The 72,089-nt window shown below is 35.9% G+C and overlaps 2 protein-coding genes across 4 annotated transcripts; both read right to left on the reverse strand.

Annotated features, from left to right (window-relative positions):
- Positions 1-18,268: 18,268 nt before the first annotated feature.
- On the reverse strand, positions 18,269-31,040 carry LOC127547507 (zinc finger protein 420-like). 2 transcript variants are annotated; one of them, XM_051974427.1, is made up of 5 exons: positions 30,648-31,040; positions 30,085-30,163; positions 24,310-24,436; positions 23,483-23,578; positions 18,269-22,409 (listed from the first exon to the last, which is right to left on the reverse strand). In XM_051974427.1, the coding sequence occupies exons 1-5, from the start codon at positions 30,698-30,700 to the stop codon at positions 20,272-20,274; spliced, it is 2,493 nt and encodes an 830-aa protein (XP_051830387.1). In that variant the 5' UTR covers positions 30,701-31,040; the 3' UTR covers positions 18,269-20,271. The 2 variants fall into 2 exon arrangements, 1 of the variants encoding a protein (XP_051830387.1); XR_007950196.1 differs by lacking the exons at positions 18,269-22,409; positions 23,483-23,578; positions 24,310-24,436 and adding an exon at positions 28,442-28,785 and having other exon boundaries at positions 30,085-31,040.
- Positions 31,041-38,853: 7,813 nt separating this feature from the next.
- On the reverse strand, positions 38,854-56,225 carry LOC127547505 (zinc finger protein 420-like). 2 transcript variants are annotated; one of them, XM_051974426.1, is made up of 5 exons: positions 52,833-56,225; positions 52,160-52,256; positions 48,499-48,625; positions 47,714-47,809; positions 38,854-46,289 (listed from the first exon to the last, which is right to left on the reverse strand). In XM_051974426.1, the coding sequence occupies exons 2-5, from the start codon at positions 52,190-52,192 to the stop codon at positions 44,278-44,280; spliced, it is 2,268 nt and encodes a 755-aa protein (XP_051830386.1). In that variant the 5' UTR covers positions 52,193-52,256; positions 52,833-56,225; the 3' UTR covers positions 38,854-44,277. The 2 variants fall into 2 exon arrangements, with proteins under 2 accessions (XP_051830386.1, XP_051830385.1); XM_051974425.1 differs by lacking the exon at positions 52,833-56,225 and having other exon boundaries at positions 52,160-52,825.
- Positions 56,226-72,089: the final 15,864 nt, after the last annotated feature.

Consider the following 72,089-nt stretch of genomic DNA (forward strand, 5'->3'; position numbering starts at 1 on the left):
TCCGGAACAGCTGGATGTGTTCACAATTCCACCAACAATGCATCGGTGTCCCAGTTTTCCCGCATCCCCTTCAACATTCATCATTATTTTTCCTGTCATATTAGCTAATATGATAGGTGTGTTGTGGTATCTCGGAGTTGTTTTAATTTGCATTTTTCTGATCAATTTTATAAACTAAACAATTTTGCTAAGAAGAGGACAAGAGATTATTTTCTTCCTTGAGTTAAATGTTGTCTCTTTATAAATAAAAATGTTTTCTCTCCTTCTGAAAAAAAAAAAGTAGTATGCATAGACAGAAGTCTTGTGTGTGAGTTGAATATTAGATGATTATCTTTTTTTTCTTTTATGAAGTAGTGAAAAAAAAAAAGTCCCTGGAGAGAAAGGGAAAGGGAGAGCTGGAATGGAGTAGACTGGTTGACATAAAAGAGGCCCTAAAGATATTTTATAGTGAAAGGAGAAATGGAGGAAATGGGGAGGGGGATAATGAACCTTATTCTCATCAGAATTGTCTCAAAAAGGGAATAACATGCAAACCCAACTTGGTGTAGCAATCAATCTATTTTATCACAAAAAAAAAAGGAAGAGGGGAAGGAGATAAGAGAGGGCAAATGATAGAAGAGAAGGGAGATTGGAGGAAGTCAAAGTTAGAAGCAAAACACTTTTCAGAATGGACAGGATGAAAGGATAGGGTAGAAAAAAATGGGGAAAATAGGATAGAGGGAAATACATAGAAATTATTAGGGTGAAAATTTTTACGAGTTTCTTTGAGAAAGATCTCATTTCTGAAATATATAGAAAACTGAGTCAAATTTATAGAAATAAGAACAATTCCTCAACTAGTAAATGGTCAAAGGGTAAGAATAGGCAGTTTTCAGATGAAGTAATTAAAGCTGTCTATAGTTATGTAAAAATGCTCTAAATCATTATTGATTAGAGAAAAACATTAAAACAACTCTGAGCTTACCATTCTGCAGCTATCATATTGGCTAATATGACAGGAAGAAAATGACAAACGTTGGAACAGATGTGAGAAAATTAAGATATTATTGTGCTGTTGATAAAGTTGTGTACTGATTGTACCCATTCTGGAGAAGAATTTAGAATAATGCCATGTGATCATGATCACACTAATGTCACATTACTTTTTTTTTTTTAAAGTAGACAAGTCTTTATTAAATCTCATTTGGGTACATAAGTTTTTTTTTAAATTTTTATTTAATTATTACTTTATATTGACAGAATCCATGCCAGGGTAATTTTTTTTACAACATTATCCCTTGCACTCGTTTCTGTTCCGATTTTTCCCCTCCATCCTTCCACCCCCTCCCCTAGATGGCAAGCAGTCCTATATATGTTGGATATGTTGCAGTATATCCTAGATACAATATATGTGTGCAGAACCGAACAGTTCTCTTGTTGCACAGGGAGAATTGGATTCAGAAGGTAAAAATAACCCGGGAAGAAAAACAAAAATGCAGATAGTTCACATTCGTTTCCCAGTGTTCTTTCTTTGGGTGTAGCTGCTTCTGTCCATCATTTATCCAATGAAACTCAGGTCTCTTTGTCAAAGAAATCCACTTCCATCAAAATATGTCCTCATACAATATCGTTGTCGAAGTGTATAATGATCTCCTGGTTCTGCTCATCTCACTTAGCATCAGTTCATGTAAGTCTCGCCAGTCCTCTCTGTATTCATCCTGTTGGTCATTCCTTATAGAACAATAATATTCCATAACATTCATATACCACAATTTACCCAGCCATTCTCCAATTGATGGGCATCCATTCATTTTCCAGTTTCTGGCCACTACAAACAGGGCTGCTACAAACATTTTGGCACATACAGGTCCCTTTCCCTTCTTTAGTATTTCTTTGGGATATAAGCCCAATAGAAACACTGCTGGATCACAGGGTATGCACATTTTGATTACTTTTGGGGCATAATTCCAGATTGCTCTCCAGAATGGTTGGATTCGTTCACAACTCCACCAACAATGCATCAGTGTCCCAGTTTTCCCGCATCCCCTCCAACATTCATTATTATTTTTTCCTGTCATCTTAGCCAAACTGAGAAGTGTGTAGCCATATCTCAGAGTTGTCTTAATTTGCATTTCTCTGATCAATAGTGATTTGGAACACTCTTTCATATGAGTGGTAATAGTTTCAATTTCATCCTCTGAAAATTGTCTGTTCATATCCTTTGACCATTTATCAATTGGAGAATGGCTTGATTTCTTATAAATTTGAGTCAGTTCTCTATATATTTTGGAAATGAGGCCTTTATCAGAACCTTTAATTGTGAAGATGTTTTCCCAGTTTGTTGCTTCCCTTCTAATCTTGTTTGCATTATTTTTATTTGACAAAGGCTTTTTAATTTGAAGTAATCAAAATTTTCTATTTTGTGATCAGTAATGGTCTCTAGTTCATCTTTGGTCACAAATTTCTTTTTCCTCTACAAGTCTGAGAGATAAACTATCCTATGTTCCTCTAATTTATGTATAATCTCGTTCTTTATGCCTAGGTCATGGACCCATTTTGATCTTATCTTGGTATATGGTGTTAAGTGTGGGTCCATGCCTAATTTCTGCCATACTAATTTCCAGTTATCCCAGCAGTTTTTTTTTTTTTATCAAATAATGAATTCTTATCCCAGAAGTTAGGGGCTTTGGGTTTGTCAAACACTAGATTGCTATAGTTGACTATTCTGTCTTGTGAACCTAACCTTTTCCACTGATCCACTAATCTATTTCTTAGCCAATACCAAATGGTTTTGGTGACTGCTGCTTTATAATATAATTTTAGATCAGGTACAGCTAGGCCACCTTCATTTGATTTTTTTTTCATTAATTCCCTTGAGATTCTCGACTTTTTATTATTCCATATGAATTTTGTTATTATTTTTTCTAGATCATTAAAATATTTTCTTGGAAGTCTGATTGGTATAGCACTAAATAAATAGATTAGTTTAGGGAGTATTGTCATCTTTATTATGTTCGCTCGGCCGACCCAAGAGCACTTAATATTTTTCCAATTATTTAAGTCTGACTTTATTTGTGTGGAGACTTTTTTATAATTTTGCTCATATAATTCCTGACTTTCCTTTAGTAGATAGATTCCCAAATATTTTATGGTATCAACAGTTATTCTGAATGGAATTTCTCTTTGTATCTCTTGCTGTTGGGTTTTGTTGGTGACTAATGTCACATTACAAATCAAACTACTTAGAGCTCATAATAGACTATTTTTGAGAAGTGAGACTTACATTTTATTCAAGTAACCAAAAAACTTAAACATAATATCTTGAAACAAAATACCAAATCAATGCAAGTTATCAACAACTGATATTGTCGACTTGTGCTCTAGTGAATCATTCTCAATGTCCATTTCATCAGCAAATTTTGAATCCCAGATGCCTTATATATCTTTTCTTAGACAATAGACTTTATTCTTAGGATGACTGCAAAGGGATCTGCTTTCTGGCTCCATATATAGAAGTTCCTCCATAATTCTGCCTTAATATAATTTAGTACAATCACTTAAACTTGGTTTTTCAATCCTGAAACTTCAGATATATACCATTCGCTGTTTCTAACCCTATCAAAATGCTGAACTTGATATAAGAATCTTTTAAAAATTCAGAAGGGTCCAACTATAAAATATCTTCTGTCTTTTAAAATTATCAGACACAAGACACTTTCATAATTTCATTTTCTTTACTATTATCAATACAATTTACATGTAAAATCTTTAATCCAATTTTCAGAACTTAAAACTAAAACATTTTACCAAAGCCTGAATTTCTATGCAAATAAATTTAGAAGCCAATCATAGAAATACATATATATATAGTTCTTAGAGAAAACAGTCTAATCCTGTTCTTAAATTTTACTATTCCATTTAATTAGAACACTTTGTGTCTTATTACTTTGTCTAATCATTTCCATCTCAGGTGGATATCATCCCTCTATTATAATTTGACCACAAATGCAGATTAAAATTGCAAGATGTTCATACTTGCACCTATTATAGTAACTCAGAAATATTCCAGTATTGATCTGTTATTTAATAAATTTGCTATTGTACTTATAACTTCTTGATTATGCATTCTTCCAGTATTTTTTCAACACTTTCATTTGGGAATCTGAACTGAGATGAGAGGGGTTAACAGAAGATAAGGGAGAGCTGTTAACAGAAGATAAGGGAAAGGTTTTCTGATCTGGGGGAGTCATAAGCATAGTCAAAGAAGTATTAAGAGATTGCTATAAAATGCAAACTGTTTACCTAATTTTTTTTCTTTTTTAACTTTGGGATTATTTCTAAACTAGCTATCTTCCTTCAGTGCCTAGAATAATAAGGCCATTAATCCTGTCATTTACTTTTTTTTATTATTATAGCTTTTTATTGACAAAACATATGCAAGGATAATTTTTCAACAATGATCCTTGCAAAAACTTCTGTTCCAACTTTTCCCCTCCTCTCCACCCCCTCCCCTAGACGGCAGGTAGTCCTATACATATTAAATATATTAAAGTATATATCATTTACTTTTAAAACTTTTAGAATTTAACTCTTATTTTTTATTAAAATAAATTTTAGAGAGTAGTATCTCAAAACTTACTAAGGTATTTCAGAAGAGAGTTAGATTCTGGAATTATCCAAAGTCTCAGGAGTTCCACCTAGAACCTTAAAATGATGAATCTTCTTGGCTGAAATGACAGGAAAAGATAATAATAAATGTTGGAGGATATGTGGGAAAACTGGGACACTATTACATTGTTGGTAGAGTTGTGAACTGGCAAGCAATTTGGAACTATGTCCAAAAGGCTATAAAATTGTGCATACCCTTTGTCTCTACTGAGTCTGTATCCCAAAGAGAGCATAAATGAGGGAAAGATCCTCACATGGATAAAAAAATGTTTACAGCAGTTCTTTTTATAGTGGCAAGGAACTGGAAATTAAGTGGATGCCCATCAGTTGAGGAATGGCTGAATAAGTTGTGGTATATGTGGTATGTGTGTATGTGGTATATTATTTTATAAAAAATAATTAGCAGGCTGATTTCAGAAAGGCCTGGAGAGACTTACATGAATTAATCTAAGTGAAGTGAGTAGAACCAAGAGAACTTTATACATAGAAACAAGAAGATTATGTGATAATCATCTGTGATGGAATGAGGTGATTCAGGCCAATTCCAATAGACTTGTGATGGAGAAAGCCATCTGCACCCAGAGAGAGGATTATGGAGACTGAATGTGGATCACAATATAGTATTTTCACCTTTTTTGTTGTTGTTGTTGTTTATGTGCTTGTTTTTTTCTTTCTCATTTTTTCCCCTTTTGGTCTGATTTTTCTTGTACAACATGATAAATGTGGAAAGAGTTTAGAAGAATTGCATATGTTTAACCTATATTGGATTACTTGCTATCTAAGGGAAGATGGAAAAGGGGAGGGAGGAAGAGCAAAAAAATTGGAATACAAGGTTTTGTAAGGGTGAATTTAAAAACTATTTTCACATCTATTTTGAAAAATAAAAAGTTATTATTAGTTTTAAATGCTAAATCTTCAAACTCCTTAATGATTAATCCCCAAACTTCCCAAAATCTACCAAGATCTTTTTCTTTTTTTATTTGCTGAGGCAGTTGGAATTAAGTGACTTGCCCAGGATCACACAGCTAGGAAGTATTAAGTGTCTGGGGTCAGAGTTGAACTCAGGTCCTTCTGACTTCAGTGCTGGTACTCTATCTTCTGCACCACCTATTTCTGTAATTCAATATTGCCAAAGATGAAAGAGGAGAATAAGGTTTTTTGCAGGGTTTTTTCTCTTATAACAATCTTCCTCAGAAAATCTAAAATGAGAGAAAGTTCTGCTTACTGGGACAATTGCTTCAAATATGATAGTTCATTCATCTTTTTCATGTTCTAAACTCTTTTGCTACAGCCCTTAGAAGTTTTCCTGGCTGGCTGCATTTTAAATCTTTCAAGGTAACAGAATCTACAAACAGCACAAAAACAACACAGACATTTTACGTTTTACAGAGGCATAAACACAGACAAAATAACAAGATAAATACAAAGAGACAGAAATAGTTCTGATAAACCATGCAGTTATAGTCCCTACCCAAGCAGGACTTGCCACACTAATAGGACACACAGCTAACTGAACACTTTGGCAGGGCTAAAGCCAGAACAGAGGATGGAAGAACTTCCTGGCTTGCAGAGAACAGAGACAAAAACAGCAAGCAGGAACAAATGATTAGGGGAATAGAGCATGCAAAATGAATACCCTTACCAGAGAGACCTGAGACTGATTGGTTTCCCAGAAGTCCCCAAAGAATGGTGAGTCTGGCCAAGTTGGAGCTTAAAACAGGAAGAAAGGCAGAGAATTCACCAAATGAGGAAGGATCAGATGCCAGAGAAATAAACTCCATTGGTGCTTGGTCTGTTTCTGCTAGGCCAGAGACCAGGGACCTAGTTCCATGTCCAATTCAACTTCTGACACCAGTTAATGTCAACCAGACCAAACCAGCCTCTGGGGATAGTTGATAGAAGAGTTGCACATATTTAACCTATATTGGATTACATGCTATCTAAGGGAGGGTGAAGGTGGGGAGGGAGGGAGGGAGGGAGAAAAAATTGGAACACAAAGTTTTGCAAGGGTGAATTTGAAAACTATCTTTGCATATATTTTGAAAAAAAATTATTATTTTAAAAAATGATAAATCTTCAAACTCCTTAATGATTAATTTCCAAACTTCCAAAATCTATCAAGATGTTCTTTTTTTAAAAGACAATTGTGATTAAGCAACTTTCCCAGTGTCACACAGCTAAGTAAGTATTAAATGTGTAAAGCAGGATTTGAACTCAGGTCCTCCTGACTTCAGGTCAGTGTGCTATCCACTGTACCATTTGGTGCCCCTAGAGCCACACAAAGAACTAGATGTGAGAGTCAGGAATCAAACAGAAATTTAATTTCAAAGTGAGGAAAACAGCTTGCAAGAAAAGTGCTAAGAAGAGGGCCTTACATGCTTATGGCAGGGGAAGGGTTTTTTAAGCATGAAAACTACAACTAGCTTGACCATAACACAGCCATTTTGGGTATTGAGTAAACAGTCTCCAAGTTCATGGATGGACCAAAACAGTCTCCAAGTCATTAGAATTGTTGAGTCTTGTGGTTTTTCAACAGGGCACAGAACCAGGGTTAGTGTGGCTGGGAATAGCAGCAGGGCACTTGGTTCAGGTCACTTAGTAGTTACAAGCACAGGGATTGTTGACAGTTAAGAATGTGGGAGATTGTCGTTAAGCCAAGCTCGGGGCACAGTTTACTTGCCTGACTTTAGTTCTGAAAAAGTGTGCCTTATAGTATCCTGACAATAGAAAGCCCATCAATTGGGGAATGACTGAAAAAGTTGTAGGATATGACTATCATGGAATAATTGTGCTATAAGAAATAAAAAGCAGGATGATCTCAGAAAAAACTCAAAAGACTGATGAACTGATGCAGTGAAATAAGCAGAACCAGGAGAACATCATGTAAAGTAACATCAATATTATACAATGACCAGCTGTGAATGACTTAACTACTCCCAGCAATGCAATGATCGAAGAAGATCCCAAAAGACTTATGATAAAAAATGTCTTCTGATTCCACAAAAAGAACTGATGTCAGAATGCAGAACAAATCATGTTATTTTCACTGTGTTTATTTCTCTCTGTCTCTTTGTTCCCCTTTCTCCCTGTCTCTCTGTCTTTGCATCTCTCTTTTGTCTTCTTGCACAACGTGACTAATATAGAAATATTTTACATGATTGCACATGTATAATAATCTATAATCGGATTGCTTATTGTCTCAGTTAAGTGAGATGGGAGAGAGGAAGAGATAAAATTTAAAATTCAAAACTTAAAAAACAAAAACAAACGTTTATAGATAATAGAGGGAAAATGTTATTTTAAAAATATTCTGGATGAATCAAACATTTGTAGGATATCTGCTCTATTTAGACTGAAGAGAATCTCTTGTGTTCCATTTATATATTAGTATGTAGGTTCTGGCCTTTACCAGGTATCACTGTCAAGTGTGTCGCTGCTGCCACATGTCATCTCCACTGCCCTCCAAGCATTATCCCCTTCTTAAATCAAAAAATCAAATCAGTATTGCCTTCTCTACTGGGAATGTCTCAAACTATGCTTCTTTGGCTCCACTGACGAGGCCAATAAATTTCCAAAGCAAAACACCCTTCTCCCTCACTCACAAAAATCCCCACTCCCTTCTATGTGTTGTCATCTACTCTTGCAATGTAAACTCATTGAAAACAAGGGCAGTTTTTACATGTATACATAACTAATGGGATCTTGAACATGTCTAGACCCCCTGACATAGCTTCAATCCAAATGGCATCAGTTACTCTACACACACAATCAATGCAGAGTGAGGAGAGGAGAACTGAGGGTAGAAAAAAAGAGTCAGTGTGAATAGAATTGCTTTAAAGGAGATTATAAAACAATATCTTTACTAAAGAAAAGGAAAAAATGCTTAATTCAGAAAAAAAAAACAAAAGAAAATGAAAGAAACTATAAACCCAATTCATAAATTCAAATGTGAATTATACAATTCAATAAAATGCAAATTTGACAGATTGGATAAAGGAAAGAGGGAGGGAGAGAATAAGCATATCTAGAATGCCTATTATGTACCAAATACGATGCTAAGTACTTGACAAATATTTCATTTGATCTTCATAACAAACTTAGGAGATAGGTGCTATTATTATCATTCCCATTTTAGAGCTGAGGATACAAGGCAGATAAAGTTGTGACTGACACAGAGTCACAGTCTGTAGGAGGCAAGGAAAGGAAATAAAATCCATTGGAAAATACAAGGAACAACTACAAAACGTTTGAGGCAAGATTTTTTTTTTTAAATAGCCTTTTATTTACAGATTATATGTATGGGTAATTTTACAGCATTGACAATTGCTAAACCTTTTGTTCCAATTTTTCCCCTCCTTTCCCTACCCCCTCCCCTAGATAGCAGGATGACCAATAGATGTTAAATATATTAAAGTATAAATCAGATACACAATAAGTATACATGACCAAACCATTATTTTGCTACAAAAAGAATCAGACTCTGAAATATTGTACAATTAGTCTGTGAAGGAAATCCAAAATGCAGGCAGGCAAAAATGTAGGGATTGGGAATTCAATATAATGGTTCTTAGTCATCTCCCAGAGTTCTTTCGCTGAGTGTTGGTGGTTCAGTTCATTACTGCTCCATTGGAACTGATTTGGTTCATCTCATTGTTGAGGATGGCCAGGTCCATCAGCACTGATCATCATATAGTATTGTTGTTGAAGTAAATAATGATCTCCTGGCCCTGTTCGTTTCACTCAGCATCAGTTCGTGTAAGTCTCTCCAGGTGAGGCAAGATTAATCCCAGGAACAACCTATCAATAATAGCAACTAGTATTCATAGGATGTTTTACGGATCATTGATGGACATACACTTTCAAACTGTTGGTCAATAATGAAGTCTCCTGGTTTCTGGTGTGCTTGGAATGCTCTGCCAAAGATTCTTTGCACAAAATTATACTGAAGCAGATAATTTTCTGCTTCTTCCTCCCAGAATGAGATAACATATAAAGAATTCTCTCATAATATTAAGGTATTTTCTTTATAACTTCAAAAACGGGATATATCACTATACTCATGTAACTGTAGACAATCCACATGTCACAGCATCTCTTTCATGGAAGACAGGAAAGTTCCTGGATTCCAGTAATCCCTGGAACCTTTCAATGAACATATTTGAACAAATAGAAGTTGGGCTTCTGTCAGAGACGATGGGGTTAGAAGCTAACAGCTGGAATTATTGATCAACCCTGAGCCATAAACCTGGGGAGGTTTTTAAAATTCAGTTCTGGCACATGTGGTAGGAATGCTATAACCCTGCTGACAAGGAGAGGTGGCAGCAGCACCTTCAGCAGCCCTTCACAGGGTTGATGGTGAGTACACAGTAAAATACCTGGCAGGGCCATAGCCACTGAACTGGGCTGGGATCCAAAGGCCAAGTTGAAGGAACTTGATAGGAACCTACATGGCTATCCTTGCTTCTGTCGGTAACAGTGTAAATTTGGTAAGTGCTTGAACCAACCTTACCATCGATAGTGACTCTCTTTAATATAGTAAGAAATAAGGTCGCTAGAAAATACGTTGGCACACTGGTCCCTCTAAAATATGAAACTGCAGAAAAATGATGACAACACAAGAAAACCTTACAAGTGTGTGATCAGGATCAATCATTGCAATAATCAATAATAATCTTATAAGGAGTTTCCTTTCCTTTGTTCCTCATTTCAAGTCTGTGAGGGGGAGCAAAATTTTTTAAATCCCATTTTGCAAGTAAGGAAATTGAGTTCAATGAGTTGCCTATGATGATATGTCCTCTCTAGTGTGTACAATGACTGTGAATGCAGATCAGATTTTATAAACTGGCCTTAAGAAAACGACTGAATGCTACATTGTGTGAAACTCTTCTGGAGATTATTTTTTCTCTCCCCCTCTCCCCCCCCCCCCCAGTATTTTTAAGAATTCATGATATCAATATTACCAGAGTTTATTTCTAATCTTGACTTAAATGACATTTGAGGGGAATTTCACATATGAATTATCATGATTGCTATGCTATTTGGCTTTGTCATCTGAGACTGAATATAATTAATTGTGTGCTGGGTTTTAAATTGATTTATTTTTTTGTTGGGACACTAATGAACTACCAAGTATGTAGCATCAACTGTGAGAATGGCACCTGCTTTGTGTTGGCCTTTATTATCATAGCTGTTTCTGAAATGTTGTTTACCCACGAGCTGAAGGAGACCTTTAATAAAATTATAACTCTAATGAACTCTGAGAATGAAGTTTGGGAATACATTGCTTTATATCTGTTCAAGAGGTTAAGGGGAAAACCTTGTCAGCTTTAATGGACAAGACATGATAATGATAATAAGACTGTATTTCTGGCAAAGTTTGTCTCTACTATTGTTTGTCTAAAATAGGATATCTCCCTTAAGACTAATGTCAATGTGACATCACAGAGAGAACCTAAGGCCAAATTCAACAGGTTATCCCAAGACAGATGAATGGAATTGTTGAAGCAATTGATTCCCTTCAGTTACACAATGAGACATTTTTTGAATGTGAAATGGGAAACAGACCTAGAGGATCAAAAAGAAGAGTTATGGCAGATGGCAGGCAAAAGATGGGTCTATCACGGCAGAAAAATATTACTGAGATTTCAGCTGGTTTTTATATGAACTGGTTACTAAAAAATCAAATTTAATAAGTTGTACTAAATTGTATTAAGTCTAATTACTGCTAGATATCTGTAGCACTGAATAGGGAATCTACAAGTGACTTAGAACCAGAGCAGCAGATCTACTAGGACTCCTTTCCAGAGTTTCCCTGAAAAATGAAGCCTATTCCAGAAGGTTGAAGGAAAGATGTTTCCAGGAACCAAATGACTTCATGCAACAGCTGGGAATCAAAATGAAATATTGAATGGATATTGACAAATGGTTATTTAGAACAAGAGGATTTGATATTATTTTATTACTTGGCTTTTTTATTTCATGATATTTATGCTTGCCTGCAAAAAGAGTATGCCCCAATTTTTTTTTATTTGTGGTTAAGGAGTCAAAGCCATTCCTCCTTCAACTTTTAGTTAACTGAAAGTCCATCTTCTCTATTAATTCATCTTACCTTACCAAAATTTGACTTAAGGAATGTTAATCATTTGACATTCGTTAGGTAGAAGCCAAAGGGAAATCTGAACTCTCTAAAATGATTTCGTTATCATTCTAGCTAACTATAGAAGTATTTCTTTGACTCTAATTTTGTTGATTACCTTCATAACATGTATCCATTGCAAATTCTCTAGTTCATATGTAACCTTAGTTTACTTATCGTCTATTTAATGAAGTACCTCCTTAGAGAAGTCATATCATGTTTCTGTTTAACCAAGTTTGTTCAACTTTCAGGACATTGAAAGAAACTTGGGATTATGATCTTTTCTGATACTCATGAGAGCAGTGCGCTTGTTTCTTAGTCTAACAGGAAGGCCTCTGATTTACAACTCCAGACTTAACTCAAATTAATCCCTTTGACTACAAGATATTGGGGGGAAAAACTTATCAGCAATCTGGTCCTTGCTCTAAGTGAGGATGCTGCTGAATTGTTATGGTAATGAACTACCTTTGGAACAGTTACCCAGATTTCTGCTTCTGTAATTATGCTTTTTTCTCCTGTGAGAATGTTGTTCTTAAACCCAAAAGAGGATTGTGGATTATTATCATATTGCTCAGGAAACTGATTATTGTGTGGAAATCCAAATGGTGGATTAGAGCCTGTTTCCATACAGACTGTTGCCCAGATCCCAGTTAATTCTCTAGGAATGCTGGAGATGGCTATGAATAATTTTAAGTTCCCCTCAGCACCTGAATCCCCCCAGGGTAGTTTGGAATCTCTGTACCCATGTCTTGTTTTCAGTCCACTGCAAGCTTCTGTCTTGGCTTTGACAACATTTTATGGAATGGTTACATTTTCTAACATCCACACCAATCTACATTGCTTTCAGTAGCTATCATGTTTAATTGCAGAGAGGTGAACTATGTGTGAAAACCTTGTCATAATCCTATATAAACTTTCCAGAGACTTGAAAGGAAGCCAAACTTCCTTTCTGGCTTGCTCTCCTGTAACAAAAATTTAATAAAATTCTTTGTCATTTAGCTTTTGGAGTTTGTTTTGAATAATAGTGTAAACATCACAAATTCCTGTCTTTCAGATCTTTTTTGTCTTCCATTATTAGTAAGCTAGTTAGTTGAAGTGACAGAAATTCTTTCTTATATTTATATCTCCAGCTTACTACTATGTCTGGAACATAGTAAGCATTTAATGTTTATTGAATGACTTTAAGTCAGCAATTAGGGCCTCTATAAAGAAATCAGAATTCTTAACAAAAAACTTTTCATATTTTTAAGTTGCATTTTTTTAAAAAAGCTTCTAGGAAATCTTGTGTCCAATCTGCTCTGCCTGAAGATATTTTGACTTCTGAGTTTATTTTGAGTTTCCCTGTCCTTACAGTAGATGTTTGAGTTTTTTTTTTTTTCCATTGTGCTTATTCATTTTTCTACTTTACTACTTGGCTTTGGACTCTATGCTAGTGTTGGGTTTTGGTTATGTCTGCAGAACAATTGTTCTGGGCTTCTTTTACATCCTTCCATTTGCCTTCAAAGTTTAATGTAGAGCCCCATAAGTTTTTGGTGCTTTCACAGTAATGGGTTCAAGAAAGTGGCCTGTTAGCTGCTTTCTTGATATGAACTCTCCAAGTTCCTAATCCAGGTTTGCATCAGTCAGCTTATGTGAGCACTTTCCACAGACTGTTAGTATACTCAGTGACTGTCAATGCCCTAGGAAGTTCTATAGGTTCAGAGAAACTGAATTGCTGGTTCTTCTTTGGATTTGGTCTCCTGCTCCGGTTTATTCTATCAAAGAGTTCTGTGCAGGCCCCAAACAGAGGATCCTCTGTTCTTAAGCTCAGTCTCAAAACTAAGTTTTTGGAATTTGTTCCTTACCCATATAATGTCTCTGCTCCCTTGTGTCTGCTCCCCTTTGTCCTGGAGCTGTAACCTGACACTCAATAATAAGTGAAAGAATTTCCAATTGGACAATGATCCTGCTCCTACTATCCTGAGGTTTATTTTGATTCATAATAAAAAAAGAAGATGGAGGACAGTCATAAACTCTTATTCTATGCAATGTTTTTAAATAAAGTACATATTACATTTTAAATTTTATTAATAAAATTATTAGGTGTATCCTTCTCATTTTTGTTTTCTTCCAATATTTTATTTTTTATTATTGATACTCAACCCCTTTAAAAAAATTGTCTATCATTTTCCCTGAAGACAGCATTATATTATGGCTAGAGATGGGGTAAGATAGGAAAGTCTGGGTTTACGTTCAACCTCTCATACATCCGTTTAACACATCAATTAATATTTACTCTCATAGGCAATTCTCCAAGATTAGAAGTTGTAGATATGTTGTTGCTCTGCCCTGATAGAAGACTTTTTCACTCATCTAGGAATCCCTCATAGCAATGAAATCAAAGGTCCATTCTCTATCCCTATCACTTTCCTCTACTCCCAAGTTGAACAAAACCTATTAGACATGTCTGAAAACACAAGACTTATTCTAAAATCTCAGTCCAAGAGGTAAGAGGAGGCTTCATTATTAATCTTTTGATTTTCCTAATCTCTTTCCAAGTATAGTTATATATTTAACACTACTCCTCCATGCACTTCATGGGCAATTTAAGGTGTATAAAGTTTCATTTTGATTCTATGATTTCTGAGATGCTGACTTTTAGAAGCTAATTTTCATAAAAGAAGCTGATAACATAGTCAGCACTTCATAAATGCTTCTTTTATTTTGCAGTCAGACTTTCTCTTGGTTTTCCTCCAATTTTTCTCATACACCCAGTCGCTTGTTTCTGGTTCAACTTCTGTCTCTTCCTTTTACATGAAGAATCAAAAGCTTAAGTTTGCTGTATCATTGGTATTTTTTTAAATACCATATTTTATTTTATTTTTATGCAATGAGTTCTCTTGGCAAAGCAATAGATCCTTGGCAGCTCTGTTATACATCTCTTTTTTATTATTATTATTATAGCTTTTTATTTACAAGATATATGCATGGATAATTTTTCAGCATTGACAATTGCAAAATCTTTTGTTCCAACTTTTCCCTTCCTTCCCCCCATCCCCTCCCCCAGATGGCAGGTTGATTAATACATGTTAAGTATGTTAAATACAACATATGTATGTGTCCATACAGTTATTTTGCTGTACAAAAAGAATCGGACTTTAAAATAGTGTACAATTAACCTGTGAAGGAAATAAAAAATGCAGGCAACAAAAATAGAAGGATTGGGAATTCTATGTAGTGGTTCATACTCATTTCCCAGAGTTCTTTCACTGGGTGTAGCTGGTTCAATATATTACTGCTCTATTGGAACTGATTTGATCCATCAGAATTAATCATCATATAGTATTATTGTTGAAGTATATAATGTGTATCATTGGATTTTAAGAAAGTATAACATTGCCAAAAGATGCTTGTAGGTAGACTAGATATTACTGTCCTGAAGAAACAATGGAAAAATTCATTACCACAGAGAAAGAATGCTCTAAGAACAACAATGGTAGTTCCAGAACTTGTAGAACTTGTAGTTCCTAGAATATTCCAGTCATAGCTCAATTTGCTCCACTAAAGTGTACTTTTATCATTCTCCTCCCTTTGGGCTTCTCCCTCCCAACTGTAAAAACTCCATTTGGTTTTTGTTTGTTTGTTTGTTTGACTATTAGACCATGCCTATTAATCCTTTCTCATCTTGAACAAATGGAAACACTATATACTATTAACCAATACTCTATGTAAATTGAGCATACAGCTATTGGATCGGTTTGCCTGTACATCAGATCTTTTGTGACCACAAGTAAAAATTATGTTTAATTATATCAGAAAAACAAAGTGCTCAATTTGAAGAACAAAGGACTTTACTTCTCAGATCTGTGGAGAAGGAAGGAATTTGTGGCCAAAGAAGAATTTGAGTACATTATTGAATGCAAAATGGATAATTTTGATTATATTGTTAAAAAGTTTTTGTACAAACAAAACCAATGCAGACAAGATTAGAAGGGAAGCAATAAACTGGGGGAAATTTTTTACATTCAAGAATTCTGATAAAGGCTTCATTTCTAAACTCAAATTTATAAGAATTCAGGGGCAGTGAGGTGGTACAGTGGATAGAGCAACATCCCTGAAGTCAGGAGGACCCGAGTTCAAATCTGACCTCAAACATTTAATATTTTCTAGTTGTGTGATCCTGAGCTAGTCACTTAATTCCAATTGCCTCAGGGGAAAAAAATTAAGAATTCAAGTCATTCTCCATTTGATAAATGGTCAAAGGATATTAACAATTTTCAGATGAAGTGTTCTAAATCACTATTGATGAGAAATGCAAATTAAGACAACGCTGAGTTATCCCTACACACCTCTCAGATTGGCTAAAATGACAGAAAAAGATAATGTTGGAGGGGGATATAGAAAAGTTGGACACTAATACATTGTTGGTGGAGTAGTGAACTGATTCAACCATTCTGGAGAGCAATTTGGAATTACATCCAAAAGGCTATCAAACTGTGCATACCCTTTGATCCAGCATTGTTTTTACTGGGCTTGTATATTAAAGAGATCATAAAGGAAGGAAAGGGACCCACATGTGCAAAAATATTTGTAGCAGCCCTTTTCATAGTACAAGAAACTGGAAACTGAGTGGATGCCCATCAGTTGGAGAATGGCTGAACAAGTTATGGTATTTGAATCTTATGGAATATTATTCTATAAAACATGATCAGCAGGATGATTTCAGAGAACCCTGGAGAGACTTACATGAATTGTTCTATAAAAAATGATCAGCAGGATGATTTCAGAGAATCATGGAGAGACTTACATGAATTGATGCTAAGTGAAATGAGCAGAACGAGATTATACATGGCAACAGCAAGATTATACAATGATCAATTCTGATGGACGCCACTCTCGTCAACAATGAAGTGATTCAGACCAGTTCCAGTGGTCTTGTGATGAGTAAAGGCTTCTGCACCCAGAGAGAGAACAATGGAAACTGAATGTGGGTCAAAGTGTTTTAACTTTTTGTTTGCTTGCATTTTGTTTTCTTTCTCTTTTTTTTCCCCTTTTTGATCTGATTTCTCTAGTGCAGCATGATATTTGAGGAAACATGTTTTTCACATGTACTGGATCACTTGCTAAGTAGGGGGTGGAAAAATTAAAACATAGGGTTTTGTAGGGGTGAATTTCAAAAATTATCCACGTATATATTTTGAAAATAAAAAGCTATAATTAAAAAACAAAGTGCTCTTCAAAATCTTGATGCCCACTATTTGCTCCTAGTCTTCCCCAGCTTCCTAGTCTTCTGTCCTTCAAGATCCAGGCGGCAATTTGGTACATTGTCTTCCCTGACAAATGCATTTTTTCCCCTTTCTGGTGACACTGCATTTTTAGGCTTTCATCTCTTGTAAGCTATGACATGGAATGGTCTTCCAGGAAAGACCATTCAGACACCCAGATAGTTTGATACTAAAGATCATGTAATGGCTCATTCACATTTTTTCTTGTATGGTATATGGGTTGGAAAGCAAAATACAGAGTTGCAGCTTCAAGTATTTCACTTTCTCATAGTCATTTCCCAAAGTTTTTACCTTAGGGTCTCCTGTTTTGCAAATTTAGCTCTAATTACTGTAGATCTGACTCATATTTTTAAACTGAGATCAGTTAATTGTGGAAATGAAACATTTCATCTTATGGATCATACAACTGTAAACTTTAGGGGAGAATTATAGGCTTTGATCTCTACAAGTTTTAGGGAACATGGAGTAATTTTTCAAGTGGATTCCAGAGAAGGAACATCTAGAATATCTCTGAACCCAAGAATAATAGTGGCAATGTCATATTCCCTCTGCAACATTCCATTTTTCTTAGTTGTAGGTTAGGAATATTAGTCTACCAATATATATACAGGAAGGAATAGAAAGAAAACATGCATGGTAGACAATGGAAGGGCCTTAGCCTCTTCATCCTGCCTCATTGATATATGAACCTAACCTTGCAGCATTTGAATTTTATTTAAATTTTCAGTTCCAAATTATTTACCCTCTTCTACCTATTCTCCAAACCACAAAGGTGGCAAGTAGTATGATATCTATCATACAAATAGTCAGATAAAACATATTTCTGTATAAACCATATTCCAGGGAGAGGGAAGGAATTAAAAATAAAAGCAAAATTATGCTTAAAAATATGAACTCTGAATCAGTTCTCCATATGCAGGACGACAGAATTTTTCATGAGTCCTTTGAAGTTGTGTTGTACCACTGTATTGATTAGAGTAGTTGTCTTTCAGTTATTACAATATTGTTCCTACTGAATATACTATCTTCCTAGACAGTTAATTTATTCACATTCAGTCAACTATAACCACCATTAAGTATATTCAGTAGGAACAATATTATGCATTGCACTCATTTTATTCTCTATTTCTTGCCTTTTTCAATCTACCCTCCTTATCACTCCCTCATTCTCTTAACCAAATACCAGAATACTTTTCTTGGACAAAATGAACATCCACATCTATCTTGTGTATGTGTTTATTTCTTCCCTTTCCAAAATGCTTCAGATGAGATTTCCAAGTCTATTCTATCCCTTTTCTCTATTTTATAAAAAATCGTGCTTGCATACTTTTTATGAAATAGTTTTCCCTCTTCTTCTCAGGGTATTCCTTTTTTTCTTTTGAGATTATCCCATTTCCTCTAAGTAGACTCCTTTAAACTGCCCTAAGAATAAAAAAGTTTGTAGAGGTTATAAAGAATATATTTAGAAATAGAAACAACTTAATCTTATTAACTTCCTTATTCCTCACTCATGCTTATCTTTTTATGCTTTTCTGAGTGCCACAGTCTCTATTCTAGTGGTCTTTTCATTATGAATGCTTGAAAATTTTCTATTTTATTAAATTAGCCTCCTTTCCCTCCACTTTTAACTCAATATTTCCAGGTAGACCATTTTTGGTTATGAGCTCCTTTGCTATCTGGACTATCATCTCCAAGCCCTCTGTTCCTACAGTTTACATGATTCTTACTATGTTCAATGGTATTTAAATTGTATTGTTTCTTAATGTCCCATGGAATCAATAGCTTGTATTTTGACAAATTATGGGTTTTGGAAGTTATTTTCTTCTGTGAGATTTTTTACCTCTTTTAACCAGTTGGTCAAAAAGTTATTTTCTTCAGAACATTTCTGTGTATCTTTTACCAAGCTATTAATTCTGGTGTTACAATTACTCTTATTTCTTCTTTCAAATTTTGCTGTACCATTCTTACTTGATCTAAATTTTGATCTATGAAAAAAAACTTTCTTGAGTTCTTTAAGGAATTTTTTTTGGGGGTTTGTGTCCAATCTGCATTTTTCCTTTGAGGCTTTTATTGTAGAGATTGGTGAATCATTGTCTTTGAGTTTGTCTTGAGCTTCCGTGCCCATAAAAGCTTTTATTGTCAGATTCCTCTTTTTTGTAGTTTGCTCATCTTTCTAGTCTGTTTCTTTGAATTTAAATTTTTTGTTACTGTTGGGTTCTGATCACCTCTGAGAGCAACTATCTAATCTGGCCTGCTTCCTGAGGTTAAATCTAGGGACTTTAAAGTTTTTTACTTCTTCTAAGGTACTGTGATTCAGGGAGAAGTCAGATCACTGGCCTACAGGTTTACAAGTTGTTACTTTACCTTAACTAGGTAATATTATCTTCTCCCTTGTCACTATAACTGTTCCTCTCTATCCTGACCCTACTACTCAGAAGTGAGGAATGGGTGATGGAGCTGTCAAATAGCATCTGATCCTGTACCTACTACTAACATAAAGGTCCCATGGAATCTCTTTTTGACAAAACATTCAATCCCCTTATCTTTCTTGGACACTATTCAGCACTACTGAATTCATACCCTTTGCACTGCATTATTGGCCAATTTCAGTTTGGTGCACCAGTTTGGTGCACTTAAAAAATCATTATAGAGTGTATGTGTTGGGAGAATTCGGAAAAAAAAAAAAAAAAAAAAAGCTGACTTTATTCCAACATCCTGCTCTGCCCTGTGATTCAGTAGGAATTCACCAGTGAATTAATATTCATTAAATCTATAACATTCATCTAGTATGATTTCTCTGATACATAATAAAAAAGGCTCACAGTCTAAAGATGTTCCCAAATAAATTGGTTTCATAAGGTTTTTTCCCAGTAAGAATTCTCTGAGGTCAAGTATGTTCTACAGAACCACTAAAAAATTCTCATATTCATGTTTCTCAGCAGTATGAATTTCCAGATGTCAAGTTAGTTTGGAGTTCAGGTGGAAGACTTTCTCAAATATATTACATTCATAACTTTTCTTTCCAGTAAACATTATCACTGTATAAGTTTTGAGTTGTAGAAGAGAGTCCTATACAACTTACATTCATAAGGACTCCCTCCCTGCAGTAGAAATTCTCTGATGTACAATAAGCTAGATCTTTTTCTTGAAGACCTTCCCAGATTTGTTGCATTCTTTTATTTACTCTCATTAAAGTTTTACTCAGTGATAGTGTAAATTTTGAACTCACGCAAGTGGTCTTTCAGTACACATATATTCAAGTTTTCCTACAGGATGAATATTCTGGTGCTGAGTAAGCTGTCTCCTCAGTGTAAAACCCTTCCCACATTCATTACATTCATATGGCTTTTCTCTAATATGTATTTTCTGATGTGGAATAAAAGCCTTCCCACATTCATTATGTTTATAAAGTTTTTTTCCAGTATGAATATTCTGATGCTGAGTAAACTTTTTCTTCAGTCTGAAATCTTTCCCACATATGTTACATACATACAATTTCTTTCCAGCATAAATATTCTGATGTTGCATGAAATCTGAATTCCAAAAGAAGTCTTTCCCACTTTTATTACATACAAATGGTCCAATATGAATTCTCTGATGCTGATTAAGCTGTGGTTTCAATCTGAAAGTCTCCCCACAATAATTACATTCATAAGGTTTCTCTACAGTATGTATTCTTTGATGGTGACTAAATTGCTTCTTCAGTCTAAAGGTCTCTCCACATTTGTCACATTTATAAGGCTTCTCTCCAGTATGTATACTCTGATGTTGCATGAAATCTGAATTCCAAAAGAAGCTTTTCCCACATTCATCACACACAAATGGTTTTTCTCCATTATGAATTACCTCATGCTGAATAAGCTGTGGCTTCAATCTGAATGTCTCCCCACAATTTTCACATTCATAAAGTTTCTCTCCAGTATGTATTCTCTGATGGTGATTAAATTGTTTTTTCACTCTGAAGGCCTTCCCACATTTATCACATTTATAAGGTTTCTCTCCAGTATGAATTCTCTGGTGTTGAATAAGCTGTGTCCTCAATCTGAAGGCCTTCCCACATTCATTACATTCATAACGTTTCTCCCCAGTATGAATACTCTGATGTCGAATAAAATCTGATTTTCCAAAGAAGCCTTTCCCACATTCATTACATACAAATGGTTTTTCTCCATGATGAAATTTTTGATGCTGAGTAAGCTGTGGCCTCAGTCTGAAGGCTTCTCCACAATGATCACATTCATAAGGCTTCTCTCCAGTGTGTATTCTCTGATGTTGAATAAATTGTTTTCCCAGTCTAAAGGCCTTCCCACATTCATCACATTTATAAGGCTTCTCTCCAGTATGAATTCTCTGATGCTGAGTAAGTTGTGTCTTGAGTCTAAAGGGCCTGCCACATTCCTTACATTTGTAAGGTTTTTCTCCAGTATGAATCCTCTTATGTTGAGTAAGTTCAGCAACATGACAGAAGGCCTTCCAACATTCATTACATTCGTAAGGTTTCTCTCCAGTGTGAATACTCTGATGCCGCATGAAATCTGAATTCCGAAGGAAGGCTTTCCCACATTCATTACATTCATAAGGTTTCTCTCCAGTATGAATTCTTTTATGTCGAGTAAGTTGTACAGTAAGGCGGAAGGCTTTCCCACATTCATTACATTTATAAGGTTTCTCTCCAGTATGAATTCTCTGATGTCGATTGCGTTCTGAGTTGAAATAGAAGGCCTTCCCACACTCCTTACATTCATAAGGCATCTCTCCAGTATGAATTTTCTTATGTGCCTTAAGTGATGTGTTGCTACTTAAGATCTTCCCACATTCATCACATTTATAAGGCTTCTCTCCGGTATGAATTGTCTGGTGCTGAGTAAGCTGTATCCTCTGTCTGAAGGCTTTCCCACACTCCTTACATTCATAAGGCATTTCTCCAGTATGAATTTTCTTATGTGCCTTAAGTGATGTGTTGCTACTTAAGATCTTCCCACATTCATCACATTTATAAGGCTTCTCTCCAGTATGAATTGTCTGATGCTGAATAAGCTGTATTCTCTGTCTGAAGGCCTTCCCACACTCCTTACATTCATAAGGCATTTCTCCAGTATGAATTTTCTTATGTGCCTTAAGTGATGTATTGCTACTTAAGCTCCTCCCACATTCATTACATTCATAATGTTTCTCTCCAGTATGAATTCTTTTATGTACATTAAGTTGTACAGTAAGGCGGAAAGCTTTACCACATTCATTACATTTGTAAGGTTTCTCTCCAGTATGAATTCTCTGATGTCGATTACGTTCTGAATTAAAATAGAAGGCCTTCCCACATTCTTCACATTCAAAAGGTTTTTCTCCAGTAAATTTCTTTCTCTCTGAAAAGAAGAACAAAGGTTTGATTAATCCTGTCTTTTTCCCCTTTCCCCAAGATTTGTAGTTGAAAAGTTTTAAAGTTACTCTCTACCATTCCAACTTGAAAAAGTCAGTTTCAATGTTCTTTCAATATAGATCATAGTTTATCTTTTGTGAAAACAAAAATTAATTGACTCAAGATGAAATTACCTGAAGGGATGAATAGGACAAAATGAAACAATTTGGAAAAATTAACAAATAGTCATCAGATTAGCAAAGATATTTTAAAATAATAACTTTTGGCAGTTATGCTGGAAAAAAATTCTTGCTCAGCTGTTACTACCATTTCTCTGAAAAATATGACAAGTTAATGCCACAAAACTATTCACATTCATACTAGGTCTGTATTTTTAGAATCTTTAAAAAAAATTGGTATTATTCTGAGGTACTACTACACAACTTTCAGATTGGCTAAGATGAAAGAGATAAATATTGGAGAGGATGTGGCAAAACTGAGACACACGTTGTTGGTAGAGTTGTGAACTGATCCAACCAATCTGGAGACCAATTTGGAGCTATGTTCAAAGGGCTATCAAACTGTGCATACCCTTTTATCCAAGTGTCTCTACTGGGTCTGTATTCCAATGAGATCATAAAAAAAGGAAAATTACCTACATGTGCAAAAATGTTTATAGCAGCCCTTTTTGTTGTGGAAAGAAACTGGAAAATACAAGAAGATTCACAAGGAAAAAAAAAGCCATATTAATATTTTAAATAACATGTTTATTTTAAAAGAAACAATGAGTGGATGGAAATGAAGCTGGAGAATGCCTGCATAAGATAAGATAATCTTCAAAAAGCCAAAGAGAAATATTCATTCTGTATTGAGACAAGTTTCTTTGGGAATAGAGTTACATGTAAGTAAAGAGTAACTGTTCTTAAAAAAGTAATTGCTTTTTAAAAAACTCAGCTCTTTTTCAACAGGACCAAGAAGCTTTAGCAAGACCACTTTGTTTAACATTTTGTAAGAACTTTAAAAAGATCAACAGAGCTCTAATTTACAATGACTCATTTGCTTAATTTTTAATGTAGTTACCTGAACCATTGCTTCTTGGAATATATGTCTCTGGCATCCAAGATGCTGCCTTTCTTTCTATTCTGTAGATCACCTCTGGTTTGGAAACAGCAAATCCTGCTCATTAAAAAAGAAAAAGTGCTAGGAATGGTAATTTAAGAATTCTACCTTAAAACAAATGATTTTAAGACTTCATCCTATTCTCAGCATACAGTGTGAAAATGAGGATGTAGAATATATGTTATATCATCATCACTGCTTATGTTAACTGATTTTGCCTGAAATTTCTTTCTTTTCTTTTCTTTTTTTTTTTTTAACTATGGAGTGTACTCAATAGGCTGGTTGAGGAGAGAAATATAATTTTTTCTTTTAGGTGGAGGGGAAGTAAGGAGAACTGATATCAAGTAAAATATCCATAAAATTTAATAAAATAATCTTATAATAGCTTAAGTTCTTTTTCGGGAAAAAAAAAAAGTGGGCATGCAAGGAAGACTACAAGGATGGTACAAATATATTATTATATATCATGGGGGAACAGAGTAGGACTTAGGAAAAATAGTTCATTTGATACACTCCTTTATAAGGCAATAGGAATATTTTTATATGATGATATATCTACTATAGAAAATCTTGGATTTGAAGCAACACAGAGGGTGTAGGATAATAACAAATCAAAAAGTCAGTTTCTATTCATATTAAGCAAAGACCTTTCTCCCTGAAAATAGATAGCAAAAGTACTCTGTCTCTTGGCTGCAAGAGATTGGGAATATCTTTCTTTTTATGCCAAAGAATAACTACTAAAATTTTGAAAGTCTCCATATCAAATATCAAGACTTGAAGACTCTTACCCAAAGAGACCAAGTTCTTATAATTCTCCAGCATCACATCTCTGTACAACTTTTTCTGAGATGGGTTCAAGTGTACCCACTCCTCCAAAGTAAATTCCACAGCCACATCCTTGAATGTCACTGATTCCTGAAATACCAAAAATGTTTGGGTTACTCAGGTATAGCTCTGACTGTTATGAAGTGTGAATGAAAAGTACTTGACAGTAAAGATTAGTTGACTCATTTATATGAAACACAATATATAGGCATTTAGAAATTCCTCTCCCACTAGATTGTAAGCTTCTAAAGGGCAGGAGTTATTTTTGCATTCTTTTGCATCTTTAGCACTCAACAAAGTGCCTGACACATAGTAGGTACTTAATTAATACTTAGTGTTTTTAGTGATTCCAAATACTTCAATTTTACAACCTATACCCATGGCTCCTACTTCAACCCTCTGAGCTTATACAGTGTATTTATATTTTCTACTTTCTAAAATAAAACAATGAAAATGAAATATCATGTGGCACTAAGTTTTTCTCTTGCAGGTTAAACATTCTCAGATTCTTTGAGCAATCAGCGTGATCACTTCACCACTAAAGTAGTCACCTTCTCTTTTAAAAAAAATGCATTCAATATTTTATTCTTCTCCAGATGGAATTAAAAAACTATTAAGGGAATTTTAGTGCCAAGGTGGCAGAGTGAAGAAGGAAATTCCTAAAGCCCTCCTGAAGTCCCTAAAAACATTTTTTAAAGTCTCAGAACTGATCTAGGAACAGGGAAGGAGTTTACCAGAATAGCAGGAAAGGTTTATCTCACTTGAGTAGAAGAGCAGGCACTGAGGCCAAGTTAAAGGCAACAACAATGCCCTGAGACCTAGCACAGGAAGCTTGGGACAGTACAGGAAAAGAGCCCACTCTTATCTAAAAGAAAAAGTCACAAAATAGGGAAAAAACAAGCAAAAAAACTAAAGAAAAGTTACGTTTCTATGGGGACAGAGAAGATGATCAAGGCAAAAATTTAGCAGAAGACAACAGTGTCAAAATGGCAACATGTGAAACCTGAAAGGAAAATATAAATGGGTCTAAAGTCCAAAAAACCTTCTGGACATTTAAAAAAAAAAACAAATAAAAGAAGAAAAATTGGGAAAAGAAATGAATAATGCAAGAGAATTAAGAAAAAGAGTCCACAACTGGATAAGGGAAACACAAAACATGGAAAAAGACAAACAAAAATTCACAATAGACAATTCCTTAGAAAACAGAATTGGTCAAATGGAAAAAGTAGTACAAAAGCTCAATGAAGAAAACAATTCCTTAAAAATCAAAATTGGGCAAGTGGAAGCTAACGACTCCATGAGATTTCAAGAAACAATACAACAAAATTAAAAAGAAAAAAAAAAAGAAGAAAACTTGAAATTTCTCATTAGAAAAACTACTGATCTGGAAAACAGATCTACAAGAGATAACTTAAGAATTACTGGACTACCTGAAAATCACCATCAACAAAAGACCCTGCACACTATCTTTCAAGAAATTATCATGCAAAACCCCCTTGATATTCTAGAACCAGAGGGTAAAATAGAAATTTTAAAAATTCACTGATCACTTCCTAAAAGAGATCCCAAAATGAAAACTCCCAGGAATATTATAGTAAAATTCCAGAACTTCCATATCAAGGAGAAAATCAAAGAGAAAATACGATAAGCAGCCCAAAAGAAACAATTTAAATATAGTGGATTACATAGTAAAGAGCCAGCTGCTTTCATGTTAAAGCATAAAATTTTGAGTTAATATTCTTATTCTGGAAGGCCAAAGAACTAGGATTACAACCAAGAATCACCTAAAACAGCAAAACTGAGGATCATACTTAAAAGCAAAAAAAAAAAAAAAAAAAAAATTAATGACAAAGAGGACTTTCAAGCATTTCTGATGAAAATACCAGAGATGAATAGAAAATCTTACATTAAAACATGATGCAAGTAAAAACATAAAAAGATAAACATCAAAAAGAAATAAGGGATTTAATATTAAACTGTTTACATTACCATGGGAAGACGATACCTATAACTCCTATGAACTTTATCGTCTTTATGGTAGTTAAAAGAAGTCTACATAAGCAGAGAACACAGGTATAAATCCATAATGTTGGGATGGTCTCAAAGAGAAAAAGTAGATGAGTAAGAAAGAGGTAGAATATAGAATGGATTAAAAACCAGAATCTAACACTATGTTGCTTATAAGAAAAAGATCTGGAGGGGGGAAAAAAAAACAGACAGAGTTAAAATAAGGGCTGTGACAGAATCTATTATTCTTCAGTTGAAGTAAAAAAGGTAGGGGTAACAATCATGATAGATACAATTATGATAGATAAATAAAAGCAAAGATAAACCTTTTTAAAAGAGATAATCAGGAAAGTTGCTTAAAAGTACTATAGATAATGATACAATATCAATATTAAACATGTATGCAACAAAAGGCATAGCTTTCAAATTCTTAAAGAAAAAGTTCAAAGAGTTACAGGAGGAAAAAGCAAAAATACATTACACAGATAACTTAATTTTTTCTCTGAGAACTAGATAAATCTAACCACAAAATAAATAAGAAAGAAGTTAAGGGGATGAACGATTTTTTTTTTTTTTTAAAGTTAGCCATTATAGACTTCTGGAGACTACTAAATAGGAACAGAAAGGAGTATACTTTTTCTCAACTATGCATGACACTTTTACAAAAATTCAAAGGACAAATTCAAGGACAAAATAAAAGTATCCAACTAAACATCAAAACAAAAGTTCTGAAAATAAAAGATTAATAAAATCGAAACTAAAAAGTCACTTGACTAATAAAATTAACAAATGCTTTAATGAAAAACCCATAAAAGATAATCCAGTTGTTAATTCGATTTTTAAAAATAATTAGTATCGGAAATGAAAAGATAGCAGCATCAACAATGAAAATGATATTAAAAATTATTATTAGGAGTCATTTTTATTTGTCAAAAAGTTAATAAAACTGACAATTGAAGTGAAATAGATGAATTCTTACAATGATGTAAATTTCACAGATGAACAGAAGGCTCCATATTATAAAAGGAAATTAAACAAGCCATAAATCAATTCCCTATGAAAAAATTCCCTGGACCAGATGGATTTCAACTCTATAAAACTTTTAAAAAACAATGAATTCCATTACTATATAAATCATATGGGGAAAATGGTAAAGAAGAAATCAAGCCAAATTCTTTCCCGACACATATGTTTTTGGGTAACAAACCCAGAGGGAGCAAAAACAGAGAAAGAAAGGAACAAGACTGATTTCCCTAATGGATTTCAAGGTAAAATTTAAAAATATATCAGCAGGAGATTGCAACAATGTATAATAAGATCATATGATATACTAAGCAGTATTCATACCAAGAATGTAGAGTATGTAAGAAAAGCTTTTTTAAAAGTGTAACACCTATCCCTACTAAAAAAAAAAAAAAAAAAAAAAAAAAGAAAGAAAACATAAAAATAAATGAAGTCTTTCTTCATATAACAAGTAGTATCTATAAAAAACCAAGAGAAGCATCTGTAATTAAGATAATAATGGTAAGTCAAGAATAGCCATTACCAACACTTTTATTCAATAATGGTACTGAAATACTAGTTACAATAATAAAACAAGAAAAAGAAATTGAAAATTCTGTAACAAGGAAACAAAATTATCACACTTCATAGATGATATAATGATACAGTAAGAGAACTTTAGATAATTAACTAAAAATAGTTGAAAAAATGAAGAACTTTAGCAAAATAGTTGGATATAAAATAAACCCAATGAATCATTAGCATTTCTATTTATTCCAAACCAAACCCAGTACCAAGAGATAGAATAAGACATTCTAACTAAAATCATTTCAGACAATGATGAAACCGTAAATACTCTTTGATCCAACAGTGCCACTACTGGGTCTGTATCCCAAAGAGATCATATCTTCCCAAAGAGAGAAAAGGACCCACATGTGCAAAAATGTTAGTAGTAGCTCTTTTCATGATGACAAAGAATTGAAAAATGAATATTAGTACATTAATTGGGAAATGGCTGAATAAGTTATGATATATGAAAGTAATAGAATATTACTGTTTTATGAAAAATGATGAATAGGCTGATTTGAGAAAAGCCTGGAAAAACTTACATGAAATAATGCTGAGTGAAGTGAGTAGAACCAGGAAAACACTGTACACAGCAACAGCAAGATAGTGTGATGATCAACTATGACAGATTTAGTTCTTCTGGAAATTCAGGGAGCCAAGGCAGTTCCAATAAATTATGGATAGAAAATGCCATCTGCATCCAAAGAGAGAACTATGGAAACTGAATGCAGATTGAAGCATACTATTTTCCTTTTTTACGTCTGTTTTTTTTTTCTTTCTCATGGTTTTTCCCTTTTGCTCCGATTTTTTTCTCCCAACATGACTCAAATGGAAAATGTACAAAATGAATGTACATGTATAACCTAAAAAATAAAATATATAAGAACTAAAGAAAAAACTGCAAAATAAGCATAAAATACTTGGGAGTTCCTCTGCTCTATTACATCCAGAAAACAGATAATCATAATCATTTTCACACAAATAAAGACAGATCTAAATAAATGGAAAAATATTCATTGCTCATGACTAAGTAAATAATTCCATCTAAATTAATTTACTTATTCAATTCCTAACAAATCAAACTATCAAAGAATTTATCCTAAATGCCTAAGAAAAATTATAAAATTTATCAGAATGAACAAAAGATCAATAATATCAAGGAAATCCATTTTAAAAAAACAGGAAGGCAGTCCAGCACTATCAGATTTTAAACAAGATTTAAAGGTAGTAATCGTCAAAACAAGCTGATAAGGGCAAAGAAATACAGTGGTCGATCAGTGAAACAGGTTAGGTACGTAAAATACTAAGGTAAATGACCATAGTAATTTGGTGATTTGAAATCCCAAGGATCTAAGTGTAAGGTTAAGGGCTTACTACTTGATTAAAAACTGCTGATTTAAATATGAAGTATTTTCATGAGCGAAGTAGGAAGAATTTAGCTATCATTTATTGATAAAGGATAAGGGAAGAATTTATGATCACACAAGAGACACAAATCATCACATTAATATTCATAATTTTGATTACATGAAATTTGAGTCTTTGCAAAAATAAAACCAATGCAACCGAAATATAAAGGCAAGAAGGAAAACAGAAAAAAAGTTTTACATCAAAGATCTCCAATGAAGCCCTCATTTCTCAAATAGATAGAGAACCCGAGACACTTATAAAAGGCATTCTACAAGTGGGAAAAAAAAAAAACGGTCAACTAATAGGAAAAAGCGTTTTTTTCAAAACAATAAATCAAATCTATGAATAATCCAATAAAAATGTTTTAAATCACTAATAGAAATGTGCAAATTACAACGGAGAGAAACCTTCACACTTCTTAGATAAACTAAAATGACAGGGGGAAGGAAGTTAGAAAAAATGGAAAAAGGTATAAGAGCGAGGGCAAACATGCTTCCTAGAGGAGCCCAGACCGGCCTATTCCCGTCCTTTGTGACAACAAAGCCTCTTCCTTTGAGACACCTGGCAATTCTTACCTGTGCACCTGCTCTCCCACTGCCAAAGTAACCAAGCGGCCCTTTCACTGTGGGAGGACAACTAGATTATCTCCAAGTACCTTTTTGCTTTAAATCTATGATCTCTGATGGCTACGAGTGCTAGGGTTCCAGCCCCGGAAGAAGTGGTTCCGGGGTTTCACCTCAGTGGTCACTCACCTGACCAACCCTGGCGATCACTCCGGGGGCCATCGCCTCCTCCCCGGGGACACCGCAGAGGCCACGAGAAGCCGAGATCCTGGGGAGGAAAGGAGGCCATGAGTAGGAGCCCAGGACGGGGGAGAGGGTCACCAGGATCCGGTCACTCCTCCTCTGGAGAGGAAGCTGGCTTCAGGCCGACTCCCCTGAGGACAAATTAGGAGGTGTCCAGAGAGCCCTGAGGGATCCCCAGCAGCAGGGATACCTGGAGGAGGCGGTGCCCAGAAGAATGCTGGGAAGAGACATCAGGCCCAAGGGACAGTCTGCACAGAAGGAAGGAGTCCTGAAAGGCCTGTCAAGAGGAGCAGCCCAGAGCCCTTAGGGGCGGGACTTTGAATACGGCTCCGCCTCAGACTCCGCCCCCCAAGATTCTGCCCATGCGCAGCCCCAAGACCCGGGTAATCCTGCACAGAGCTTTCTTCGCCCCCAGTGGACTCCATTCTCTGTGTGCTACCTCCAACCCCGCCGCACCCCAGCAGCTGGCCTTCGGCTGGGCCCGGCCCCCGTTTTCGAATCCCGCTTACCCTGTCCCAAATGGGTCAGAAGAGAGAAGAGGAAAAGTGTCACAACAAAGCATAACGAGGGCGGGAGTGGAAGTGACGCCACAAGAAGTTTAACCCTCGCTTTGGAAAATGTCCTCGGGGTGAGCACAGCCTTCTGGGAATTGTAGTCTGAAGGCTTCAATGTCTTTCGCGTATTTGGGGGGATCGGTCTCTCCCCTATCTGGGATGCCGTCCTGCCCCGCCTGTCCTGGGCTCCGCCTGCTCGCTTCCTCATGTTCTCTCTTGCGTGCTCTCCTCAGCCCTTATGCCTTTGGGGAGTCACTAATCTTAAAAACTGGAGGAGCCTTGGGGAGCCTTCAAATCTAATCCATCCCCAGCCGCTTGTTTACTCCAGCCAACAATCACCAGCAGTCGACGAACTCTTAATTACTTAATTTCCTACTTTCATTTACATTTATATAATTATATATATGTATGCATATATATGTATGTATGCATAACATTATCATATATTTAATGTATTTTGTATAATAACTTAAAATTCATTTGCATTTATATAATTATATATATGTATGTATGCATAACATTATCATATATTTAATGTATTTTGTATAATAACTTAAAATTCCACTACCTTTATATGGACCTATAGAGAGACCGGATAAATTAAAGTTAATCAGCAGTTCTGTCCTAGGATTAAAGAGGGGGAGGGAAGAGAGAACCTCTTGCTGAATGGAGATGAGATTTTTAGTTGGGACCTGAAGGCAACCCGGGAAACCAGGAGATGCGGAGGAGGGATGAGGGGCATGGGGGAGATGGGGCGTGGTACGTTAAGGTAGCGCACAAAGCAAGCCAGGGAGCCGCGGGCCAGGTTAGGAAGACTTCAGAAAATCTCGTGGAACTTTACATTTGATTCTGGAACGAGAACTGCTGTGGTTTATTGACGAGGGAGCTGCCGTGACCAGAATTTAGAGGATCAGTTGAACAGCTGAGCAGGGGATGGGCAGATGGGGGACAGACTTCTGGCAGAGACAATAATCAGAAGGCTTTTACCAAAGCCTGGGCGTGGAAGGGGGCGGGGAGCGTTGTCAGAAGAGAGAGGGGGGAGCATAAGAAAAATGCTAAGGTGGTAGAAATGCCAGTTCTTGACTTCTGATTAAAGAGTCAGGAGTTAGGGGTTGAGGGTGATACCCAGGGTGACTTTATGCAAGTATATGAGCTCCTTATTCCTTGTCTGTGAAAGAGAGTAATGGCTCGCTCTTTCTTATATTAATAATCAATATTTAATATTGTGGAAATTATACTTTTTCCATCTTATTTACTTGTTTCAAGCCCAGCCTTTGAAGGACATTACTGATGTAGCCCCCAAAATTTACCCCACCTAGATTGAATTCCTGCCCATTGTGAAACACGCAAGGCAATCTGTTTTAAAGGTAGATTTTTTTGTCCAGATTGCCCAGGAAGGGGATGGTCTGGGTATAGAGATACAGTCTTTTGCCCCAAGACAGACATGATGTCACATTGCTAGTTTCCCTTTGGCTCAGAGTTGATAACTACTCTCAGGACTTATATGTCCTACCAAGGACATTAAAGCTGTAAACCTGCTGGTATCTAAAAGTGTCCCTGACCTATTATCTGCTAATGATGGGGTGCAGCTTCTAGGGGAGATATAGGGATATCTCTAAGGTCCCCTGGCTTGGAAGTTCTACAACATTGCTGGCTGGCTGTCAGATAACAGTCTGTTGATCAGTAATAAAAGAATTTGAGACAATAATGAGGTACATTCCAGCCCACTCCTCAAATCCCCCTGTAAGTTATAAAATTAGCATATCAGTGACATGAAGCACCTGGTCTCTCTAACTTTTTCTTAGAAATTCATCTTCTTTCTTCTGGTTCTTTGCTAAATTCTTTTGGAACTTAGCTGCTATAATCGGCATAACAATTATAATAAACTTTTCCCTTTGACTTGGAAATGAGTCTGAGCCTGAAAATTCTTTTGAGATACCTTGCAATACTGGTCTGGAACCCCAGCTTTTGGGAGTCTCTTTTGAGCTCCAACACTAGTATGATTAATAAAATGATTACCCAGAAAGTATATCTCTTGAATTTTTTATGTCACTTCATGACCTCTCAAGTCATTTCCAGCTCTAAATCTATGAACCTATGACAGCTTCTTGATGGTTCAGTGGACAAGATGCTAGATGCGGAGTCAAAAAGACCTGAATTCCAATATGGCCTGTGTGAACTTGGGCAAATCATTTAACCTGCCTGCCTCAGTTTCCTCTTCTGTAAAATGGATATAATAATATCTTCCTCCAGGATTTTTATAAGAATCAAATAAGAATATATGTAAAGTGCTTAGTAAATCTTAAAGTGTTAGATAAATGTGAGTTATTGTTTCCATTGATTTCAAGAAGAAAAAATAAAGTTGTGATATGAGCAACATATATAGTATGAGCAACAATAACACATGTGAAGCCCTTTTGGAAGGACTTTTGTGAGAGATAGAAAATCCTATCCAAAAATGACTGACTCAGAGACCTCTTGAAGTAAAAAGCAGAGAAGTTGTTCATTTAATTAATTCTCATGAGAATGAGCAATTCCATCATAAGGAGGGAAAGAGAGAGAACTTATGGTTAGAAGGGCTAAAAAAGGGGATAAGGTATACAGTTTTTTATAGGTTATTAGTTACAAGGATTACATCATGAGTTGGAGAACATTAAGACATAGGTGCCCCCCCACCCCTTAATTCGATGTTATTCGTGCCAGAAACAGCAGATTCCCTAGTTCCAGGAGGAACCATACATCAAGCAACTAGTTGTCTAAACATTGATAACTTGAACAGCGATAAATGTCATCATTCTAGGTTAAATACATAAATCTAAAATCTAAGTACATATTGGCTACTACTCAACATACTTATGCAGGTCACAGAGACCTAGAGAAACTAAAATATAGAAGAGGAATTTAAACATTCTTGGAAGTTCTTTACTTTATCTCTACTACACACACACACACACACACACACACACACACACACACACACACACTTTTTTTCTGGAATAATCAATTCCTTGGGCAGAAAGGAATATACTTTTTTCTCAGCAGTACATGAAACCTATACAAAAATTGACCATGTATTAGGGCATAAAAACCTCAAAATCAAATGCAGAAAGGCAAAAATAGTAAATACTTTTTTTTTCAGATTATGATGCAATAAAAATTACATGTAATAAAGGGCTGGGAAAAATAGACCAAAAATTAATTGGAAACTAAATAATCTAATCCTAAATAATGAGTGGGTGAAATAACAAATCATAGAAATGATTGGTAATTTCATCCAAGAGAATGACAGTAATGAGACAACATACCAAAATTTATGGAATGAAACTAAAGCAGTTCCTAGAGAAAATTTTATATCTCTAAAATAATCAATTCCTTGCCAGCTAAGTTTTTGCTTTTATTTTTATTTTTGTCTTATCAAATACACACAGACATGTATACATGAACACACTTTCCCTTTTTCTTATCCACAGCTTGTCTGGGAATTGTGAATATAAAATGTATATAATCATTCTCCATAGCAAGTCTCCCTGCTCTATCTCTTCACTTAGGGAAATTGCTTTCCTTTATAGAGCAGAGTTGCTGCATTCTTTTCCCCTCACCCCCCTCCCCCATTCCTCCTTCATTTTAAAAGTTATGAACTCAGCATTTCACAAGCACAAACATTCTGATTTATAAAGAATACTATTAGTACAGTGGGCCTGGAGTCAGGCAGACCTGAATTCAAATCTAGCCTCAAACACTAGTTATGTGGCCCTGAACAAGTCACTTAATCCAGTTTGCCTCAGTTTATTCATATATAAAATGAGCTGGAGAAGAAAATGGCAAACTACTCTTGTATCTTCCCAAATGGGATCATAAAAAGTTGGAAATAAATGAAACAAATTGATGTAATAGAACTGTGTCCCCCAAAAGATCAGGAGGACACCGTACACAGTTCTATTACATCAGTACTATTATCTGCCCTCCAAAGCAAATGCATTTCCTTACCTTCACATGGCAGATTAAGGTTTGGTTCTCTTGTGGGCTATGACATGTTCAGACTGAGTCACTTAAAGCAAAAAACCATTCAAACATCCACATCTGTGGGAACTGAGTGGATCACAACATAGCATTTTCACTCTTTTTGTTGTTGTTTGCATTTTGTTTTCTCTCATTTTTTTCCCTTTTTGATCTGATTTTTCTTGTGCAAGGTAAATTGTATAAATAAATATGCATATATTGGATTTAACATATCTTTTTACTATGTTTAACATATTGGATTACTTGCCATCTAGGGGAGGAGCTGGGGGAGAAGGAAGGGAAAAATTGTAACAGAGGGTTTTTGCAAGGGTCAATGTTGAAAAATGCACATATTTTGAAAATAAAAAAATAATGTAAAAAAGAAAAATTATTTATGCATATGTTTTGAAAATAAAAAGCTTTAATTTAAAAAAATAAATAAAAATTAAAAAAATTTTAAAAGAGTATGATGTGATTCTAAAAATGCAAAACCATGTAGGAGAAACAGAGGGATTAGATGGGGAAAGAAGGCTGGTACTTCTATAAATATTTACATTTGGAAAACCCCAGAAACTTACTTTAGTTGAAATAATAAAGTAGCAAGTTATAAAGTAAATCCACATAATTTATCAGTATTCCTATATATCAAAAACAAAACTCGGCAAGAAATGATAGTAAAAGATACCCTATTTAACTCTAGATAATATAGAATACATGGGAATACATCCATTGAAATAAACTCTATAAACAAAATAATAAGACACTTTATACTGTTATAACCATAGCTCCAAAACCCTTTTGCACACCTTAAAAGACCCGTCCCCTTCCCTCCTGCATAACATTAGGAAGGAAAATCTCATGCAAGACTTCTGTCTCCTTGTCTCTATCTTTGATATATCCCCTTAACAAATAGTTGCAAATGTGTCATAAGAAAGCAGGCTAACTTTTTTGCTGGTTTCTTTAGACCCTATAAAAGGCCTTATGTCCTTTTGTTCAGGGCTATGTGCTTTGGATGCGAATCCCGTGTGGCTAAAGTAGACTTTAATAATTCTCCAATTCAAAATTAATGTTTCTCAACTCATCTCTATATCTTGACACAGTAAAATAAAGTCAGATTTTTATAATTGGAATTTTAATTGTTCATGGGTAAGCAGGACCAATATAATTAAAATGACAATTTAATCTAATATATAGATTCAATGCCATGCCAATTAAATTGTCCCAAAAACTGTTTTACTGAATTGGGAAAAATAAGAAAAATCATTTGGAAAAACAAAAAATTATGAATATCAAAGCCTCTAAGGGGGAAAAAATGTAAAGGAAGGAGTGTCAGCAGTAGCAGATCCTAAACTATGCTAAAAATTATATCCTAAATTATAATTATCCAAACTGACACTGGCTAAGAAACAAAGATAGATCAATAGAACAGAGTAAACTTACAATTCACAGAAGCAACTAAACACAAACACCTTGTATTTGCAAAGTATACAACCTTAAGATTTTTGAATAAGAAGTTGTTGGGAAAACTGGAAAAGAGAAGGGCAGAAACTGGGCATAGACCAGTATCTTACCTTACACCATTTACCAAGGTAAACTCAAAATGGATATGTGTTAGATTAAGATTTATGATTTACTCCTGCAGAATGGCTCGCTCCCACAACAAGACCTAAGATACCAGAAAATGTTTAATAACAATGAATTATAAAGAAAACAAGAATTGACAGTGAAATTCTTATAATAAAAGCACTTAATGCATCCTATAATTAACATAACTAGTACAATACAAAGAGATAGACTAGAGGAAGAGAGAAGAAAGAATCCATCACTGATTGGGGGAAACACCAACTTTGCAGACCGCAGGATGGGGAATCACTGCAAACCCCGACCGGGAGGGTCCCAGACAGAGCAGCCTCTCCATGGATTCTCATCCAATTCCATTGGATCCAAATCCATTCCAATTTGGGCATTGATCTATCATGACTTAAATAGCCCAAGGAAAAAAAGTGGCCAGATGCCAGCAGTACTGATTTCACTTTCTTGAGTGAATCCAAAAGAGGGGCCAGTCCTGCCAGAGTCTGTCAAGAGTGAAGCTTCACTCCTGGAGTGGCTAGTTCCAGTATATAGATAATGTGTCCTTGGTGGATTTAGCCAGAATCCACCCAGGACAGTGTTCTTTTAACTATATTTGTTCCCAGGTTATTCAGCAGCTGCAAAATAGGAGTAAATAATAGTTCACTGTACTGTAATTATCCTATAGACATGGAGGGAAACTGAGGGCTGAGGTCTACGGAATGTTATCCTTCTATCTTTCATTATGAAGAAAAATATTACAAGAAAATTAGAACAATGTGGAACATTATCACTTATGGATGAGCAATTTATTAATAAACAAGAGAAAAGAATAGAGTTAGGTGTAAAATAGACAATTTTGGTTACATTAAATTAAAAAGGGCTTGCACAAAGCCAATGCAACCAAAATTAGAAGGGAAGGAGGAATCTGGGAAACAATTTTTACAATTTTCTGATAAGGGCCTCATTTCTCAAATATATAAAGAATTGAATCAAATTTACAAGAATACAAATCATTCTCCAAGCCGTAAATGGTCAAAGGATATGAACTGGCAGTTTTCAGATGAAGAAATTAAAGCCATCTATATATGGCCAGGTACCAGCCACACCGGAGGGCATTTCTTCAGAGTCTGGACTGGGATGCGTGGAGCTCTGGAGGTCCGCGATCCGGCTCGGGGCAGAAGATGAGGGCGTGACTTAAGGAGAATCTCAGAGCTGGGTGCTGTTGGATTCCTTCAAATCTAATGCTGCTGGAGCTGTTTATTTATTCGGGCAGCCAGTTAGCAGCAGCCCCCCAAGCTGTAATTACTTACGTGCCGGTGGCGGGCCAGGGTCTTCCCCAAGGAAAGACGTGTCTCGGAGAAAGAAAATCAGCAGTTTTCTGCGGGTGCCGGGGACTCGCTCCTCTTCCCGGAGGAGATGGAGGGGAAGGCCGGAGGACCCGGGCAAACGTGGGCACAGAGGCAGTGGGAGAGGGCCAGAGGGCATCCGCTGATCGTGGGGAGAGCCAACAACAGCCACTTTGGTGGGGAAGCCGAGAGTCGGAGCAGGGTCGGGGCCCCTATCTGGGGTCCAGGGCTTGAGGAGGCTGAACCGGTGCGTTCTGAGTCCGCTTGTTCTCTCAGCCGAAAAGCCTGAGCTGAAGGGCCAGAGGAGACCCCGAGCGCCTTGGGCCTGGACGGACCAGAGGACAGGGAGAGACGGGTCCCAGGCGCCGGCCAGGTCCTTTATAGGGATTGTCTCACTGGTCCGAGCTGTTCTCTTGTTTCACACAAGGGGAAACTACAGTGATGTGACTAGGGTCACCCAGTCAGCACGTGCCTCCAACTGGATTTGAAGTCGGCTCTTCCAGATTCTCTGCCCGGAACTCTACTTCCCACCACCACCATGTGCCCCTATTTTCTCCCTGAGCGTTGACAGAATTGGCAGCGAGGATTGTTGAGTCACTGTCAGTGATATTTACAAGATCAGGACAATAGGAAAGAAATAGCAGGAGAAATGCAAATGTCTTAAATTTTCCAGAAAGGGACCTGAATTGTTTACAAACTCTAGGCCCTGTGTTTCCTTTTTTTTTTTTTTTCCTGAGGCAATTGGGGTTAAGTAACTTGCCCAGAGTCACACAGCTAGGAAGTATTAAGTGTCTGGCAGATTTGAACTCAGGTTCTCCTAACTTAAGGGCTGGTGCTCTATCCACTGGGCCACCTGGCTGCCCTTCCTTTTCTTACAATATTATATTTTAAATTATTGTTTATTTTCATAGTTTTCTTTTTCAAATGCCTCCCCTCCTTCTCTATTCAAAGAAATATCCCTAAAGAAGGAAAAAGCAATTTGACAAATCTAACATCTTTTTTAACTGAGACAGCAAAAGTCATGCTACACAAATATAATCCAAAACATCTACAGAGGTAGAGGAAGAACTTAGAAAAAGAAAGGATTATCGCTCTTTTCTTGCTCTTCCAAAATATTACTTTGAAAAACAAGAAAAGAGACAACATTTATTGCATATAATAGCAATTCCTTGAGAAGAAAAAAGTCCTGAGCAACTTAAAACATGTGTTTTATATCATAATTTCATTTTAATATCACAATATCACAAATTTTAATGTGGCTTTTTATTTCTAATGGAAATTGTAAATAGATTCTCCTTTATGAACACTTCTAACATTTCTTTTTTGTTCATGATTATCACACAAGTGGAAATTAGAGAATTCAAGTTTACTTAACTGATTGATATGTGTGAGGCAACATGCAAAACTCTGACCTAGACTAGCTTTTTAAAATTACTAACATCAACAATTTCTAAAATCACTAACATGGAGTATAGCTAGATGGCTATAGTGGATAGAGCATTAGTCCTTAAGTCAGGAGGATCCGAGTTCAAACCCAGCCTCATACACTTAACAGAGTTACCCTGGGCAAGTCCTAATTGCCTAAGAAAAAAGAAAATCACTAACATGATTAAGTTTAGACTTGCTAAACTCACTGAAGGAACATTTTCTACAGGCCTTGTGGATAGACTATGGTCTAAAAAAAAAAATTTGATTTAAGCAAGCTTCACTATTACTAAGATGGCTAACAACCAAAATCTGGGGACTTAAGTGGGCCTTTTGCTCTAAGTAGATTTCTGTCCCTTGAATTGACAAGATCACCAAGACCCTACAGCTTTCCATATCCAACCAGAGAGCCAAGTTATGGTGTCACTTCAAAGGTTATATTTACTCTACTTTTAATTCCCCCACTAGTCTTTTTAGGCATTTAGCCCATCACTGACAACCTAATTCCCTACTAACCTCCTTCTTTGGGAATTTAGTTGGTTTCTCTAGGAACTTACCACTCAATCTCCCCCTGGTTAATTTTGTGGCCTGCTTAAGTCTCATCATTTTCCCTGTTAATTGATAAAACTTTTTTTTTTTTTTTGCTTAAAAACTATATGGATTTAGCCTATTAGTGCATATTAAAATCTTTGCCTCTTGGAGATGATATAAGGCTACAAATTCTTTTGAGATATCTCATAACAGTGGCCCAATGTACTTTGGGGAGTCTAATATTCCCTTAACCCCACATTTGGTGGTAAACACCATTTGTTCATTTGTTGGCCCTATATGGGGAGAATCATCCCCAAACCCCATCATTGATAGCTACATGGGTGTGCTGAAACCCCAATTTACTTTCAGTAGTTCAGCATTTCTGTACCCTGACACTCCAGCAATACATGGGAGGGTAGAAGGAGGAACACTATTCCAAGGACATTGTGTTTAGCAAGTAACTGGGCTTGTCTGGGAATTGTGACCAGCCCACAGCCCTGTGGGAAAAATGCTTTAAAAATCACTGAAGCCAGAAGAGAACAGTACTTCTAGACTGAACCTAATGGAACACTGGTGGTTGAAGTAGATAGGATAGTTACATTGGAACAATGGGTTAAGTACTGAATTATACATTATTCCCAACTCTGAGGCAGAAGACTCCGGGAGGATTGCTTGAATGGCCATAAAGCCAACTTCTGACTAGTGCGTGCATGTTACAAAACCTATTACTCCAGAGTTCAAGTTTGGATTTACATGAATTGACCGCCATTGGATTTTGCACTGATCTGGCAAGAATAGTAGGCAATTATTGGGGTTCAGGGAAGGAGACTGAAATCTTAGGCTTTTCCTATTTGCTGCAGAAAGACCCAAGTTCAATCCAGTCAATGTGAATGACTCCAATTTTTTTTTCCCATTTTTAAAACGTTTTTATTTTTAATTTGATATTTTTCCCTAGTTACAGTCGACAATTTTTGTTACATTTGTTTTAAGATGTTTGAATTCAATTCTCTCCCTTATCCCACAAATCACATATGAAGTTATGCAAAACATTTCCACAAAAGCCAAATTGTGAAAGAAAACAGATCTCCCATCCTAATGAAAATAAAAACCCTCAAGAATAGTTGAGTTAAAAATAGAAAGATAATGCTTCAATCTGTATTGAGATAATCAATTCCTTCTCTGGATATGGATCTTTCGTCATAAATCCTTCACAGTACTTGTGGAATCATGATTGTACTACTGAGAATAAGTCATTTATAGCTGGTCATCCAAGAACATTGCTATTACTTTGTATACAGTATATTTCATTTTGTTCATGGAGGATTTCCAGGGTTTGTTTGTTTCCTTCCCCCACCCTCACCCCCACCCAGCCCCAGCATCCTGCTTAATATTTCCCAGAGAATAATATTCCACCAAATAAACTTACTTCAAAAAGTTTTTAAAATTACTTATTGCTAATTGTATTTCCCCCACTTATTCTCTTTCACCCTGTCCCTCATTAAAAATGTTTTGCACTGACCACTCCCTCCCTTTAAATGCCCTCTTTTATCAACTATCCCCCTCCCCATATGCTGTTCCCCTCCCTTTTTTCCTGCAGGATAAGACAGATTTCTAAATACCTACTGAGTATGTCCTTCAGAGTAGTTGTGGATGACTGTATTACTGAGAGGAAGTCATTTACAGCTGGGCATCCAAGAACATTGCTATTACTTTGTATACCCTATACATTTCACTTTTTTCACAGAGGACTTTCCTCCATTGTTTTTAAATTTTGATTTTTAAATGCTCTCTCCATCCACTGAGAGTTAAGATATCAAATAAGTATGAAATGATGCAAAATATATTTCTCTATATCAGCAAAATCACCAAAAACAAACACACACATACACAAACACACAAAACCCCAAACTTCAAAACAAATCTTCAGTTTACACTGTCAGTTCTCTCTCTGGAGGTGAACAGCATTTTTCATCATTATGTCCTTTGGAATTGTTTTAAATCATTTTCTTGAACAGAGTAGTCAAGTCAATTGCAGTTGATCAATAAAATATTGCTATTACTGCATCCTATGATCTAGTTTTGCTTATTTTACTGCATCTACTTACATAAGTCTAATGAGATTTTTTCCTAAAACAATCACCCTCATTCCCTATAGCAAATGGGATTCCTTCACAATCATGTATAACAACTTGTTAGGTCTTTTGCCTCTTGATAGACATTCCCCTAAATTTACAATTCTTTGCCACCATTAAAAAAAAAAAAAAAACTTTTTGTATAAACATACTTTTACCCCTTGCTCTCTCTGGGATACAGACTTAGAAGTGGTGTTGATGGGTCAAAGAATATGCACTTTTAAGAGCCCTTTGAGCATAGTTACAAACTTCTCAAAAATAGCTGAAGCAGTTCTGAATAGTGCATTAATGTGCATTTTACCTCACCCTCCAAAAAGATAACATTTTGTTTCTTATGTTGACCAATCTGATAGATGTGAGGTGACAGCAGAATTATATTAATTTGCATTTTTCTAAAAAATAGTGATTCGGGGCTTTTTTTTTTTTTTTTCAAATAACTCAGGATACCTTTTGACTTCTGTAAACTACTCATTCATACCCCTTGACCACCATGGGGTTCTTATTCATCTTTTCATGTAGCATATATTAGATGACAAAGCATTTGGCTACCTTAAGATAACTGTAATTACCTGCACTCTGTTAAATTGCTTCATTTTAATATTCACAGCACTGGCCAGAAATCACATCTCATAAATATCTGGCCCTTGTGATGCTTCTTTTTAAATTAAGGCGATTCCAAATCTTTATGGTTCACACTGGGTACACTAATGAATATGTACAGAAGTAGCATGAACAGGATACATTTCTCACCCACAATCATCATCTGTTTTATCATATATAGATGTTCATCAGATAGCAGACACCATCGATAAGCTTATGACATGCCATTTGCCCGGGACCAAACTCTCAATACCACCCTCCACTCAGGACTAACTTAAGTCAGCAAAACTCCACCCTTGCTGAAGGCTAATGCGAAAATAATAAATCTTTGTGTCTTTAGAGCTCTGGAGAGAAAGGGGATTATTTCTGTCCATGGAAGATAAGGATTTTCTGAATTGCACTGACAGACTCAGAATCACATTTTAGTCAACTGAGAGATCTTCCCATATTTCTTATCTTCATGAAAAATCTATTAAGAATTTTGAGACATAAAGGCGTTCCCATATGCACTATATGCAAAAGAGGTGTCTCCAGAATGAATTCTTTGATTTTTTTTGAGCAAGCTGAATTCTAAGTCTGAAGGTATTCCCACATTCATTACATTTATTAGGTCTCTATCCAATACAAATTATCTGATGTTGATTAAGATCTAAATTCAAGCAGGACTTCCTTCATACAGTACATTCATAAGGTTTCTCTCCAGTATGAATTCTTAGAAGTTAAATAACATGAGTTGTCCTAGAAGTCCCTCTCATACTTGTAAGAAAAATCTTAATCTCAGCCAAATCCTTCAAATATTTTCAGTGACTGTACAGAATCAGAATCTCAATGAATGTCAGCCAAGTTCCTCTATGTAACCTTGTATTGAGAACATGACAAGGTACTTGCAATTGATAATTCACCAGGAGGCACAGGAAGAGTAGGCCACTTTTCCTTGTGCTTGATTTAAGATGTTCTTTTGAGCTTTGGTATGTGTTTCACTCCCCAAACCTAGTCAGTTCCCTGAATGAAACCAGTTGACTTAGGGGAATGGATAAACTATTCCCCTTTGTGGAAGCCCCCACGTCTGGAGAGCTGTTCAGTTCAAAGGGTCATATATCAAATAATTAACTGGGAATAGTGCCTTTTTTGTTCTCAATGTATTAAAAAACCCTGTAGAGGGAGGGGGCTGTTGGAACTTCATCCCAAGAGAGGATAGCCTTGCCTGGGATTTCTCTCTTTGGAGTGTACTCTGCCTGATTGAATGATTTGGGGCTCCCCCAGCACGAAGAATCAGGAGTGTTTCCCAGACTGGTGATGATGTATGTTACATGTCTGTCTGTCTTTGTTATTACTGTAATAACGGCACCTGGTGTGTGTGTGTATGTGTGTGTGTGTGTGTGTGTGTGTGTTTACTATAAGTTTTGTTTTTTTTTTTTTTTTTACTATTTCTTGTTTATATCAGAAATAAACTTTTGCCCCCTGTTTTTAGTCTCTGCCTGTTCAATGTGAAATCCAAACCTATATTAACTCTACATTCCTCATATTCATAAATACTATCCCATTGGACAGTAAGTTGTATTTGCTTCCCAAAGGACTCCCCACATTCACAAGGTTTCTCTCCAGTATGAATTTTGACATAGAATAAATGCTGAATTATAGAGGAAAATCTTCCCATACTCATTAGACTCATGAAGAATTGTCTCCAGTTTGAATTTCCAATGGATAGTAGTCTTATTCCTGAAGCCCTTCAAACATTCACTATGTTTAATATGTTTCTCTTCAATATGAATTTTCTGTTTTTGATGCACAGGGGGTCATGCCTTCTTCCAGAAGACTTTCCCATGTTATCTACATTTATACAGTTTCTCTCCATTATGAATTCATTAATTACAAGATGAGTTGTGATATAAGGCCAGTTCATATGCTTTATGAGGAATATCTCCATGAACTCTCTGATAGGCATAAAATAGTGAACTATGTCTAAAGGTCTTCCCACACTTAAGACTTCTCTTGTGAATGAATTCTTTGATGTTGAATAAATTGAAACCTCAGTCTGAAGGCCTTTCTACATATACTACATTTATAAGGTTTCTCTCCAATATGAATTCTTTGATGTCGGACAAACTCTGAGTTGTACAGTAAAGCTTTCCCATACTCCTTGTATTGATAAAGTCCAGCATGAGATTTCTGATGTATGGTAAGATGTGCCTTTCTCTTGAAAGCCTTCTGACATTCATTACATTTATAAAGTTTATTTTCCTTATGAATTCTCTGATGCACAGTAAGATGTTGCTTCCTTCTAAAGACCTTCTCACATAAATGACATTTATAAGGCTTTTCTCCAGTATGAGTTCGTTGATGTCGAATAAGTTCTGAGTTGTAAGGGAAAGCCTTCCCACACTCCTTACATTCATAAAGAACCTTTCCAGTATGAATTCTCTGATGCACAGTAAGTAGTGTCTTCCTCCTGAAGGCATTCCCACAGTCACCACATTCATAAGGTTTCTCTCTAGTATGGATTCTTTGATGTAGAATAAATGCTGAGTTGTAGGGGAAAGCTTTCCCACACTCTTTACATTGATAAAAATTCCTTCCAGCATGAGATTTCTGATGTATAGTAAGATGTGCCTTTCTCTTGAAGGTCTTCTGACATTTACTACATTTATAAGGTTTTTCTCCTGTATGAATTCTCTGATGCACAGTAAGATGTTGTTTCCTCCTAAACACTTTTCCACATAAACGACATTTATAAGGCTTCTCTCCAGTATGAAGTCTTTGATGTCGAATAAGTTCTGACTTGTAGGGGAAAGCCTTCCTACACTCCTTACATTCATAAAGAATCTTTCCAGTATGAATTCTCTGATGCACATTAAGTAGCGTCTTACTTCGAAACACCTCTGGACAATCATTACATGCATAAGGTTTTTCTCCAGTATGAATTCTTTGATGTACAACAAATGCTGAGTTGTAGAGGAAAGTCTTCCCACACTCTGTGCATTCATAAATAATGTCTCCATTATGAATTCTTTGATGCACAATAAGATGTGCCTTCTTCTCAAAGGCTTTTCTACATTCACTACATTTATAAGGTTTTTCTCTAGTATGAATTCTCTGATGTTTAATAAGATCTGAATTGTTATAGAAAGTCTTCCTACACTCCTTACATTTGTAAAGAATCTTTAAAGGATGAAATCTCTGATGCATAGTAAGTTTTATCTTACTACTAAAGACCTTCTTACATTCACTACATTCATAAGGTTTCTCTCCAGTATGGATTCTTTCATGTCGAGTATGATGTGCTTTCAATCTGAAGGCCTTCCCACATTCACTACATTCATAAGGTTTCTCTCCAGTATGAATTCTTTGATGCACAGTAAATTGTGTTTTCCTCTTGAAAGCTTTCCCACATTCACTACATTTATAAGGTTTCTCTCTAGTAGGAATTATCAGAGGCTGAATAAAATCTGTGTTGTGGTAGAAGTCCTTGCGTCCATAAATAATCTTCTCAGTGTGAATTCTCTGATGAACAATAAGTCGTGTTTTATTCCTGAAGGCCTTCCCACATTCATTACATTTATGTTTCTCTCCAGTATGAATTTTTTGATTTTCAAAATGTTCTGAGTTGCCATATTCCTTACATGCATTAGGAATCTCTTGAGTATGAATTCTCTGATGGATATGAAGTTGTGTCTTCTGTCTAAAGGCCTTCCCGCATTCACTACATTCAAAAGGTTTCTCTCCAGTATGTATTCTCTGATGTCGAGTAAGATTTGCCTTTACATTGAAGGCCTTCCCACATACACTACATTCATAAGGTTTCTCTCCAGTATGAATTCTTTGATGTCGGATAAGTTCTGAGTTCCATTGGAAAGCCTTCCCACACTCTTTACATTTATAAAAAAAGTCTCCAGTATGAATTCTCTTATGCACAGCAAGACACTGTTTGCTCCTAATGGCCTTCCCATATTCACTACATTCAGAAGGTTTCTTTCCAGTAATTACTTTGCTCTCTGAAAAAATAGAATAAAGATATCATTAACCTTGCCTTTTCTTTCCTTTCCCAAGGTTCTTAATTGTCCAAATTTATAGCTATTCCCTTGCCTTTCCACTTGGGAGGGCTAGCCTCAATGGGTTTTAACTAAAGATTATCGTTTATATTATGTAAAAATATGATAATGCAAAGGTAAAAAATAAATTATGATGACATAATCTGGAGGAATTTATAAACCCTTACTCTATGATAAATAGCTGATATTTAAATAGAATAAGGAAAGGGAAGACTGTCTACAAAAAGGTAGATGATTTTGAGAACTTGTAAATATGTCCTTACAATCCTAGATGAAAACAGGAAAGGAAAAGATTGAACAAAAAGAAAAAGGAGATTTGGTGAGTTTAGAATAAGGAAGAAAGATAGAGAGAGGCATAAAGCAAACAGAGTAAAGTAATATGAGGAAAAGGGGTCATAACAGATCATTGTTGCCATAAATTTTCTCTAAAAATTTAACATGTCTACTTTAAAAGGAACTGATTAAAATTTCAAGAGTAACAATATAGCCATTCATAAGAGAAATTACTAACAAATTCTGGTAATCAAAGAAAACAAAAACAATTTGGAGTTATCACAAAATAGTCATCAGATTAGCAAAGATATTTTAAAAGGATAACAAATTTTGGCAGTTATGCTGAAATTGGTATTTATTTAGCTTCTGACATTTTTCTGAAAAATAACATAGCAATTTCAGTTGAACTAAACTTTTCATACCTTTTGACCTAATAGTCCTACTACTAGTGATACCCTCAAAATGTTATTGAAAGGAAACAAAGTTCTCTCCCCAAAATATTCACATCTTTTTGTGAAATAGCAATTAAAAAAAAATGTACTTCTAATGATGGATTTCTGGCTAAACAAGCCTATCACATAAACCTATTTTCAAAGTGTAAAAACAGGATGACATATTACATGATGGACTGAAGAAAGGGAATTTAAGTTAAGATTAAATATTTTATAAAAGTATTTATAAATACTTTATAACAGCAGCAAAACCACACAAAAGAAAGTATTAGAAGGGGATTCAGACTCATATGCAAAAAAAGGCATGCTGTTAATATTTTAACAGGGAGGATAAACTGATAGAAGTAAGACAGGAGAATGCCTCCTTAACATAAAATGTTCACTGATGAACAGAAGGAAAAAACCTGCCATCTACTAAGACAACAACTTTTTTTGAGAGTGGAAATACATAAGGGTAAAGAGGTGCATAAAAAAGTAATTTCTTGAGTTAAAAAATAAAGTTTAAAATCTCAGTTTCTCTCAACAGATCTGAGAAGTTTTAATAAGACCAACTTATTCAACATTTTACAAGAGTTTTTACCTAAAATGACCAACAAAGCAATATTTTGCAGCAACCCATTTGCTTGGTTTTTATGTATTCACCTGGACAGCTGTTTCTTGAAATATCTGCCTCTGATATCCAAAATGCTTCCTTTCTTTCTAATTGGTAGATGACATCTGGTTTGGAAACTGCAAATCCTGTCACAGAACAGAGATATTAAATATTCCTCCCAACTATTCATATAAAAGTTTTGAAATAAAGATGCAGACTTTTTCTTATACCATCTAAAGCACTGGCAAAATTAGCTCATTATGTCTAAGATATTATTTTTTTCCAAACCATGGAGGGTTCAATGGGCAGACCAGAGAGAGAGGAAGTTTCTGTTTTAGTTTTTTATTTTGTTTTTAGTTGGGTGGAAGAAGGAGTGAATCAGTAAAACTTAATAAAGATTTAAAACTAGTTCACACTCCCTTTAGGGGGAAAAAGTACACATGGCAGGAAGATCTCAAGGATAGTACAAACAACTACTGAAAGATATTCTGTATTACAGGGGAATGGGTTAGAGAATAGGACTAAGGGAAAAAATCATTGACTCAACTTCCTACTTAGACAATGAAAATACTTTATGTATAAAGAAATCCACACTGGGATTAAACAAAAAACCTTGCATTTGAAGCAACAAAGAGGGGAAGGTACATTCTCAAGGATAACAACAAACTGAAAAGTCAGTTTCCAGGCAAAGCTCTTTCCTGTGCAAACAAGTACTCTACCCCTTCACTACAAAAGAATTAGGAATATCTTCCTTTTTATATGCCAAAGAATAATTGTTAGAATCTTGAAGTTGTCATAGCATACACCAAAACTTCAAAGGAATAGCCATTCTTACCCAAAGAGGCCAAGTTCGTATAGTTCTCCAGCATCACCTCCCTGTATAAGTTTTTCTGAGACAAGGTCAAATATACCCATTCTTCCCAGGTGAATTCTACAGCCACATCCTCAAATGTCACCAATTCCTGAAACACCAAAAGTATTCATTTTACCAGTAATTGCTCTGTTATGATGTTTAAATACTGTTGTTTGTCCATCATTTTTGAAAAGAACATGACATCAGAAAGATGATACCACAGCTTACAAGTGAATTGCATTTAAGTGAGGGAAGATTGTGAAAAGACAGCAGCCTCACTTTCTCCTCCAAGGCCATTTGGATTCAGTGTAAGATAAAGATCAGGATGATTGGACATGAGCTGGATGCAGTGGGAGACCTTGGCTTTTTTAAAGATAGTTCAAATATAACTGCTTTGCAGTAGGGAGTTGTTTTTTTTTAATCTGTAAGCCAGTACAACACCTAAAGCATAGCAGGCACTTAAGAATTCCTCTCCCATTAGACTGTAAGCTCCTTGGGAGCAGATTATTTTTGTTTTTGTGTTCTCAATACTTACCCCAGTGCCTAACACGTTGTAGGTGCTTAATAAATGCTTAGTGTTGTTAATGAATCCAATGAATCAATTTTATTTTTTTCTGATTAATATTTTAATAGTACATGATACCATTTTCACTATTGAATCTTTTATATAAAATCAATTACAATACGCATGATTTTCAAATGAGACAATATTTATTAAACTAGTTAGTTTACATTACTATGAAGCTTCACCTGAAAAATACCGTAAGTAAAATAAGGTTCTTTTGTTCTAAAAGTTCCCTGATTTAAAAAATATGAATAGAAATATACATTTCAATTAAAAAAAATTAAGACAATGGTTAAATAAGTACTGATTAATCAGTTACACTTGAAAACTTCTTATAACCTATACGTGAGTACACATTAGATAAAAGTCTGCACATTATTAATGCAAAATTGTAGTCCTTAAGTCAGATAAACAGCTGCTGTCAATTTTTTTCCCTCTCTGTGAACTGGAGGTAATTTTCCATATACTATTAAGTGACTAGTTTTTAAAAATAAATCTGCAGCATTTCCATTTAGCAACATGGAAAATACAAACATTTGGAGAGAAGGGATGGGGATATCACTCTGTCATTATTTGGTGAGAAATAATTGTGAAAGAGTAAAATAAAACATTCATCAAGGTCAAACAGTTTTTTAAATAAAAAAGCTTTTGATAAAATTTAAAAAGAGGAATGGGGAAGGAAAGGGAAATGGAATGAGAAAGGATATATGAAAATAGAGATTGAAATTGTTTGTTGCCCATTGAGAAAATGTAAATCAAATGAAATGCATTACCTTTGGGGCCTTACTAATAGGAGAATGTTCTCCCAAGAAAACAATAGCTCCACAGTGCGCATACAGTGGATTGTACTTCAGTCTCAAACTGGTCAGCCTTGATCATTCTGATGGGGATAATGGCTCCTAATTAAAACTTGGAGGAAAGAAGCAAGGTAGAAATTTCCTAGGCAATTCCCCATAGGAAGCGGTTTGAAGGTTAGTACTAAATTTTAGGACTTAAACAACTGTGAAGTTTAGAGAACAACCACACTGATAGTCTTATAGTTCTGAGACAATATTTGGTGAAACAATTATTCACACCTAGGTAAAAAATATTTTCTACAATTTTAAACCTGGCAATTAAGACGGATCTATATGTAATCTTTTTTTCTGCTAAGGGTTTTATAAGTTTGTTTTTAAAATTTTTTTTTTGCTTCTGATAGATCTTCCATTTCTTTGGGACTGAAATGGCAAAATTTGATGTTTTTTTTTTTTTCTGAGAAAAGGAAAATTCAATGAGGAAATAAGTTATTTTCATAATCACAGTAATAAAATAGAGATATGTATCTGAATTATCTCTTTCAAATTTCACTATTTCAAACACTGGAAAATGAATATAAACTGCTTGCATTTTTGTTTTTCTTCCCGGGTTATTTATACCTTCTGAATCCAATTCTCCCTGTGCAACAAGAAAACTGTTTGGTTCTGCACACATATACTGTATCTAGGATATACTGTAACCTATTCAACATGTAAAGGATTGCTTGCCATCTGGGGGAGGGAGGGGAAAAATCGGAACAGAAGTGAGTGCAAGGGATAATGCTGTAAAAAATTACCCTGGCATGGGTTCTGTCAATAAAAAGTTATTAAAAAAAAAAAAAGAAAAAGAATAAATAAATAATTTTTTTTAAATTTTACTATTTCAGTCCCAAAAAGATGGAAGAGCTACTAAAAATATTTAAGTTGTTTAATCACAAAAATGCAGAGTGGCCAAGAGAAATCTAGAATCCTGTTAAGTATAGTTTCTTGGGGGGAATCCTACTGAATTCAATGAATCAATTTTAAATGTGTTTTTTTTATAATGTGCACCCATGGCTTTTTCTTCTGACTGCTAAGGTCAAGCAACAGTATGCCTAATCTTTTTCCTACTTGCTGTTATAAAAAATAGAGACATTTCCAAATTGAAAAATGGTTAAAGGATATGAAAAGGCATTTTTCAGGAGAAAAACAATCAAAACTCTATCTAGTCATTTATAAAAATGCTCTAGGGGGCAGCTAGTTGGTGTAGTGGATAGAGCACCAGCCCTGAAGTCAGGAGGACCTGAGTTCAAATTTGACCTCAAACATTTAACACTTCCTGGTTGTGTGACCCTGGGCAAGTCATTTAACCCCAATTGCCTCAGCAAAAAATAAATAAAAAATGCTCTAAATCATTAATAATTAGACAAATTTAAATCAAAACAACTCAGGTACTAATTTAAATCTATTATGACAGAAAAGACAAATGATGGAATGGATGTGGAAAAATAAGGACAATGATACACTACTTAAGGGGTGAACTGCTCCAAAAAATCATTCTTGGAGAACAGTTTGGAACTATGCCCAAAGAATTATAAAATTATGGATACCCTTCTTTATATAGCAACACCATTATTAGGTCTATATTTCAAAGAAATCAAAGAAAAAGGGAAAGGATCTAAATGTACAAAAATATTTATACCAGTGTCTTTTTTTTTTTTTTTTACTGTGATAAGACCTTGAATAGAAATTGAATGGACGCCCACCAATTGAAAATGTGGAATATGACTAATGAAATAATATTTCATCATAACAGGTGCATTACTGTACACAGTAATAGCAACATTGTAAAAATGATTAACTGTGGAAAAATATAGATACTCTGATGGATATAATGATTCATGAAAATCCCAAAGGACTCATTATAAAATATTGAGAGAGAATTGATAAACTTCTAAGTATAGATTGAAATATATTATTTTTCATTTTCCTTTAATTTTTTTTTTCCTTTTCTTCTCCATCCCAGCTAATATATATGACTTCACATGCATAACCTACATCCCAATGCTTCCCTTCTCAATAGGTGGAAGAGAGGATGGATGGAGGGGAAAAGATTTCTACCTCAAATCTTTAAAATGTAACTTTTTTTATGGGAAAAGATACATAATCTCCGTTGTGTCTTTAAGCTTTAAATTTATGATTCTCCCAAGGCCAGCAATTTCTAAGACAAAAGCATATAAGAAAATTGTAATCCGGGGTTTTAAGGCGAGATGGTGATTTCAGGACAACAGCAGTGGTCACTCACCTGGCTGGGCCTGGCGGTCACTCCGGGGGCCATTGCCTCCTCCTCTTCCTCCTCCTCCTTCTCAGGGGCACAGCAGAGGCCACAAGAGGGGGAGGTGCTGGGGAGGAAAGGAAGCCCATGAGAAACCTCACTTGTCACTGAGAGGGACCCCGGGAGGCAGGGCCACAAAGACACGGCCACTTCTTCTCCGGAGGGGACATTGGCTTCAGGCCAACATCTCCCTGGGGACAAAGCTGGAGACCGGGAAAAGCAGCAAGACATCCCCAGCAGCAGAAAGCTTCCGGAAGGAGGGGGTACCCAGGAGAATGCTGGGAAGAGGAGAGAAAGCTCACGTGACATCGGGCCCAAGCACCAGACCTACCCCAGGCCTTCCTGCACAAAGACAGTCTGCACAGCAACAAGGACGGAGGCCTGGAGGGTCAGGAGCAGCCGGGGACCCTTAGGGGCGGGGTTTTGAATGAGATCGGTCTCCAGGCTCCGCCCCGCCAGGACAGACACCTCTGCCCATGAGCGGCCCAAAGGCCGCGGTAATCCGGGACAGGTCTACCTTCGCCCCTAGCGAACGCTCCCCTACTCTCTGTGTGCCTCCCCAAAAGTCCCCAGTGCTCCGACCCCGCCGCATCCCCGCAAGCGGCCTCGGCTGGGCCCGATCCCGCTTTCGCATCCAGCTCACCCCGTCCCAGATCGATCAGGAGAGAGAAGCGGAAGCAAACACTAAAATCCACGGGAAAGGTTGAAAGAGAGCTGGCGGAAGTGACACAAAGGGACGGCCCGTCCTCTCTGGAAAATGCTCTGAAGGCTAACAATGCTTTCTGGGAATCGTAGTCTAGAGGCTTCGGCGCCCGGCCCATCCTCCGTCTGGAAGGCGGTCCTGCCCCGCCCCTTCGTGGCATGGAGCCCCGCCCCCTCCTCGCTTGTTATCGCGTACGTGGTCTCCCCCGTCCCAGCACCCAGGGGAGTCACTGGCCGTGGGCTCTCAGAACTGGAGCAACTCTCGGGCTCCTCCAGATCTGATACACGCCCGGCTGCCTGTTTACTTCGGCAGTCAAAGAGCTCCAACTACTTAAATGTCTGCGGACGGGAAGGGAAACCGTCTCTCAGGAAGAAAGCCCGCAGGTGTCCGGGGGTGCCCGGGGCGCGCGCTCCGAGGCCTTAGGTACAGATAGCTGGTAAGATTCCACCAAATTGATCAGTACTGATTGGAATAGAATTGGGGTCCAAGTGAATTATTTCTCACAGGAAAAGACTTTGTGGTGGCTTCTTAGTGGTGGCTGGGAACTGGAAATGGGGAAGCCCATCAGCTGGTGATCTAAGTTGCTGTAAATGATTGTATGGGTCCTATTGTGCGATAAGAAACGACGGGCGGCAAACCCTGAAAAGACTTATTGAACTCGTGGAAAGTGAAATGAGCAGAAGAACAGGGCCCGATGATAACTGACGATGCGAGACTGACAAGGTCTCCGGAGAGCTGAGCACATTCAGCTGTGCTTGCAGAGGGCAAGGCCTTTGTCCCGGACAGACAAAAAGCAAAGAGCTAACATTTACATGGAGCTTACCGTGTTCCAGGTACTGTGCTAAGCACCTTACGGTGATTGTTTCATTTGGCTCTTGGACAACCCTGGGAAACAGGTGCTGTTATTATCTCAATTTTACATAAGTGGAAATTAAGGAGAAATGACTGGCCCGGGGTTATATACCTAGTAAGTGTCTGAAGTTGAATTTGGACTCAGGTCTTTCCCAACTTCCCAACAAGAACTCACTCCCCACTAACCTAGGTTCCTTTTAGTTATCTCTTACTATTGAAAAAATTGGCAAGTAGGATTGCTGAGTCACTGGGATACAGGCAAGATCATGGACAACAAGACAGACACTGCAGAAGAAATAGAAATGTCCAAATTTTCTAAAAAGGACTTTCCTTCTCTCTCCCCTTCCCAAGAATTGGGAGAAATTCTGTTAAAAGATTCATCAAATGAAAACACAAACCTTTAATTACTTTGCCATTAAGTGATTCTTAAACATATTAAAACTTTAAATAATGATTTAAGTGTTTTTTTTCACCTATGAACGTGTCCTAATCCAGATATATTTGATTGCTGGAGAAAATTTTCATTATTATTTGTATTCTAAACATGTAAGTAGTATGATGTCTTATATGACTATGAAAGTTATATTTGAAAAAGTTTTTAGTGTGGGTAAAAATATAAAACTACATGGGTCTTAGATTTTGAAACTTATGGATGAAAAAATGTTTAAGTTGTATTTTTGATTTTATAAAGTATATTCTTGTTAAATTGGTCAGAATCTTGGTTGATATTTGAAAATACATTTTAATATCAAATAATAGGATAGGAAAAATTCATACTTTAGTGTTATTAAAAATGTTTACCTTAGAACAAAACTACAAAAAGAAAAAAAAATAGTCTGAATGTACTCTAGATTTTGAGAAAGGAGATTTGAATTGGTCCAGAGGAAAGGTTCAGAGTTATATTCCCTTGAAGTAAAATGTTTTAGAGGAAAATCAGCCCAGTAGTGATAAAAGGTCAAGAAGGAGGAAGGGATGGAGGGAGGGACGGTGAGAGAGAATTTCAATCAATTGGGAAAATGAGTTTTGTTTGACAGATCAAATATATATATATGACAAACTCCACAACCAACTTAGACTGAAAAAAAAAATGTACAGAGGATAGAAGCAAGACCACATAAGAAAGAATCAACATATGAACAGGGTATGGTCCTGGGAGGAAAAATGTTATCAGAAATGTTAAAACTCAGAAAAGCTGAGGATAGTCATGAAAATTAAGGATGACAAAAAGTCTTTTTTTTTTTTTTTGAGTTTTTAAAAAGTTATGTTAGAAGCAAAAGGAAAATCAAAGAAGAGAAAGAATGATATCTGGCAACACAGTTTTTATTTTTAATTTATTTTCTCTCCAAAGGAGAACTACTTTTATACTGCATAGGTTGAGTTACTACTTGTCAGTAGTGAATGTCTTATCTGAGTTGGATTGGATTGCCATCAATGTCCCTTCCAAATCTCAGATTCTATGATTATGTAACTCCTATACCAATGTTTAACATCTTCTATTTGGGAGTGAAACCATGAAACCTTAAATTGTGAAACAAGCCTGATGGAGTTATAAACGGATCCAACATTCTGAAGAACATTTTGGAACAATGCCAAAAGTGTGGTAAAACTGTGCATACTCTGAATACTGATCTATCAGTGTCTCTGCTGGGTCTGTATCCCAAAGAGATCACAAAAAAAGAGAAAGGCCCCACATGTGCAAAAATGTTTATAGTGACAAGGAACTGAAAACTAAGTAGATACCCATTAGTTGGAGAATGGCTGAATAAATTTCAGTATAGGAATATTATGGGATATTATTGTTCTCTAAGAAATGATCAGGTGGATGAATTCAGAAAGTTCTGGAGAGATTTACATGAAATTTTGCTGAGTAGAACCAAGAGAACATTGTACACAGCAACAACAAAGTAATGTGATGATCATTTCTGATTGGTGGATGTGACTCTTCAACAGTGAGGAGATTCAGGCCAATTCCAATAGACTTGTGATGGAGAAAGCCATCTGCATCCAGAGAGAAAACTATGGGGATTGAATGCAAATAACAACACAGCCTTTTATCTTTTTTGTTGTTTGCTTGCTTTTTATTTTTTCTCATTTTTTTTCCTTTTTGATCTGATTTTTCTTGTGCAGCGTGATAAATGTGCAAATATATATAGAAGAATTGCACATGTTTAACCTATATTGGATTGCTTGCTGTCTAGGGAAGGGGTGAGGAGAAAGAAAGGAGAAAAATTTGGAAGATAGGTTTTGCAAAGGTGAATGTTGAAAGCTGTCTTTACATATATTTTGATAAATAAAAGGCTATTTAAAAAAAAATGTGAAACAAGCAGCCCATTTCTTTAAAATGTCACAGCTAAGATTTGAAATAAGACTCCACTTAAGTAAACTGATATTCCCCCATAGTTTTGATACCCATTCAAAATACTGAACAGAGAAGCAGATCTTAAAAACAGATGAGACTGTTTCATACCAAACAGACCTTCAATTAATAGAGAAAATGGCAGTTACGAAAACATTGCCACTGGTGAATTCACTCCCAGGTAGCAGAAGTTGTGCTCCAACTCCAGGAACCACCTATTGGACCCAACAACTAAAAAAGTAGATGTTGATTCTACTGATACCAGTAGAATCAACATGGTACACTCTATCCCGGGGATTGTTAACAAGCAGCTTCATGACATACTAGGTAGAATTCTGGGCCTGGAGTGAGGAAGAATTCTCCTTCTGAGTTCAAATTCAGCCTTATACAAAGGTCAACTGTGTTATCCTGGACAAGTCATTTTATCCTATTGCCTTAGTCTCATCTGTCATATGAACTGGAGAATACAATGGCAAAACACTCCAGTATCTTTGCCAAGAAAAACACTAAAATGGGTCATGGCATCTGCTATAGATCCATACTTCCTGCTACAAAGGCATCTCTTCATTGGGATACCAGACACTCCTATCAATTCCATCCCACATACTACCTGAATATTGACCCTTGGAATCAACAGCTCTGTCTCCTGGCATGCAGCATCATCCCCCCATTACAACTAAGGAAAGAGAACTCCAAGGTGCACACACCAGTCTGTTCACATAATATAGATTTCTAGTTTATGTAGTATCAAAGTGGTCTGTCGCCCAGAGCCCTTGATCTAGACCTCTCTCCTAGAGAGGAGGTGGAACAACAATTAGGGTAGATTATATGGAAGGTTTGACTAAGAAAGGAAGAGAGTTACAAAAGGTCCACTTTAGAAGAAGGTAAGCTCTAATATATTTACTTGAGGTTTTATTTGTAACTATTTTCATATTATTGTCTTCCAAATGCGCTTTGCTATTCCCTGCCACCATAGTAACTGCTTATGGTCAAGCTCTTTGTTTCTGCTTACCTTTCCAGGCTATTTCTTTCTTTCTTTTTTAAAAAATAATTATAACTTTTTGTTGACAGAACCCATGCCTGGGTAATTTTTTACAACATGATCCCTTGTACTCACTTCTGTTCTGATTTTTCCTCTCCCTCCCTCCACTCCCTCCCCCAAATGGCAAGCAGTCCTATACATGTTAAATATGCCACAGTATATCCTAGATACAATATATGTGTGCAGAACTGAACAGTTCTCTTGTTGCACAGGCAGAATTGGATTCAGAAGGTAAAAATAACCCGGGAAGAAGAACCAAAATGCAAACAGTTTACATTCATTTCCCAGTGTTCTTTCTTTGGGTGTAGCTGCTTCTGTCCATCATTGATCAATTGAAACTGATTTAGATCTTCTATTTGTCAAAGAAATCCACTTCCATCAGAATACAACCTCATACAGTATCATTATTGAGGTATATAATGATCTCCTGATCCTGCTCATTTTACTTAGCGTTAGTTCATGTAAGTCTCTCCAAGCTTTTCTGTATTCATCCTGCTAGTCATTTCTTAGGGAACAATATTTCCAGACTATTTCTTGACTTTGAACTTCGTATAAAAGTAGGGCTCTGCTTCTTTGAAGATGGAGAGGTCCTATTCCAAGCATGGCTTTTTCATGCTTCTGTTTTCATAGTTCTGGGGGTCTGTAAGGTTTCAGTGCTTCCAAGATGGCATGAATTAAGGAACAGTGTGAGCACTCTTTTCTTGGTCTGCACTCTGGTTTTTACCAAGGAAGGACTCCTAGTCTCTTGAAAGAATTTAAAATTCAAAATTTTTAAATGAACATAAAAAAAGAAATCTAAATTGTTTCTTGGGGACAAATAGTAGATTTCTATGATATCTTTTAGCTCTAAATATGTGGTTCTCTGAAGACAACAATTTTTAGGGTTATAGCATATTAAGAAGCTATTTCCCCTGCTCTTTAGACTGAAATGGTATTTCAAGAACAAAGCAGCTGGCATTCACTTTGCCAGGCTGACTGTTCAGATTATAGGTACTATTTCCTCTTCTTCAGAGCTTCTACTTACTGGAGAAGAAAAAGAGACCATGGCAAATAGAACTAGGGAGGAAAGGAGAACTAGGGGTCATGCCGTATTAGGTATCCCCTAATCAGAAGCTAGAAATTCCCATTTCTCTATTGGGTAGAGATCAGGGAGAAAAACATGGTGCTGGGTGGTAGGGATAAGAAAGTACCAGAAGGAGAGGATAGTCTTAAGCTAATATCTCTTTAGAGACAAAATGAGAACAGACAAAGAGATGATACTTTCCAGAGGAAGAGAATAGGAAATGATAGGGCAGGGGGTTGAACCCCAAAAATATATTGGAGTTTTGGACTCGTATTACAGAGTGTCTCAGAAGAATTTCTAGGTTTAGACCATCTCCAAATCAAGAGGCAAAGTTTGTATTATTACCCCACTGACAGGCAGGCTAAGTTCCAAAGGGAAATTAGCAATTTGCAGCCTAAGTTCCCTAGCAGGACTTACTATTAACAAGAGGGAAGACTCCATACCAAGGGGCTAAGTTTGTAATGAACCAGCCATAGTGATGCTTATTTAGTGGGCTAAGTTCCTAAAAGAAGTTAGCAAAGAAGTGGGGTACCAGTAAGTTCTTTCATAGGAGAAAAATAAACTTGAGGGTTGACATCAATAACTTGTCCTTCTGATTAGATACAATAACTGTATAATTTTCAATACTATGGTGTCATAAAAAGAGCTGCTAGAAATATTTTTGTACATATAAGTTCTTTTTCTTTGATCTCTTTGGAATATAGACCAAATAGAATTATAACTCGGTAAAAGGAAATGCAGTTTTATAGACCTTTGAATATAGTTTAAAATTGTTCAATAGAATGGTTGGAAAAGTTGTGAACTGTGCATTTATGCCGTGATCTTTCGAAATCCCCTCCAGAATCAGTCATTCTCCTTAACTGTCATCTTGCCCAAGCTGATACATGGAGGTGGTATCTTAGAATTCTTTTTGCATTTCTCTAAACAGTGATACAGAACATTTTTTCCTATGACTCTTGATAGTTTTAATTTCTTCTTCTGAAAACTCCCTGTTCATATTCTTTGACCACAAAGAGAATCCCATTTTTATATATGCCACTAATTAGATGATGAGATCCATGATTATTTTAAAAGTAATAATTATTCCTGCTGTTTATTAGCACTTCACCAAATTCCTTCACATTGACGACATCCCTGGGCAGAAATCATATAGAGTCAATATCTGTCATAGGACCTTACTAGGGTTTTACAAAATTAATTTGATTCTAAATCTTTATGGTTTAGTGATTACTCTCATGTATATGAGCAAAAACGATTCCAATAACATCAGGAATACAGCTCAGATTATGATACATTTTTCAAGCAGAGCCAACAAGTATTTATTATATTTCAGGCTCATCTGAGGGCCAAGAGGTTATCCACATAACTCTTGCATGCTATCTTCCCAGGAATCAAAGTTCATACCAAGGCTTTTTAAATACCACTGTCTCAATCACCATATTCTTTCAATAGCATAGAGGCCAAGTGGAGGATAAAATTAATCTTTCTTCTCTCAGAATTCTGCAGAAGAGAGGAATATAGCCTCGAATAGGGGTGAAATAAAAACTCTTAAATCTTCTCAGAGAACTCTGAATCATAATCTAGACAGTTATGGGATCCTCCCATAGTCCTTCATAAAGATTTTACAGAGTATGAATTCTCTGATGGACATCAGAGTAGTGTCCTCAGTCAAAGTGCCTTCCCACATGGATTTCAAAACTCACAAGCTTCTCTCCAGAATAGATTCTTTGATATCGAGAAAATTGTATCCTCAGTTTGAAGGTCAACTACATTTGTTATATTCACAAAGTCTTTCTCCATTATCAATGCTCTACCCATGTGCTTGCATATGTCACAGTCAATGGTTCAGCAATCCTGTCAGTTTTTTCAGTAAGGAGATTAAGTATGGGCCACTAGAAGGTGGAGTGGATACTTCTGGGTGTGGAGTCTGGAAGACCCAAGTTCAAATGGAGCTTGGGGCATGTGCTAACTGCGTGACCCTGGTCTCTTCACTTTCGTTTCCACTTGTGTGAATTAGAGATAATAACAGCACCTGCTTCTAAGGATTGTTGTAAGAGTCAAATGATATAAACACAGTAAAGCACTTAGCACAGTGCCTAGAACACAGTAAGCTCTATGTAAATGTTAGCCCTTCTTCGCCTTTAGTCTGTCCAGGCCAAAGGACTTGCCTTCTCCAAGTACAGCTGAATGCACCCAGGATCTCCTCATGTACCTTCTCAGTCTCCTTGGCAAAGTCGGAATGGAGAGACTGCTCTGCCTTATCTCCCTGGCCAGCTGTCATCATGCCCTGGATCTCACCCAGAGGCCGTCTTCTTTCCCCAACAGAGCTTTCCAAAAACAAAACCCAAGTCAAAGCAAAGCCTTGGGTGTCTTTTGTTTTCCCTGAAGTCAGTTGGTTCCCTTTTGACTGAGAAGATGAATTGCTCTTGACCTTCCAGGAAGGCCAGAACTGATGTATCTACAGGGGGAGGAGGGGCAAAATAGGGGTCTTCTCTGCTGGCTAAATGATCATTAGATGGGATCCTCTTTTGTTTGACAATACAGGTGGTCTGGAATTACAAAAAGAAGTCGAGGGACTTTCCATACCTTATTAAGATATCTCACCTGAACTGAGTTTGCTCATTGTGATTAAGCAAACAGGATAAAGTTCCCCTAGTCAGCATTCTTCTGGTTGGGCAAGTGAATTTTATAACAGATTAGTGAACAGTGAATATATCTGTAATTAAAATTTGAAGGCTATTATAAGGAAGAACCTTTCTTATTTATCTATGTAAATCATATTTTAATTTATTTTTTATTAAAAACATAATTATTTTATTTTTTCCCAGTTGGATGTAAAAACAATTTTAACATTTCTTTTTCTGATGTTGAGTTTCAAATTCTCTCCTCCTCTCCCCTCTTTGGGAAGACAATCAATTCGACAATAGGTTATGCATGTGTAATGATTAAAAGCACATTTCCATGTAAATCATGTGAAACATACACACACACACACACACACACACACACACACACACACATACACCTTCCCCAGGAAAAATAAGGAAGTAAAGAAAAAGTATCTTCAATGTTCATTCAGGCTCCCCCTGTTCTTTTTCTGGAGATGATGTACTGATGGTAACACCAAATGTTATTACTTAGGTACCAGATAATGGTAGGCACTGAATATTGGGGTTTATTCACAGTGGCCATTCTCTTTGACAAAAGGTAATTTTATTTAGGAGGAGAGGTTACAGAGAAAATACAATAGACATCAGGAATGATAAATATGAAATGGAGTGGGAGAGCATATAGCTAGCAAGAAAGGGGTTTTAATAATGACAAAAAGACAAATTCCCTAGGGGAATTCAATAAAAAAGGAACACCCCATGAAGTTTGAGCATACCTTTAGCTGGCAGACTAATCCTAAAAGGAATTTAGCACCCTAAAAGAGTTAGATATAAGGAAAAGTGGGGTTAAGAGAGACACTAAATGACATAGTGAGATTAGGAGAGACACTATATGACAGAGGGGAAAAGTAGGGGAAAAGTAAGGGAAAAGATGTTTTGAGACAGGGTAGGACCCAAAGGAATGCAGCAGTAAGGGCATGGGTCATAAGCAGATTTATAGGGACATGACTGGGATTTCTGAGCAAGGTGAGGTTACCCATAACCTTCCACAAAGAGTGGGCCTCAGGAGTTTGACATAACTTGGATTTCTGACTGGATGCCCTCCACATTGGGTGGGACCACAGAGATAAATTGAGTTGCATTAAAGCCTTCTCCTATCCTTCCCCAGGGAACAATTTTATCAATGCTCCAATTTCTCTCTGCTAGCCTCACTTAAATTTCAGGACCTCATCGATGGATAGCTCCTTTCACCATAAGCCTTTCAGATTTCTCTTGTATCATTGCACTGCAGAGAAGAGCTAAACTATTCATAGTAAATCATCTTGCAAGATTGCTGTTACTATAGACAACATTCTTCTCTGTCTGTTTATTTCAATTTACATGAGTTCAAGTGAGTTTTTCTCACCCTGCTTGTCATTTTTTATAGCACAATAGGAATTCACACAATCATTTACAGAAACTCCCTTTCCCCCGTTGATGGACTCCCTTCAATTTCCACTTCTTTGCTACCACTAAAGAGCTATGATTATTGTTTCTGCACATATGCCTTTTTTCTGTGAGAAATAATTCATTTAGATCCCTACTCTAGTCTAATCAGAATTAATAAATTTAATAGAATCATATCAAAGTTCTGTATATAAAGCCCCAGAGCTATGAGCTGCAAATTCTAAATTCACTTGCTTAACGAAAGGAAATTTAGTAAAGGTCTTCTACCAATGTTTTTCCTTGTCATGGTGACCAAATCCAGTGTGGTGGGTATGATTCAACTACATGGTAAATCTCTCAAAATCTTTTTGTACCTCTGGACCAATCTCTTGTCGGATCATAAGATGGCTTATGACTTAATTAGATCATTGATTGTGATTGCTTGTACCATTTTCTCCTACCTAATCTAAGAAGAAGCCTGTCCATCTTGTGTGGAGCTATCTTGCTTCACCCACTTGTGACTCTACTGACATATTATTTGCTTATTTTAGCTTATGTGTCACATGTCAATCATTAAGATTAGTCTGTATTTGGCATAACTGTTCTTGAATGTCTGGTCATCTAGCCCTATAAAAATAGGACCTTGGAAGAAGGAAGCAACTCAGATCTTGAGAAAGAGTTGAGCTCTATTTCATTGGAGGAAACTAAGGACCTTTAATAAAAAGCCATTGGCTCAGATCTCTGCCTGTAAGAAACAAAGGCCTTACTAAGAACCCCATGCACTCACTAGTAAAATCAGGAAAGATTTTATTCTATATGTCTAAGCTTGTAGGTGTACCCCTTAAGACAAAGAAAATACTTTTTATCCCCTGTTCTAATTTTGCAGTTCTCTCTCCTATTTCCTCACAGGAACCATAAGGTTTGCAACCTATTAGAAGCATCTAATTTCCCCTATTATGAACCCCTCCCCTGTTTACATCTCCCTCTTCCCACAACTCTGAGATCTGCCCTTTATTTTCTTTTACCCTAATTTAGGCATGCTAATGATGGATCACAGAATCTACTCAAAATTGCTTTTCTAACTAATGGATGTGAAGCAATAAAAATCTGTATATCTAGTTTAGGAATGTGGAGCAATAAAATTCATTTGTTGCTCTTTATCCATCTCCTGAAAAACTCCCATTCTGACTTACTTGTTTTTTTGTAAAATCTTTTGACCTCTCCCTTTCCTAAAGTTATGATCCTTTCTGGCTCCTTCCTTCTTCTAAGTTCCCTTTAAATTTACAACTTGTAACTTGTTAGTGTACAGATTAAGTCCCAAATTTTAGTATCAAAAGTCTTTCTAATGGCGAGACTCCTTTAGGGCCTAGTACTTCAGGTTTGATTTAATAAAGTCTTTTACAGGTACAAGAAAATTTTCTTGAATTCTTTCAACCATGACTCCCTAATACTTCACTAACAATTCTTTTTGCTGGCACATGTGGATATGTTTAATCCTAATTATAGAACCAGTTTTAGCTGGTCAATCTCTATTCATGAAGTAGCAAGATGTCACAGCTATTATATATATATATATATATATATATATATATATATATATATATATATATACACATATGTGTAATAACTGTGGAAATGAAAACCCTATATATATATGTACACATATGTGTAATAACTGTGGAAATGAAAACCCTATCCAAATTGACTAGACTGACTAAATGTATATTACTGGATGAATACATTACTGAGACTTGCTAACATTCCTTTATGGAATCTATGAAGTAGATTAGATTAGATTTACATTAGACTCCATCTTTTCACTACTGTGATCAGGAAATGTTATTGTTGCACCATTTCTGAGTCTTAGTGACTCTCCTTGGGGTTTTCTTTGCAAATACCGGAGTGGTTTTGCCATTTCCTTCTCCCTCTCATTTTAGAGATCTGAGGGAAATAGAAATTAGTGGCTTGTCTAGGGTCCCACAGCTAGTAAGCGTGAATTTGAATTCAGCGCTCTAATCTTTGAGCTCCCAGCAGCCCAAAGCCCCACTAATCACGACAGTGACTCGGGACAATTTCAAAGGCCACATGAGGAAAAATACTACCCCCCCCCCCCACACACACACCTCCAGAGTGATGAACTCTAAATGCAGATTAGCGGGGTGGGGGGGGTCATTTAACTTTATTTTTATCATTTTGTTTCCTTTTACATTGCTAGCCCTACGAGTCTGAAAGGTGGCACAGTGGTGATGGAAGTAGGGGGTGGTGGGCGGGGTTCCTATTCCAGAAATGCCCTAGGGGCGGGGCAATCAGGGAGGTTTGGAATCTCATTCCAGGCCCGCAAGGAATGCGAGCTGCAAGCATGCGCAGAAGATGCAACAGTCTTGAGACTACGATTCCCAGAAGGCCTCTTTCGTCCAACAGGCATTTTTCAAGCCCGGGGTTAGAGGATGTACCCTTCTTTCTAAAGTCACTGCCTGTCGCATCTACTATGCTTCCAGCACCTGTGACAGGGTGAGCGGCACCCGAACGCGAGGTTAGGTACAGCCAAAATCCCAACCGGGAGCCCCAGGGACTGGCCGGGGAGCACACAAAGGGAAGCGAAGGAAACAATAGTTGGGTGTTCCCAGCGCCTGCGCAAAGCTGTAGGCGAGGATGAGGTGGGGCAACGTAGGCGGAGCACGGAGGGGGCGGATCCCAATCGCTCCGAGACACGCCTCCCACTTGACTTGGGGGCTCCGCGTCTCCAGGTCGGGGCTCCTGTCAGCCAGCAGCCTCCCTAGGAGCTCTTCCTCCGCCGGGATCCTCCTCTCGTCCCGCAGCCTGTCTGAGCTCTGAAGGAGATGGTCCCGAGGACGGTGTCCCCTCCAGTGACCGTCTCCTGCCCTCCCCACTACACACGCCTCAGGGTCCCCCTTAGTGAGAAATGGGCTTCTCATGGGCCTCCTTTCCTCCCCAGGACCATCACATCACTCGCAAAGTATGATAGTTTTGCTCAAATTTTGCTCTATTTTCTTTTTTTTCTTATTACTATAATTAGCATTTTTAGTATATCATTGAATCAAAGTGTTCACAATGATCATTCTTGCTTCATCTCTGCCCTTTTTTGGGAAGGCTTCTGGTTTGTCTCTATTACAGATAATGCTTGCCCTTGGTTTTTGATACGTACTCCTTGTTTAAAGAAAAGATCCATCTATTCCTATGTTTTTTAATACCAGTGGCTGTTGTGTTTTGTCAAAAACTTTTTCTTTGACTTTTGATATAAACATATGATTTCTGTTGTTTTCTTACTATCACGTTTAATTATGACTTTTTTTCCTTTATGAACTTATATGGTAAGATATTTGGAACTAAATATTTAATATTGATATTGGCTTGTCATAATTGGTTCCCTTTAATATAACATGCTTGCCTTGTTTACACTGTGAATGTTTATTTTTGCTTTGATTGCACAATTGCAACTCCTGGTCTTTTGAATTCATCTGATAATTTTATTACAGCCTCTCACTTTTATTCTGTATATGACTTCTTAGATGTATTTCCTTTGAACAAAAGATTAGGTATGTGTGTAGTAGTCTACCTTCTTTTATCCCCTTCAGATACAAACGAAGTTAATGAGTTTTTCTTTTCCTTCTTATTCATGTTTGTATGCTCTTCTCCAATTCTGAGAAACAGTGAAATCCTCCCCCTTCTTTCACATTTCATTTCTAGTGTGGTTTCTTTTCTCACTTAAAAGTATAAATCTGAACCAAAAAACCCCACACTTTAAATCTTGTGACTTCTTTTATTCTCTGCCCTTTTATTCTTAAAGTCTATGGGATTCTGACAGGATACTTCTTTTCCTGGCCTTGGATATTTGGATTTAAGAACTTCATAGCCTGTTTCAATGGCTTAAAAGTATTTGCTGGGAGGGTAAATGTTGAAAATTATCATTACATACATTTTGAAAATAAAAAGTTTTAATAATAAGAAGAAGAAATTTTAAAAATTTAAAAAGCATTTGGCTTTATAACTTGCACTTTTCACTTGTTTTTATATTTTAGGTATTTCTCCTCCGTCTGGTCTTTTTATCACAAATTCTACAAAGTCCTCTTTTGTTAAAGATTCATGTTTTCCATGTGGGATTACTGTTTATAGGGTAACTTATACTTCATTGTAAGCCTTTACCTTTTACCATTTGTAATATAATCTTCTTAGATATTTTTCCCCATTGTAAGAGTTGTAAAAGAGAATCTTACAGTCAGAATGGAAAAACTGTTGTCAAGTACTAACAACTTGGTACTTTGAACTCTTTAATTCTGACTGATTGCTATGTTATTTTTTTCCTTTGACCTGGAATTTTTGCTGATATTACTATTAGCTTTCAATTTTTAAAAATTTTTTTATTTCAGGAGGACAGAGGAAAAGTTTTCTATTCTTTATTCGATTTTGGTTCTAATATATCTGAGAAATTTTGTAATTTTTAATGTGGCATTCAGGCTTTATGTTTGGTTACATCTTTTAGGGAATCTAGTGTTTCTTTTCTTTTCTTTTCTTTTTTTTGGCTTGTTTTCCCTTAATTTTTTCAGTATTTTGATATTTGTTACTCAGTCTGTAGTCAGTAAACATTTATTAACTTCCTTTTATGTTCAAGGCACTCTACTAAGTGATAGTGATACAAATAAGAAAAAGAAAGACATTGTCTGTGGTCTAATGCTTTACAATCTAAGGAGGGAAGATGACTTATAAAACGAAGGTGAAAAGGAAGAGAGTTAGGATATGGTACTTAGTACTAGGGCATGACATTTTTGGAGTTGGAAACTACCAGATGCAGAAGTCTGAGACCTCTGTAGGGAAAGACTTTGGGAGGAAGTTATTGCCCTTCAATCTTAGGGAACAGGCAAGTAAAAGAGAAAGAAAAAACAAAATTGCCAGTATCATAAAAGAAAAAGAGCTATATGTATAACAAATGAAGAAGTAAAATAATCTATTAGAAAGTATTCTTTCCAATTGTATGCCAATAAACCTGACAATCAAAATAAATTGGGTGTATGTATTTATTTGTAAGTGTGTTTTTGTGTTTAATGCCTATATTAACAGAATAAGAAATAAAGGCCTTGTACTAATTTTAGAAAAGAAATTGAGTAAGGCATAAATGAGCTTATAAAGTATGAAAATTTTTTTAAATCTCTGGATTTATAAAGTAAATATATCAAACATTTAATGAATTTAATTAAATATTATATAAAGCTCTTTGAAAAAAATTACATCAAAAAAATTGGTATATTCTTTATACTTACCAATATGATGTTACCTAAACCAGAGAAAAAGATTACAGCCATGTATCACAGCTATACACTGATATCTGATGATATTTGATTTATTTTAGAAGTTTAGGATTGGTTTAATATAAGAATAAATACCTATATAATAAATTGTATTAATAACAAAAACAATAATAATCACATGATTATGTCAATAGATGCAAAGCTTTTGAAAAGACATATTATATAATTCTATTAAATAATATAAACAGTAAAATAAAGGCAAATTAAAGCTACTGTGAGTTTCTGCCTCATTCATCTGATTGGCATAGTTGACAAAGCTGGAGTAGCTGCATGAAAACAGGTATATTAACACACTGTTTCTGGAGCTGCAAACTGGGATAGCCATTCTTTTTGTTGTTGTTATTTATTCTTTGTTCTGCAACAGCACCAATGACTTTATGAGGGTGATGTCTTGACTTGTTCGTGAGTTGGATTTAGGTGAGACAGAGCTGTGCAAAGTAAAATTGGGTAAGTAGAAGCTAGTCATAAGACAAAAAGAAAGGATAAAATCAAATCAAAAGGATAAAAAAGGAAATATGAAAACTAGATTCAGGAGAGATAATGTAGGAATTATTAGACTACCTGAAAGTCACAATTCTCTCACCTTTCCATTTTCACCCATAAAAAAGCCTCGATATCATTCAAGAAATTTTCAAGGAAAACTGTCCAGATATCCTATAACTAGAGAGCAAAATTGAATCCACCAATCACCTCCTGAAAGAGATCCCCAAATAAAAACTAAGGAGTATCATAATCAAATTCTAGAATCCCCAGGTTAAAGTGAAAACATTACAAGAAGCCAGGAAGAAACAATTCAGATATCTTACAGGTATAATAAACGTAAGATAGCAGCTTCTATATCGAAAGAATCAAAGTGCTTGAAAAAGGATATTCTAGAGGGCAAAAAGTTAAGATTACATTGAAAAATCACTTACCCAGCAAAAAATGACTATATTCTTTCAGAGGAAAAAATGGCTAGAAAGTGAAATAAAGAACTTTCAAGCATTTCCAATTGAAAAAAAAAAAAGATGAAATTTTGACTTTCAAATACAAGACTCAAAAGAAGCATAAAAAGAAAAATGAAAGAAATCAAAAAGGGATTCAGTAAGCTTAAACTGTTTGAATTCCTACCTAGGAAGATGATACTTGTAAATGCTAAGAACTTTATCATTATTAGAATAGTTAGGTGTATACACAGGTATGAATTGATGATATCTTAAAAAAATATGAAAAAGAAATACAGTGAGAGAAGGAGAAAAGAAGAGGTATAATGGAGGTAAATTATCTCACTTAAAAGCAATGCAATAAGTGTTTACATTGAAGATGAAGGTGAGGAACATGGGTGGCAACATTTGAATCTGCCTTTTGCCATATTGGAGTAGTTGCTATTAAGAAACAAGATACTTTGTGGATGGACCAGGAAAAAGAGAGAGAGAGAGAAAAAGAGAGAGAGAGAGAGAGAGAGAGAGAGAGAGAGAGAGAGAGAGAGAGAGAGAGAGAGAGAGAGAGAGAGAAATGGGGAAAACAGGATGGAGGGAAATAGTTATTATAACTAAATAAAATGTATGGCAAATTTCTCAAACATATAGAGAACTGAGTGAAGTTCACAAAACAAGTAATTCCCTCACAAAACAAGTAATTCCCCAATTAATAAGTGGTCAAAGAATATGAATAAGCATTTTTTTCAGATCAAATCAGAACTAATCAAAACTAGAATAATAGGAGAAAATTGCTCTAAATTACTATTAGAGAAATACCATCTAAACTACTCATAAGTACCACCCCACACCATTCAGATTAGTCTATGTGAAAGAAAATGAAAAGTAACAAATATTGGAGGAGATGTGGGAAAATTGTAATGCTAATGCACTATTGGTGAAGCAATTTAAAACTGTGTTCAAAGAGGCTTAAACTATGCATACTATTTATTCCAGCAATACCACTACTAGGTCTGCATTACAAAGAGATAAACACAAAAATTAAAAGGATCTATCTGTATACAAATATTTATTGCAGGGTTTTTTTTTTTGTTTGTTTGTTTGTTTGTTTGTTTTGTTTTGTTTTTTTGTGGTGGAAAATAAGGGGATGCCGTCAGTTGGGGAAAGCTGAACAAATTGTGATAAAGGATTGTAATTGGAACAGTATTGCAATATAAGAAATGATGAGCAAAATACTTTCAGAAAAAACCTACGAAAGACTTACATGAATCGTCGCAAAGTAAAGAGTAAAACAAAGGGAACAACATACACAGTAATAGCAATTAATATAATGATGAATTGTGAATGAGTTATTTATTGTAAGCAATGAAATGATCCAATATAATTCCAAAGGACTCATGATGAAACAATGCTGTCTATCTTTGGAGAAAAAAACTGATGGGAAGACAGGATAGAAAGAAAATTTAGAACTCACAATTTAAAAATGAATATTTAAAGTTGTATATTATTTTAAAAAATGCAAAGTGGAAAAGAGACAAATTTGAGCGATTTAAGAACTTTAATCTCAGTAACCAACTATTTTCCAAGATGATTCTTGATGGAACAAGTTATCCGACTTTTGACAAAGATATAATAGACTTGTAGGATGAAGACTGAGATATACATATTTTGGACATGGCCAGTGTGAACATCTGCTTTGCCTTTATATATGTTAATTTGTTACAATGAGTTTAGCCATTTTCCTACACCATGGGAGGGGAAAGTAGGAGTGTTAGAAAATAGATTTTTGTTAAGGGTGACCTTCTTCTTGGACCCAAAAAGGATGAGAAGAATCCATTTTGTTGTGAGTAGTCTTTCCTCCTAGTACCCTGATAGGTCATATCTTTTTATCTAATATATATTAAGGATTTAAGATTCAAGTGCTGGATTCACATCTGCTTTTGGGAGAAGTACTACCTTAAAGAGAATTGAATTAAAAAGTAAAAGGCAGCAAAGTATAAAGAAAAGAACACCAGACTGTGTCAGAAGACATAATTAAGACTCAGTTATATTTTTTAAAAATCCATATGTCTACTTTCTCTTTTTTTTCTCTAGAGTATTTTATTTTTCCAAATACAGGTAAAGAGTTTTCAACATTCATTTTTATAAGACTTTGTTTTCCAATTTTGCAAGTAATCGATATAATGTGCAATCCTTTTAAACATATTTCCATATTTGTCATGTTGTGCAAGAAAAATCAAACCAAAGGGGGGGAAAACCACAAGAAGGAAAAAACAAACAAAAAAAGTCAAAAATACTATGGTTAATTCACATTCAGTCTCCATAGTTCTCTCTCTGAATGTGGATAGCATTTTCCATCCTAAGTGTATTGGAATTACCTTGAATCTCCACATTGTTGAAAAGAGCCAAGTCTATCATCATATAATCTTGTTACTATGTTCAGTGTTCTTCTGGTTCTGCTTACTTCACTTAGCATCAATTTATGTAAGTCTTTCCAGGCTTTTCTGAAAGCAGCTTGCTCATTATTTCTTTCTTTTTCTTTTTCTTTCTTTCTTTCTTTCTTTCTTTCTTTTTCTTTTTCTTTTTTTTTTTCTTTTTTTTTTTTTTGCTGAAGCAAATAGGACTTGCCCAGGTCACAAAGCTAGGAAATGTTTAGTGTCCAAGGTCCAAGGACTTTTTTGAACAGGTTCTCCTGAGTTCAGGGCTAGTGCTCTATTCACTGCACCACCTAGCTTCCCCTCATCATTTCTTATAGGACAATAATATTCAATTATATTCATATACCATAACTTATTCAGCCAGTCCCCAAATGGAGGAGCTCAATGATGGGTACCTCAATTTCCAATTTCTTGTCACTACAAAAAGATAAGCTATATTTCTTAGTAGCTAATTGAATTGAAGCATAACTAATCATGATAATTAAAATGGCTTTAATTATTATTAGCTTTAATTACTATTTAAAAGATTACCATTAGATGAATAAAAAAGGAATAGAACAGCAGTAGCTAAACAACAAAACCCCCAAAAGATCTGATTCTGGTAATAAATGTTACAGAAAAGATTTTTAAAAACTAGTTTGGAAACAAGCAAGAGATCAAAGAATAGTGAGGACCATATTTAGGGATATATGGGATGATGATAAGAGGCACCTGAAAGAAGGTTAAACAACTAAGCTCTTGTTTGGATTTAGTTTTCAATTTGAAAAATGAAGATTTTTGAAGTGGGATCAAGAGCCCAAGAGTTGTCAATTTGACATGGATATTCAAAGTAAAAGGAGTTAGATGGGATCCAATTATTTTGAAAGAAGAAGTGTACAAAATGTTTGCTTAATCATTCTCAGATATCCCTGAAAGACCTTGGAGAAGGGAATTAGAACTGGAAAAGGGGATTCAATTGTTCTGAAAGAAGTATACAAAGTGTTTGATTGCTTAGTCATTCTCAGATATCCCTCAAAGACCTTGAAGAAAGGAATTAGAACTGGAAAAGTGATGTGCCAAGTTTCAAAAAAAGAGAAAGTGCGTTCTACAAACCTTAGGCTTGAGATTCTGGCATATTTCTAGAATACATTTTTAAAAGAGTCCATTAGTAAACAATTAGGAAAGGATATTT

This window comes from Antechinus flavipes, chromosome 2 (genome assembly GCF_016432865.1).
Source record: "Antechinus flavipes isolate AdamAnt ecotype Samford, QLD, Australia chromosome 2, AdamAnt_v2, whole genome shotgun sequence".
Taxonomy (NCBI): Eukaryota; Metazoa; Chordata; class Mammalia; order Dasyuromorphia; family Dasyuridae; genus Antechinus; species Antechinus flavipes.

What these genes read in the sequence shown, in the direction of transcription:
- LOC127547507 (XM_051974427.1), bottom strand. Translation starts at nt 30,700, where the DNA reads ATGCTTTGTTGTGACACTTTTCCTCTTCTCTCTTCTGACCCATTTGGG. An exon ending in TCTGACCCATTTGGGACAGG is followed by an intron (nt 30,164 to 30,647) that starts GTAAGCGGGATT and finishes TTTCCTCCCCAG; the next exon opens with GATCTCGGCTTCTCGTGGCC. An exon ending in TGATCGCCAGGGTTGGTCAG is followed by an intron (nt 24,437 to 30,084) that starts GTGAGTGACCAC and finishes TTGGTATTTCAG; the next exon opens with GAATCAGTGACATTCAAGGA.
- LOC127547505 (XM_051974425.1), bottom strand. Translation starts at nt 52,498, where the DNA reads ATGTCACGTGAGCTTTCTCTCCTCTTCCCAGCATTCTCCTGGGTACCC. An exon ending in TGACCGCCAGGCCCAGCCAG is followed by an intron (nt 48,626 to 52,159) that starts GTGAGTGACCAC and finishes TTGGTGTTTCAG; the next exon opens with GAATTGGTGACATTTGAGGA. An exon ending in TACGAACTTGGCCTCTTTGG is followed by an intron (nt 47,810 to 48,498) that starts GTAAGAATGGCT and finishes GTTCTGTGACAG; the next exon opens with GATTTGCAGTTTCCAAACCA.